The sequence below is a fragment of the Malaclemys terrapin genome, chromosome 23 (genome assembly GCF_027887155.1).
Source record: "Malaclemys terrapin pileata isolate rMalTer1 chromosome 23, rMalTer1.hap1, whole genome shotgun sequence".
NCBI classification, from domain to species: Eukaryota; Metazoa; Chordata; order Testudines; family Emydidae; genus Malaclemys; species Malaclemys terrapin.
Window position 1 is genome coordinate 14,292,222 of NC_071527.1, and position 60,948 is coordinate 14,353,169.

Below are 60,948 nucleotides of genomic sequence, written 5' to 3' on the forward strand. Positions count from 1 at the left end.
TCGGTCTAGAGTCCCGCTCCGTTCTGATGAGAACTCTTAACACGTACGAACAACAAATGCTAGGGAGAGTGGAGAACAGCCAGCTGCGCTCCACAGTTCCAATGATGGTCACGGGCGGTAAGAAGGAACTGAGGGGGCGCTGGGTCGGCAGGGGCATATATCCAGCACCATCAGCGCGCCACTCCAGGGGACGCCTCAGCCGACCCACCGAGTGTTGCTAGGGTAAAAATCTTCTGATGATCGTGCACGCTGCACGCACAAACCTAATTGGAATTGATCTGAGCAAACACTTGAAGAAGAACTAAAAGTAGTTTAGGGTCAATGCCCGCCCCACCCCAGAATCCTCTGCCAATTATTACATCCATGTTTCCCTTTTTAGACCCCCCACTCATTCAAGACCCACACCAGACAAACAGGGAGATCTGCCCATAGACAGACAGCAACAGAGACCAGAGAAAATGCTGCAAAGAGGAAACTGGGCAAACTAGGAAGGCTATTTGCCTTGCTGCTGTAGCTGCAGTGATGCCAACCCCAACTGGTAAAAAATAATGATGGGCCTCAAACCAAATCTTGAGATTGGCATCAAAATCATGAGATTTTATAACTACCTGGCAGGGTGTTTTTATTCACTTCCTGCTATGGGGACTTATAAAAGGTCACCTGGTTCAAGCTTTTCTCTGCAATGAAGAGGGCGAGACGGGGAGGGATTTTCCCCTTGTGGAAATTAACTGAAAGAGCTACAGTAGCACATAGCGACTCCAGTCAGATTTCCCCATGCAGACAAGCCCTGATTGCTTTTTAATCAAACTCGCATGATTTGGTGACTGGTACTTTAAGAATCCCCACACACAAATAGTGTCAGCCTTGTGCCCAAAGCACAAAGGTTGCTACCAGTAACAATATGATGGTTACATTAAAAAATTGCAGCCGTGCTTCTTTGTACAGACAGTGGCGGCCAGAGGCAGAGCTGGGCAGGAGTTTTATCGCCAGAAAATGCAGATTTATAGACAACAAAACTTTTCAAGGACAGATTGGTTTCAATGGAAGGTTTCTCAGGTCAAAACGAGACCCCCCCACACACCAGTAACCCAGTGTTTTGGACACTCACCTCTGCTGTGGAAGACCCAGGTTCAAGGTCCTGCTCTGACTCACTCTAATGTAGAATGGGAACAAATTTGAAACCCTCCAATTCCTTAACAAAACACAATTGGTTTCCAGCCTGATCGCACTTGGAACCCCCTTGTGCAAGGGGCTGTACAGAAGGGCTCATCACTTACACTTTATTCCTGATAAACTGCCTTTCATTCAGCGGAATTAGCTGGCATCTCATTACCTGATCCCTGCAATAAGGAAGGTGTGCACATAGCCACATTTAGATGGAAGTATTCTGCTTCTAGCAATCCCCTCGCTGCTAGTGCACTACATTCCTGCACACCGGGGTCGGCCTGGCTGTTCACCTCCCCAGCCCCGGCCTCAGAAATGGCTAGATTATCGATTCAGACAGGACCACTGTGAGCATGTCGTCTGAACCTGCGTAACACAGGCCACAGGACTTCCCTGAATCAACTCCTGTTGCAAAAGGAGCAGATCGTTTAGAAAAACCTCCCATCTCGATTTAAACAGCGTCAGTGATGAAGAATCCACCACAATGCTTGGTGAATTGTTCCAATGGCTAATTACACCCCGGTTAAAAATCTGCCCTTTTTTCCAGTCTGACTGTTCCTAGTTTCAGCTTCCAGCCACGGGCTCTCCTTAGACCTTTGTCTGCTTGTGGGACCAGCTCATTATCACAGTTATTCCCCTAGGTACATCGAGACAGGGATCACGGCACCCCTTAACCTTCGCTTTAAGAAGCTACTTGTGTCTCAGCATAAGGCAGGTTCCCCCCAATTTAATCGTTCTCATGGCAACTCTCTGCCCCTCTCCAATTTTTCATCTTCCTTCTCAAATTGTGGGCACCACCTGGCCATGGCATTCCAGCAGCTATCGCCCCCACCGCCAGACACAGCGATAAAATAACCTCTCCACTGCTGCCTGCGATGCCCGTTTATCCATCGACCAGACGCCACCTCCCCATTTAAGCGCAGACGCTCATCCCTTTGAGCTTCCAACTCCAGGCAAGTTCAGGTACCACTAATGGCAGCCACCGCCCCCCTCCCCCCCGCCACATCTCTGAACTCCTTGGGCTTCCGGGGAGAGGAACAGCTCCCGGCTCATCACAGCAACAACAACTGTCCCCTGGAGCCGAACAGCCCACACGCCAGTCTGATTTTATTTTTTAAACAAAACTTTATTGGTAATTATTTCAAATATGTTACAAAAAAGCACACTGTTAAAGAGGAAGTGGAGGCTGGCAGGGGAGGGTTGTTTTCTGTTTTCCAGTGAAACAGGTTTTGTCGGAGGACACAGACATCTTTCCCGGGAGGAGGAGGGGGCGGATCATATCCCCACTCTCTAGATGGGACTCTCAAGCGTCTTTGTGGGAAAGGGGGATTTTGGGGGGAGGGCTAGCCACAGGTCTCCCCCCTCCGCTCCTGACAGTGCTCATGTATTTATAAAATATATAATTTATCTATTAAACCAAAATCCAACCCCGCCCCCACCTGCGCCGCGCGCCCCCTCCCGGGGGGCGCTGGCCCTAGAACTCAGCAAACTCCTTGGCGCACTTCTCAGTGACCGAGACCCGGATCTCCTCTTCCTCGTAGTCGTCGAAGTTACTTGTGTCACTGGGGCCTTCGCACTTTGGTATAAAAGGAGCTTCCACCTGCAAAGGAAGGGGAGGGGGACGAGGTGAGGGATCAACATTTGTATACCCACCCCCACTCCTGGGTCTGCTAGGGGCGCACGATCAGGCCCCAACTTTGTAACAAGGCAGGCAAGGATCAGCTGCCACCCCCCCCAAATCCAGCCAGAAACCCTCACACTTTGCAATCATGGAAGGGGGAGCCCATGACCTCACAGAATCAGGGCCCTCAGCACTCTTAAGGGATACAGGATCGGGCCCCTTAGCAACCAGGTGAGGGATGCAGAATCAGCGTCTCCTCAAGTCCCCTTTTATCTAGCCAGAATCCCCTCCTCTCACTTTGCAATCAGGGAAGGGCAGGGGGCCATGAGCCCCTTGGATCCCTGTAAGAGCTTTAATCAGGACCTTCAGCACTGCCCTCTCCCACCTGAGCTAGAAGAATAACGCCATTAGCTGGCAGCAGCAGTAGTAGGCTGTTATCCTCAGGGGGTGGGGACAGGACCATGCTTTTGACACCATGTTACAAACAGGTGACTGAGGGCTCCCTACTTTAAACCAATGCTGGGTGAGCATAATATCTCCCCCTAGTGGTGGGACCCAGCCACAACACCCTGCTACAGAGTCCCAGTAAGCAATGTGCTTCTAGAGGCCTGGGCACTGATGAACCCAGGTTCAATTCCTGCTGATGAAGGCTGAATGCATGTGGAAGTTATCCAGGCTCTCCTCTGCCAGCCGCCCTCACCCTCCTACCTTCCTCTGGTAGATGGCGATCCAGTCGGTGGTAGCAAACCACTTGTGGTGCTTGATGTCATTGACCCCGTTCTTGAGGTTGCCAAAGCGTCTGGTGAGGTCCACCTGCAGCAGGTTCCGGAGCAGGTCCTTCAGGTCCGAGCTGAAGTGAGATGGGAACCGGACCTGGGGTGGGGAGGAGAGACAGAGGTCTGGCTTTTACCTGCCCTGCCCTCGTGGCTAGAGTCATAGATACACCTAATAATGTACAGCCCCTAGCACAGAGGGGTCCTGGGCTATGCCTGGGCGCTGAAGGTACTACCATAATACACCTAATATGTACATCACCTAGCACAATGGGGTCCTGACCCATGACTGGGGCTTGTAGGCACTATCGTAAAACACCTAATAATAAATAACAAGCCCTTTAAAAACACTCCAGGACAAAGAGTGGACAAGAAGGGGCGCTACTGAGGACAAGGGGGCGCTACTGAGGACTGACACAGGAGCTGAAATGGTTAATTAGCAGCCTCCCCCCAGCTCTTATTGAGCATTTTTCCTCCACAGATCTCAAAGCAGGGCTGCCACATCACTATCCTCATTTTACATAAGGGGAAACTGAGGCACAGGGGGACGTGACTTGCCCACGGTCATTCAGCAGGCTGGTAGGAGAACCGGGAACAGAACCCAGGTCTGTTGAGTTCCCCACTAGGTTTAAAGCTGACCGTGTCCAACATGAGTTTTTCAAGATATTTGACGAGAAGGCGCTGGAGTGGGCAGTTGAATATTATGGGCTCTTGGTTACTATGGCGATGAGTGCTCTACCAGTGTCTGGAGATGACTGATGTGTTTAAGGAATGTTTAGTCTTGCAACAAAAGAGGGCAACAAAAACGATTAGGGGTCTGGAGCACATGACTTATGAGGAGAGGCTGAGGGAACTGGGATTGTTTAGTCTGCAGAAGAGAAGAAAGAGGGGGGATTTGATAGCTGCTTTCAACTACCTGAAAGGGGGTTCCAAAGAGGATCTAGACTGTTCTCAGTGGTACCTGATGACAGAACAAGGAGTAATGGTCTCAAGTTGCAGTGGGGGAGGTTTAGGTTGGATTTCGGAAAAACTTTTTCACTAGGAGGGTGGCGAAGCACTGGAATGGGTTACCTATGGAGGTGGTGGAATGTCCTTCCTTAGAGGTTTTTAAGGTCAGGTTTGAGAAAGCCCTGGCTGGGATGATTTAGTTGGGAATCGGTCCTGCTTTGAGGAGGGGGTTGGACTAGATGACCTCCTGAGGTCCCTTCCAACCCTGATATTCTATGATTCTATGATTCTATGAACGTAGCAGGGTTGTGGAGGGTTTTGCAATTCAAAACAGTGTATAAGAAAACCAAAGACACCTGTTCCAGGAGTCCACATGAGAGTTACAGGGAGCACAATGATGGTGGGGTGGGGGATGGAGTCCATGTGTTGGAGAACAGGGGTACATGGCGAGGGAGGGTCTATCTGTTGGGGTGCAGGGGGAATGGGGTTCGTAACAGGAAGGATGCCCACATGTTGGGGATTGGGGGAGCACAGGAGGGCATGAGCATGTTGGGGGCGCAGCGTGTGAGCATCTATCTGATCATTCGCAGAGACTTGGCTCTCCGCTTTAGCTGGCAAAACCCCCCCCAAAAAAAATCACACAAGTGTCCCCTCCCCAGCCCAAATACCTTGCCAGAGACGATTTTCTCATAGATCTGAATGGGCTGGTCCGCAAAGAATGGGGGGTAACCAGCTGCCATCTCGTAGATGAGGATGCCGAGGGCCCACCAGTCCACAGCCTTGTTATAACCCTGCCCAGGGAAAGCAGGCCAGGGTCACGCACCGAACGTTTGGGGGGCGGGAGGAACCACCTGGTGACCAGGGATCAGCTAGAGATCAGGAAGCAGACAGGCCCTCCCCAGCTCACCTTGCTGAGGATGATCTCAGGGGCCAGGTATTCCGGGGTCCCACACAGAGTCCAGGTTCGGCCTTTCACCCGCTTGGCAAAACCAAAATCCGTCACCTGGAGCCAAAACACACAGAGAGGAGAAGCTGGATCAGCCTGGAGGCTGTGACAGCAGGAGGGGAAGGGGAGGGAGCAGATGATTGATGTATTCTGGCCATGTTATATTTCTGGGGGTGTCTTGGCTTTGGGAAGGGGATGGCAGCAGAGAGAGACTTGGGCAGGGAGGAGTTCACTGCAGGAGCTAGGAGCCAGCGCTGGGACGGGGAAGGGAATTGGGGGCAGGAGGGGGCAGCCTCACCTCGACGTAGCCCTGCTGGTCTATCAGGAGATTCTCTGGCTTCAGGTCTCGGTAGATGACATCCAGCGAGTGCAGATACTCAAAGGTCAGGACGATCTGAGCAGCGTAGAACCGGGCGTGAGGTTCACTGCAATGAGGTGGGAGAAGAACATGGGCATCCCGGGCCAGATACGCCCCCTCTCAGCCAGTCCAGCACCCTCGGCCCCCTGCTGCCCCCACCTTCACTTTCCTTATAGATCCCTGACTCCATCTACGCTGGCAACCCCAGGCAAGATGCCCCAACGCTTATAGGTTTCGTGGCCCCATCCAGTGGCGTAGACAGGTGGAGGGAACAGAGGGAGCAAAAAAAAAACCACTGCGGTGCTTTTACTCACCCGGCGGCTCTCCAGGTCTTTGGCGGCAGGCCCTTCACTCTCTCCGGCTGTTTTCGGCGGCACTGAAGGTCCGTCCCACAGCCGAAGACCCAGAGTGCCGCCGAGTGAGTAAAATAAAAGCGCCACAGCGGGTGGCACCTTTTTTTTTTTAATCACTCCCCTGGGTGAGTACAAAGACGCCAGGAAATTGACAAGGAACCACTTGTGCTCAGTGCAGGAGCAGCCGCTGCCCCCGCTCCACCCCTAGCTACGCTACTGGTCCCATCTGCCCTAGCCAGACCACTAGCCCTAGCACAAACATCCCACCCATCATTGCTAGATCCCTGACTCCATCCAGCCTGGCAACCCATAGCAAGCCCCTCTCAGACCAGCATCTCCCCCCTAGCCCCAACACACACACCCATGGACCCCCAGCTCCATCCAGCCTGGCACCATCTAGCCCTGGCATCCCTGGCCACTGTGGTTAGATGCTGGCAGAAGACCTCAGCAGCCCTCCCCATGGGGAAGCCCAGCTGGGGATCAGGTCACGCCCTCCAGCATGAGGATCAAAGCCAGCGTCGCTGCAGATGCTGCTAGTGGATAATAGGTCTAGTTCTCTACTGAACTAAATCCCAAATTTACAGCTGTGGAAACTGAGGCACAGAGTGATTCTCCCCCCTTCCCACAAGGAGTGAATGGCAGAGGCAGGAATAGGACCCAGGAGTCCCAACTCCCAGTCCCTCTCCTCTAAGTGCTAGATCCCACTGTCCTCCCTGAGACAAGGAGACAACCCAGGAGTCTAACCGCCACCCAGCTCTAACCAGCAGCGACACTGTCCCCAACATCGGCTCCCATGGCAATGCTCACCTGAACCTCCCGATCCGCCGTAGGTGGGAGAACATCTCCCCGCCCGGGATGTATTCCATCACCATATACAGATTGGAGTTATCCTAGAAGGAAATGCAGCAGCAACGGAGTGCAAGAGGGCCACCCAGCAGCGCCTGCGACACCAGGATGAAACTGCTCCCCACACCCCTGCTCCTTTATTAGCCCCATCCCTTTCCGGGCGCTAACCCACATGTCTCCAAGGAACCTGATGCAGTGGCCGGGCTTCCACATAGCACACAATGCAGTGCACCCGCTGTCTGATCCCAGGCACACACCTGCAGTGGGAGTTGCTGCACAGACGCGGCTGGGGAACAGACTCACTAATGAGAGGGCACGAGCTTTATTTCCTTGGAGTATTTAGTGCTAGAGCCGTAGAAAATTCAACCGCTCCCCACACCTCTGGTCTAGGGGCAGGGATGGGCAGGCCCAAGAGGGATTTCCAGCTGCGACGTCTACGATCAAAGGGGAAACCCAACCTGCCGCCAGGTCGGACACCCAAAAGGAGCAGAAGCAGGAAGTGAAACTTCTCAAAAGAGTGTGAAATTGACCAGGCTGGCTTCATCCTGCCCCGCGCCTGCAAAGTCAAAGAGCAGCCTCCGAAGTAACTCCGCTGAGCCCAACAAAGCCATTCCGCTAGTGAGACCCTACCCGGCTCGGTGGTGAGAACATGAGCACGAAGCACCCGCACACGTGACAGCAGAGACCACTGCCCCTGCCATCGAGCCCAGGGTGAATTTCCAGCTAGCCCTGGAGAGAGGGTCCAGGCGGGACATGGGCTGAGCGCCCCATGCTGTATGGTCAGAGGTCTTTTTCTGCAACCAGATTAGGAGAGCAGGAGCCAAGAAGCAGAAAGTCACATCCTCACATTCCATCTAAATTATATCAGAACAATGGAATACCGGGCTGGTAAGAAGGCTCCTGTCCTCACAGTGCCCAGCATCACCAGGCAAAGAAACAGATCTTAGGATGCTCAAAGGAATCACTTAGCAGCAGTGTGGCTGTGAAATCTCTACGTCTTGATTGTTTTCCCTTGCTGCTCCCCACTTCTCTATTGTTTATCTGTCGGCTTCTTTGATAGTTTCTGGTACATAACTAATTTTGCCAGGTGTACATCAGCGAAGGTGGTGGTGTACGACTGGGTAAAGAATTGTTTCACACTACGATAGGATTGGTCAGAGAATTATTTTGTAACACTTCAGTAAAATGATTGGTTAAGGGAGAGCTAAGCAGGACTCAAGTTTCACTATATAAACTGGGTTCAAAAGGAAGTTCTGGGGAACCAACTCCAGGACACAGCCCAGCATCAGCGCTGCCAGATCTCAACACCCTGCCAATGACACCATGCAGAACCTGGAGTCCCAGGGCGAGCTGATCCTGACTGGCCAGCAGGGAAAGTTCGTCTGCCTTATTGGGAGTGATGGGCATTGTATGAGTAGCGTGTGTATTCTGTTCTGGTAACTGTGACGAAGTGGGGAGTTTTCTTGGTTTTTTCATTGGTTTGCATGCAGAGGGGATGGAACAGTTTCCCTGGGTGTTACTGGTTTAACAAGGTGATGGGAGAGGGAGTTTGTTGTTACAGAGGATCGGGGATGGAACTTGGGATGCCCAGATGGGAAGCAGGGGGTCTCTGGGCTGGAGAGGGAGAGCAAGCAGAGCCCACCTGGATGCAGGCGAGACTTGGATGTGCTGTGCTGAGGGAGGGCATCCCGAGGGCCCTGAGAGTTTCCTGTGCTGTGTTCAGATGCTCAATAAAGCCTCCTGTTTAACGCTGGCTGAGAGTGGCTCCGGTCTAGAGAACAAGGTTGCATTATTCCCTCTGGGAGTGGAGGTCCTGGGGGTCCAGAGCGAGTGGACTCCCTGAGGGGGCCAACGGCAAGAGACAGGTGTGCTAAGGCTCAGAGAGGTGCGGTTCCAGGAGGTGGAGGGGTTTAACCCCCGAGACAAAGTGGACCCCTGAGAAGGGCTGTCACACTGAAGGAGGTTCCCCCAGGGACTGCATGGGACCAAGAGTGGGCACGATCTGTGAGTCCGTGACAGTAACTGTTAATAAACAGAGGTTAAGGATATTTCTGTGTGAGGCTCTTTCACCGGGAAAAGACCCTGCAAACCCGCAGAGTGTGAGGTGACGCCCTGAGCCCATGAAGGGTGAGACTAGGTGCCTAAATTAAGAGGGTTACACCTTGAGCCCCAGGAGCAGGGTAAAGGTGGGTGCCCTAGAGCGGAAGGGGAATGAAGCCTGAACCCTGCTGTCTCTAAAGGGACGAAGGGAGCTCAGCCTTGGCAGTTCAGCCCATCCTTGGTCTCCCTGTTCAGGCAGTTCTGGTCTGCGTGACATGGGCCTTCCTGACCCTCTACCAACTAAACAGGCCCCAACACCCTAGTGGGACCTTGATGGGTCCCAGCCAGCACGTACCAGCCAGATTCCTAGCTCAGTGCGGTAAATCCAGAGCAGTCGCATTGATTTCAACAAAGTTCTCCCACATTTACACCTGCGGATTCAGCTGCGAGGGATTTATTTTACGCTGTCGGAGGAGAATCGATTGGCTCAGCGAGACAGCCTGTGTAGCAGAAGCCGCTGGCCCCACTGCTACTGTGTCACCCGAGAGCTACGCAGCCCAGCCCCAGGCAGCCAGCACGGAGCAGGGGTGACATTTCCATTGTAGCAGCTTCTGCGGACAAGGGACCAGAAATCAAAACTATTTAACCCAAGAACGATGAGGGGCCTCAAGAAAACAACTCTGCCAGCACTGCCTGTCACTAACACGCCCATCACCCTGGCCTCCGGGCTCCCGCAGGGGCTGCGATTTATCCTGCAGCCTCCTCTGAGCTGACGACTCTTTGTCGCTACAACCCACTAACCTCAGGCTGACAGACAGGAGACAGGTCTCCCTTCAGAGCCAGCCCCTCTTTAATCAGGCCAGCCACAGGGGGGGCTGTGGAGCTCAAAGGCACAACTACCTTTGCTCTCCCCCCTACACACAGGGTGTAGCTCACAGGCCCCAAGAGCCAGGTTTAGAGAAGAGGGTCCAAGCCCCAACGCTGGGGCCTGAATTTTAGCTTTCATAGAAACTCCCATCAGGAGGAAACGATCCCACGAGATGGTTCCAAAGTCTCTACAAAGCCAAATGTGCATGAAGTTAGGACTTCCTCTGAGACTCCCCCGCAAGCCAGACCTCATGCCCTAGGGCAGCACAAGGGAGCTGGAAACTGAAACTGACTAGGAATGAAAGCAAAACTGACTGGTGGGGAGTATCACTGTTCAAAACCTGGAGTCAAAAGCAGAACAGAAAAGACTGAAAAAGGGGAATGATCCAAACTGATTTTTCTTAGCTCCAAACCTGATCCCAGATGTCACGCCAGGAACGTTTGTTCTCAAGATACAAGAGACGCAGACTGTGCCCTTCCACCCCTTCAGCACACTTTTGGTTTTAAATAGGAAACGAATCAAGGGGATTGTGGGAGTTGGGGGGGAGATACAGACCAGGGCCGGGCTGGCAAGTCAAGGACACCTACTTTGAAAGAATACTCCAGTTTGATGAGTAATGGGAAGTTGATGGCCTGGAGTATCCGTTTTTCATTGAGGGTATGCTCAATTTGTTTGAGCTTCACTACCTGGGAGAGAAAAGGAAATAGCAACATCAGATCTTCTTCAGTTGGTGCAGCACCCCCTGCGCCTCCCATGCACTCCCCTCTCCTGCATCCCCACGCAGGGTTCAACTCCAAATCCCTCCCCCGCACTGGGGATTCCACGGCCCCAGGCCAGATCTCCGCGGCAGCCCCCGGCGTCTCACCTTCTGTTTATCCAGGATCTTCATGGCATAGTGATTCCCGGTCTCTTTGTGTTTCACCAGCATCACCCTCCCAAATGAGCCTGTGCCCAGGGTCTTGATTCGATCAAACTGATCCAAACTGGCCGTGTTCTGGAAGGGGGAAAACAAACCTGATGGGGCGCCAGACTGGTCCTGTGGGAATCAGGAAGGAATCTGCCTGGGACAGTGGGATTTGCATTGCAAGACTGGAGTCTTGACCATGAGGGGGTCAAAGTCCCCCACTGCCTGCAGCACAGCACCCCCTAGCACCGCACTGGGGTTGTTCTTGAGAACACTGATATGAAGAATTGGCCCTGTCAACACTGGTTCTCCACTTGTGAGGTAATCCGTGCTCTTCATGTGTCATTATATAATGCCTGAATCTGTAACTTTCACTCCATGCATCTGAAGAAGTGAGGTTTTCTTAACCACCAAAGCTTATGCCCAAATAAACCTGTTAGTCTTTAAGGTGCCACTGGACTCCTTGTTGGTTTTGTGGATACCGACTAACATGGCTACCCCCGATAATTGATATGAAGAAGTAGATGTCACATTTCACCACCAGAGGGCGACAAAGGTAACCACTACATTTTGAATGAGACACAGACAAGGGAATCCCTGCTCCTTGGGCAGAACCAAAATCTAGTTCCAGACAGGCGACCCGCCCAGCTCCATTCAGTGGGGGTTGGTGGCTTAGAGGCGGGGGAGATGATGGGAGTCAGGACTCCTGGGTTCTAGCCCTCGGTCTGTGAGGAGAGGGAGTGAAGTGTAGTGGTTAGACGGCAGGAGACTAGGAGTCAAAAGATCGCTTCCTAGTTCTGCCACCAGCTTCCTATACCCTTGACCAAGTCCCTTTCCCCTCTGTGCCTCAGTTTCCCCCTCTGTGCCATAGCATTAATGACACAGGGTGTGCGGGAGGACTAGCAAAGTGACAGTGCTGCAGAGGGACCAGCAGCTCTGCCTCAGGAATTATCCAGAACCACCCCCAGCGGGATTTCCAGTGGGGAGAGACAGCAAATGGAGGCCTTTTGAACAGGGTCCCTGTTAGCACAGCCCCGCTGGGAGCCAATCTGGGGCTGTGCTAGACGACCACGCTGGAGCCTTGGGAGGAGAATGGGGGAGGGGGAGACAGGCTGGATCAGGAAGAGACCCACGTGGTTAGTGTTCCCCTCCCCCGGCAGACAGGAGTTGAACCTCCATTATTCTTGGCCCTCCACTTACCAGAGGGCAGATTGGGGATTGGGGCGGGGGGGAAGAAAGAGCACTGAGTCCCGCCCCCCAGGAGCAAAAATAACCCCAGACCTTCAGCGGAGGCTGTTTGGCAAGGTGGCTCAGTGATGGGGAAAGAGATCCAGGGGATGATTGCAGAGTAATCAGCCTGGGGCTGCAGGGGCCTTGATTGAGGGGGTGAGGGGTGCTCTGCCTTGGGGGCACAGTACCTGGGAGGGGTTCTCCCATTTCTTGAGGAAGTCTTCTTTGCCTTTGGCTAGGAACTCCTTCCCTGTAAGGGAAACAGAAAGGGAGCAGCGTGAGGAGTCAGGAGGGGTGGGGCACCCAGCCTGGTGGACAGAGCTCCCCTTTCAGCCCCTCCACCCCCCTGCTCAGCGAAGAGGCATGCAGTCACAAAAGGGGGTGGGGATTTTGAGTGTATCAGCGGGATGGCGGTGCCTCATTGGCCACAAAGGGCAGCTCAGCTGGGGATTGGCTAGAGAGAGGTCCACACAGCGGCGCTCCTGCAACACCCCCACCCCCGGGCCTGTCCCTGGACACACTGAACAGCCCCGTCAGGGAGGGCTAATGCAGCTCCCAGCACCTACCAAAGGGGCGCACTTGTGCCTCAAACCCCCTGCCCCCGCTGAACATGGCAGTTGGGGGTGCCTGTTCCATGCCCCGCAACACACAACCTGCACCTCACAAGGAGACACTCGTACAACCCCCCTGTCAAATGACGTTAAGAAGCATGGATCATCTTGCCCTAATGGGAGGATACAGGATCTACTACTGCTGCCAGCAAAGGGGGTGAAGGGGGAGGAGATTCGCCCTTAGCTCAAAGGGCAGAGGTGTAGCCTTCTCTCAACCATGCAGGCATCACGCACCAATGACACCAACAGCACACATGGGGGTACTCCCCACACACACACACACACACACACACACAGCTGCTTTCTGCAGCTGTGAAAGTCGCAAATTCCAGTTGGGCTTTGCCCACAAAGGTGTTAAAACGACCAGCCGCAGCCTCCACAGCAGCACCCGGGGATCCAGCCAGGTGATCCTTCCTTCGCCAGCCGAGCTCCCTGTCCTTGCTGCCAGATCCCGGAACCACGGGAGGAGGGATGGGGATGGGGATTGGAGGAATCTGCAGCATCTGGAGGGATATTTAGCACCGAGAGCCCCTTGTATCTTCGCTGCCTCCCGCTGCTCCCGACAGGGACAAGTCCCACAGCTCTTAATAGATTTAGCCCACGGGATTTGAATGGCTGCAGCAGGGAGGCCAAGCACAGAGCAGCAGCAGGGAGTGGCTTTGAACCCAGAGCTTACCCCGACCCCCATCATCACAGGCAAGTCTCCCCCACACCGGAGGTGTATAAAGTTAATTTCCTCCCCCAGGGATCACTGGTGCTCAGACGCCAGGGAGGGGACAAGCTAAAAGTCTAGATCCAGATCTGGGTGCTGCAGTTCTTGGGGTCATGGATACACAACCCAGGAGTCAACTCCCTGCTGCCCCACTCTCACCACTACAACCCACTCCCGTCCCAGAGCTGGGGAGAGAACCCCAGGGCCCTAACTCCCAGCCCCCCACTAAATAGCAACACTTCTGTGGAAACCCGGCACCACGGTGGTCCAGTCCGGTCCCTGCCTTAAAGAAAGGGCTGAGAAATAGGCCAGGCGAGGGCCTGAAATGCCCCAGCGAAGCAGGACAACATGCTACAGACGTGACTGATCCACTGCTGGAGGGAAGGAGACCAAGATTATGGTGATTCCCCTGATCCCATAGGATAGGGCAGGGCAGCCCTGAAAGGGTTCTAGGGTTCAGCTATTTGCTGGCTAACTACCCCCGCCCACACCCCCTTCACCCTCTTGTCCCCACACCCCATCACCTGTGGAGCCCCACAGGGGGAGCTGAATTCACATCTGCTTCCCTCAGCCGCACGCAGGAGCCGCGGCTCAGTCTGTCGGAACGACTTTCACTTTGTCTCCTACTCTCTCCGGATTATTTATAGAAACAGGCTTGGCTCACCAGCCACTGTCTCCCGCCATCAAGTCCAGCCCCGGGTGGGTGGGAGGGAGGGGGATCCTTGCATGGACACAGGACAGATAAGACGATTTCCTGCACTATCCTGGCCATACCTTACAGAACTAAGTTTAAGTAGCTTAGGAGTTCATTGCATTACAAAGGCAGGCGGTTATGTATTATTGTGGGACTGTATGTGACGTCTACAATGGAAACCTAGGGAAGCATTATGGGCTTTGAGGGACCATCTGAAACTATTGGGCCTTTTAAAGTTAAGTACATTTCCCAGGAAATTTCTAGGGGGAGGGATAGGCAAATGTAACGCCTCTGTTTATGCAAAACCTCAGCCGCTGGAAGCTGCTCCCCAAGGAGAAACCCACTGCCTGTGAGTTACCAGGCTGGAAGTGGGGTGATCTCTGGAAAGCTTATTAGCAGGTGTGTAGGTTCTCTGCTGGGTTTTAAGAGGATTTCCCTGCAATGCTTATACCTTAAGAATCCATGTGCTTGCTAACAGCTGTGTGGTACCTTATACCCATGGAGACTGGGCTGTTTGTAGCCTCTGAGGAAGGAGGGCAAAGCAGGCCGGCTGAGGGGGTCTGACTTGCTGGGGAACTCACAGTGTAGGCAGCGAGCTGTGCATCCTGGAAATCCTCCGGGCAGGGAGGAGAGAGACGCAGGTATCCGCCCAAGAGAGGTGATGACTGGGAGCCAGAAGCCTAAAGTGGTTTCCCTGGCTGGACCATGAGGGGCAAATACAGGGGCAGTTGCCCTGACCTGCGACACCCCTCCCCCACTGTACTTCCCTGGCAGCATCCACACCAGATCAATGCCTTGGGAGGGGCGATCAGCCATTCTGCCTTCCTCTGGAGGTCATGGAAGACTTGTGAGTCTCTGCTAATTAATTACATGAACTGGGGGCAGCCCCAGACAGCAATGGAGGAATCTTCTCTGCACCACCAGCCTCTAATTCACTTGGCCCAACACCAATAATTTGTTCCCTTTTTTGCCCTGTCTTATCTTAGAGTCTCGTTCTTTCTAGGGTTACCATACGTCCGGATTTTCCCGGACATGTCCGGCTTTTGGGGGCTCAAATCCCCGTCCGGGGGGAAATCCCCCAAAAGCCGGGCATGTCCGGGAAAATCGGGAGGGAGGGCTGGGCCGGGGTCGCGGTGCCGGGCGCGCGGTGCCGGGCCGGGAGCCGGGCCAGGGCCGCGGGGTCGGGCCGCCGAGGGGGTGCGCTGGGCCGCGGGGCTGGGAGCCGGGGGGTTGGGCCGGGAGCCGGGCCGCCGGGGGGGTGCGCGGGGCCGGGCCGGGAGCCGGGGGGTCGGGCCGGGCCGGGAGCCGGGGGGTCGGGCCGGGAGCCGGGCCGCCGGGGGGGTTCGCGGGGCCGGGCCGGGCCGCCGGGGGGGGTGCGCGGGGCCGGGGGGGTGCGCGGGGCCGGGAGCCGGGGGGTCGGGCCGGGAGCCGGGCCGCTGGGGGGTGCGCTGGGGGGGGGGGTGCGCTGGGCAGCGGGGTCGGGCCGCCGGGGGGGGGTGCGCTGGGCAGCGGGGTCGGGCCGCCGGGGGGGTGCGCGGGGCCGGGAGGTCGGGCCGGGAGCCGGGCCGCCGGGGGGGTGCGTTGGGCCGCGGGGCCGGGAGCCGGGGGGTCGGGCCGGGAGCCGGGCCGCCGGGGGGGTGCGCTGGGCCGCGGGGTCGGGCCGCCGGGGGGGTGCGCTGGGCCGCCGGGGCCGGGAGCCGGGGGGTGCGCTGGGCCGCCGGGGCCGGGAGGTGCGCTGGGCCGCCGGGGCCGGGAGCCGGGGGGTGCGCTGGGCCGCCGGGGGCCGGCAGTGCTGGGCGGGCCGGGGGTGGTCGGCCGGGGGCCAGGGCCGGCACCCGAGGGCCCGAGCCGACCCAGGCTGGAGCCGCCGGGGGGGCCAGCCTGGGCCGTACCTCCTCCCCCCACACCCCCCCTTACCTGCCCAGGCTTCCCGCGAATTAAATGTTCGCGGGAAGCAGGGGAGGGGGCGGAGACTTTGGGGAGGGGGCGGAGTTGGGGCGGGGGAGGGGGCGGGGCTGGGGGCGGGGCCAGGGCCCCGTGGAGTGTCCTCCTTTTGGAGGCACAAAATATGGTAACCCTAGTTCTTTCTCTTCAAGGCCCTGGGCCTGGGCCCCTAGAGCCGAAAGCTCTGGGATGGGGATTGTGGCTGACAGCCCCACTCCTCCAGTCCCATGGCACTTTCTACCACCCAGGTGAAGCTCGTCTGTGAGAGAGACAGAAATTCTTTGGGGACCCGTCCAAGACGGTGGAACTGCCTGGCAGAGGATCTAAGGATCATCTTGAACTTCCCCATCTCCTGCTCCTCGTGCTATGTGCCCTCCTCTGACCAGCCTTCTCCACTAGAACACAGCACAGCACAGGCATATAAAAACACACCCTGCCCTGCCCCCACGGGGTACGAGTGAGGGAAGTGACCCATATCCTATGGGGCAGAACAGGGCCCGGGGCGGGGGAATAACCAGCCCCCCCTGGAGGGGAAAGGCCCTGAGTCCTCATATGTGTCCCATTCCCCATCCCGCCAGGACCTTCGCCCCCAGCCCGGCTCACCTCCGGCCTCCATCTTGCTGGCCCAGCCTATGGCCTCCTCTGCGCTCGGCCTACGGCTCCTCGGCAGGGCCAATCCACCCGGGCCCTGTGCCTGGCACTGCAGGGGGCAAGAGAGGCACTCGCTCTCAGCCAGGGTGGGGGCCACCCAGGATCTGAGCCCTCTGGGATTCCATAGATGGGCGTGGGCAGGCCAGGGGAGCCAATGGGGGGTGGGGGTAAGGGCTTGACCCCATGGGGGCTGGAGGGCCGAGGCCAGGGGATCTGCCCCTGCACAGGGCTGGGAGGGCGACAGGTTTAAAGCACAGGAAAATCAGAGCGATACGAGGGGGCAAGCAGTCACCACTTCGAAGCCACACATACCTCACGGGCTGCAGTTCGGGGCAGGGGCAGCATGTGGCGTCAAAAAATCCTTTCCCCTCCCTCCAGATGGTGTGTTTGTGTTTGTCCTACCGATGGACGGGCCATTGCTGTCAGAGAGACGGCAGCAGCAATCTCACATGATGCGGGTTTGCCAGAGGGCGATCGCTGCTCTCTGCCTCAGGAAGATCCGTGCCAGGCTGGCATTCTTCCCCTGCCTTTCAATCAAACTCCCTCCAAGAACCGAGCGTTTCACCCAAGCCGGCCGATTTCTCTCGCTAGCATCCACCTACCCCTCATGTTTTATTTAACCAGATCTTTCGCGTCATAGAGGGAGGCTGGTGCAATGGTTAGAGCGCTAGGCTGGGACTTGGGAGATCCTGGCTTAATTCCCTGCTCTGTCCCAGACTAACCTTGAGCAAGTCACTTAGTCTGTGCCTCAATTTTCCTGTGCTATAGAGGGGATGATAGCACTTCCTTGCCTCACCAGGAGAGTTGGAGGATAAATATGTTACCAGTTGTGAGGCTCTCGGATACTATAATAACCGGAGCCAGATAAGGACCTCAGATAGAAATCTAACGCACTTCCTTATTGCCCAGACATTTGTATCCCCTCATTTCTTCTCCCTATCCATCAACGAGCCTTAATGCACCTCTGCTACGGACCTATTTTACTCCTGAGGTCTGCAAAAGCCCCGTTTTCCCTTAACCCTTTTGGGGATTTTCTGCTCCGGCTGCCTCTCCAGAGATCTCCTCCACCTTTCCTCGTCACTCAAGAGTCAGAGTTGAACCCTGGCGTGATTCCATTCTGCCTCCCTGAAATACCCACCACAATTCAACTGGGATTCCTTCATCTTCACTTCCTGTCCTAAATTCCTAGGCCCACTCCCTCCCATCCCCTGTTACAGGGGACCCAGGTCAGCAGCTCACAGCATGGAAGCGAGAGGGTGCAGGGGGAAGGTGCAGTGCAAGCAAAAGGGAGGTGTCGCCGGTTTGATCCCTCCTGGGACTCACTCAGGCATGTCCCGAGAGGTCAGAGGCCCTGATGGCTCAGTTTGCCCAATGCCAGCAACCGCCTCAAGGCTCACACGGACCCTGATTCATCCCAGCAGAGCCAGAGTAGGGTGGGTAGCTGTTTCCATACTAATCCCGCACCACACCCAGGGGGCAGATTGTCCAATTGCCACCCCAGGCAGAGCGACTCCCAGCTCAGCTGCACCCTCAGGCAGCCAAAGGGGAGGAGACAAGCACCCACTGCCCATGCCCTGTTGCTCAATGCAAGCATCTTTGTTCTATGCCCAATATGGCCCAGTTTGCCCAGCTGAAAGCAACTGCTCCAAGATGGGGAGAGCCCAGAGCCGGAGCTGGAGCTATGCTGGGAAGCAGGGTGACCCCAGAAAACCCGCCCAGCCCAGTCACACCCAGCGGTCGGGTGTCAGGGGAGGGGGGTAGAGCGGAGGGGGGGGCCTCAGGAAGGGGAGGGGGGCCACAATCCAGACACCAGGGCCCCGCCTGAGTGTGGGCCTGGCGCCATGGAGCGACTGGTTCCATGGTAAACCCGGTACTGCCTGTGTGGGGCAGAGATCCAAGCAGGGGAGGGGGGTCCATTGGGAGGGGCCCAGGGAGGGGTTGTGCTGGGTTGAGGGGAGATCTTCCGGGGGGAGGGGGTGGAAGGAGGGGACCACTGGGGACAGGTGGGGGTGAGGAATCATGGGAGGGGCGAGAGAGTAATTGGACTGTGCCTGGGGTGGGGGACAGTATTGGGGGTGGTTCTGGGTTGGGTGCAGGGTCCAGACTGGGTAACTCCCCCCATTGCCAACAGAGGGGCACTAGCAGCGCTGGGTGGGGACAGGACAGGGCTAGCAGGGGGCTGCAGGTTGGGATTGAGAGGCACCGGTAGAGCTGGGCAGTGGGGGGCAGGGCTGGGCTAGCAGGTCGGGATTGAGGGGCACTGACACAGCTGGGAGGAGGGGGCAGGGCTGGGCTAGCAGGGGGCTGCAGGTCGGGATTGAGGGGAACTGGTAGAACTGGGGGTGGGGGATTCCGGAAATTACCCCTGTAAAGGTGCCCTGAATGCTTGCCAGAGAAGCGTGCTGGGAGTGGGGCTGTGAAGCCAGAGCCCAGCTCAAGGGCTCTGGGTCCCACTGGGCTCTTGGAACTGGTGGGTGAGGGGGGTCGTGGGGGCTGGCTTGGCTCTGGCTCCATGGGTCATTGGCTGCCAATGGGGCTGGCACGTGCTGTCTCCAGCCTCCCAGAATCCACCACCTGCAATTAACGATCTCATCTTCATTAGACACCATTACACTGTAATTATAGCACAGCCACCCCCGCTGAACAGCGCCTAGCGCCCCCCGAAACCTGCCCGCTCCCTGCCACAGCACGGGACACTGCTAATGGGGAACAGCAGGTGGCTGCGCGTCAGGATTGAGGGGCACCGGCAGAGCTGTGGAGGGAGGAGAGCGGGGGGCTGCGCGTCGGGATTGAGGGGCACCGGCAGAGCTGTGGAGGGAGAGGAGCGGGGGCCTGCGCGTCGGGATTGAGGGGCACCGGCAGAGCTGTGGAGGGAGAGGAGCGGGGGGGCTGCGCGTCGGGATTGAGGGGCACCGGCAGAGCTGTGGAGGGAGGGGAGCGGGGGGGCTGCGCGTCGGGATTGAGGGGCACCGGCAGAGCTGTGGAGGGAGGGGAGCGGGGGGGCTGCGCGTCGGGATTGAGGGGCACCGGCAGAGCTGTGGAGGGAGGGGAGCGGGGGGGCTGCGCGTCGGGATTGAGGGGCACCGGCAGAGCTGTGGAGGGAGGGGAGCGGGGGGGCTGCGCGTCGGGATTGAGGGGCACCGGCAGAGCTGTGGAGGGAGGGGAGCGGGGGGGCTGCGCGTCGGGATTGAGGGGCACCGGCAGAGCTGTGGAGGGAGGGGAGCGGGGGGATGTGCGTCGGGATTGAGGGGCACCGGCAGAGCTGTGGAGGGAGAGGAGCGGGGGGCTGCGCGTCGGGATTGAGGGGCACCGGCAGAGCTGTGGAGGGAGGGGAGCGGGGGGCTGCGCGTCGGGATTGAGGGGCACCGGCAGAGCTGTGGAGGGAGAGGAGCGGGGGGCTGCGCGTCGGGATTGAGGGGCACCGGCAGAGCTGTGGAGGGAGAGGAGCGGGGGGCTGCGCGTCGGGATTGAGGGGCACCGGCAGAGCTGTGGAGGGAGAGGAGCGGGGGGCTGCGCGTCGGGATTGAGGGGCACCGGCAGAGCTGTGGAGGGAGAGGAGCGGGGGGGCTGTGCGTCGGGATTGGGGGGCACTGGCAGAGCTGTGGAGGGAGAGGAGCGGGGGGCTGTGCGTCGGGATTGAGGGGCACCGGCAGAGCTGTGGAGGGAGGGGAGCGGGGCGCTGAGCGTCGGGATTGAGGGGCACCGGCAGAGCTGTGGAGGGAGGGGAGCGGGGGGCTGAGCGTCGGGATTGAGGGGCACCGGCAGAGCTGTGGAGGGAGGGGAGCGGGGGGCTGAGCGTCGGGATTGAGGGGCACCGGCAGAGCTGTGGAGGGAGAGGATCGGGGGGCTGTGTGTCGGGATTCAGGGGTGGAAGGCCTTGGATCCAGTTTCCTGACTTCACACAGTGCCCTAGGGAGCAGGGCAGGAGCGCTGGCTGGGGGGGAGCTCCCAGCTATTCCAGCCTGGCCTCTCCCAACACGGGGCACTGTCGGGTCTCCAGGAGTGGCCCTGGTGGCAGAGTTGAGGTGGGCCTGGGCTGTGATGAATCCAAAGGGGCTTCTCCCTCGAGGCTGCCAGTCACAGACAGACTCCTGTGGTTCCCAGGGGCTCCCCAGCCTGCGCTGCCCCATCTCCCCACCAGGGGGCTCCCTATGTCCTAGCCTGCAGCAGTCATGTTGGGAGTCCCTGCCCCACACAGAATGGCCATTCAGCTGCACGCCCCGCAGTGACCCCCTGCCCCAGGGTCCTGGTCAGCCCGGCCGGCCTCGGCTCCTGACATGCCAGCAATCGCTGCCTGTTCATCTGACCCCAGGCCAGTAAGGAGTCCTCAGAACCACCTGCTCATGTGGCACTAACCAGAAAAACACACACACCAGGCCGAGGGGGGGAATTAGTAGATGGTCGGCATGGGGGAGAGGGATGGATGGATGAGGGGTTGTTAGTGTGGGGATGGGTACTTGGGGGATGGTGTGTGGGGAGGGAGGGATGGGCAGGTGTGGGTGTGGGCAGTGGGATTGTGAGATGGGTGTGTGGGGATTTGGTGAGGCAGCAATGGGGTGTGTGGAGGTGGATGGAGACATGGGTGGAGGGAGGGAGGGATGGGTGTGTGGGGAGGGATGGGCACGTGTGGGCATGGGCAGTGGGACTGTGGGATGGGTGTGTGTGTGGGGATTTGGTGAGGCAGGAATGGGGTGTGTGGAGGTGGATGGAGACATGGGTGGAGGGAGGGAGGGATGGGTGTGTGGGGAGGGATGGGCACATGTGGGCATGGGCAGTGGGACTGTGGGATGGGTGTGTGTGGGGATTTGGGGAGGCTGAGGTGGGGTGTGTGGAGGTGGATGGAGGCGTGGGTTGTGGGAGGGAGGCAGGGATGGGTGTGTGGGGGGATTTGGGGAGGCTGAGGTGGGCTGTGTGGAGGTGGATGGAGGCGTGGGTTGTGGGAGGGAGGCAGGGATGGGTGTGTGGGGAGGGATGGGCACGTGTGGGCATGGGCAGTGGGACTGTGGGATGGGTGTGTGTGGGGGGATTTGGGGAGGCTGAGGTGGGCTGTGTGGAGGTGGATGGAGGCGTGGGTTGTGGGAGGGAGGCAGGGATGGGTGTGTGCGGAGATGTCGATAATTTCCCTCCCCTTAGCGCTGAGGATGGAGGTGTCACCCCTCTGCCCCCGCCATGGCCCTCGGCTTCCACTTCGCCTCCCCCAGCCCCTCTCCCTGCCCCACAGACGGACCCGGCTGCTGGCCCCGGGGGGGGCGTGGCCCCGTGGCCATTTCACGGGCTCTGGGCTGTGTGTGCTGGGGGGGGGTGGCGGTTGCAGTGTGAGCGGGGCCCGGCCAAATACACGTCGGTTTGGGTCAATGTCACAGCCGGGGCTTTTCAAACAATGAATTTGATGATTTCTGCCGTCAGCCGAGTGACACTCACTGGCCGGGCTGACAAGCTCTCAGGGGCGGCTCGGGCCCGGCCCCCGCGACCCCAGCCAAAGCTCCGGCGGGAGCCTGGCTCCATTGCTGCGGGCGGGTTTGCCACAAGCCGCCCCCAGGCATTGGGCCCCGGCCCCGGCCCGGGCCGTCTGCCTGTTTCCACAGCCCTCAGTCCACCCTCCCCTGCCCCCCACCGCACACCGGCTTTGGGCCTGGCGCGAAGTGCGGGGATTGGTGGGGCGTTGTGGGGAGGAGGTGGGGATTGGCGGAGGCGGGCGGGTGACGCGCGCTGATTGGCCGGCTGGGCGCGCGGCAGCGGCAGGCGCACGCGGGCGGCTCGTGGAGCTCGAGGAACCGCCGCCGCGGGGGGAGGGGAGGTGAGGTGAGGCGATAACGGTCTCCGAGTTACCTCAGGGCAGCGCGCGCCAGAGGGAGCAGCGATGGGCAACGGGGCCATGTCCAAGGAGGGCGGCGAGCTGGACACCAGTGAGTGCTGGGGGGATCGGGGAGCAGGGAGTGGGGGGAAGGGGAGAGCGCGGGGCCTGAAGGGAGGATCGGGGCCCTGGGGGGGGGGAGAGCGCGGGGCCTGAAGGGAGGATCGGGGCCCTGGGGGGGGGGAGAGCGCGGGGCCTGAAGGGAGGATCGGGGCCCTGGGGGGGGGGGAGAGCGCGGGGCCTGAAGGGAGGATTGGGGCCCTGGGGGGGGGGAGAGCGCGGGGCCTGAAGGGAGGATCGGGGCCCTGGGGGGGGGGGAGAGCGTGGGGCCTGAAGGGAGGATCGGGGCCCTGGGGAGCAGGGAGAGAGCGGGGCCTGAAGGGAGGATCGGGGCCCGGGGCGGGGGAGAGCGCGGGGCCTGAAGGGAGGATCGGGGCCCTGGGGGGGGAGAGCGCGGGGCCTGAAGGGAGGATCGGGGCCCTGGGGGGGGGGGGAGAGAGCGGGGCCTGAAGGGAGGATCGGGGCCCCGGGGGAGGGGGGCAGTGAGTGGGGGGAGCGCGGCACCCTGGGGGGGTGGGAATGGGAGGCCTGGGATCGGGGTCCGAGGGTTGAAGAGAGTTTGGGGCTCAAGGGGGGAGACGGTGAATGTGGGGGATCGGGGATCGGGGGTGGGGGCTGCGTTAGGAGGTACTGGGCAATGTTCCCTCTAGTTTTTGACAGGCCATGTGCGCCAAAAATTTCTTCTGTGCAAATTTTTGAAGCAGAGTTCAAATTTGTGCGCCATGAGGCAAATGCGCCCAAGCGAGTAAAATGCTTATACATTTAAAAAGTTTTAATTTGCCATTTGTAATAATCATAGTTTTACACCATGTGATTTCATAAATGTCATTTTTAAATACTTAGAAAAAGGAAATTAACCATTCTTCATGAAGCAGAAGTTAGTTTTAAGCATTACACTTTATGATCCTTTTATAGACAATCACGAGCATAGATCAAGCACATATTAATCATGATCATTATCAGTCCATAGGCTTCTGCCCATTGGTGTCCGCTTTCACTTTTCATTCTATACACATGTCCGAAAAGATTTTGATAAGCATATAATAAAGACAATTGAATAAGTATGCCATTGTGTCAATTTATGTGGGTTTTCAGATAGAGACCTCATAAGTAAAAAAAGAAAAACAAGAGTTTGTGTTTTAAATTTAAAATTTTCCTAAAAAATATCAGTAGGTGATTATCAGCCAAGAATAAGATATGGAATTACAAATGCATTTTAATTTCCTTATTGGTCGACATATCAAAGACTGCTAAACTAACCTTACTGTTTTTCCCTGTGATCTTTTTCATTTGCCCATTCAATTAAACTCTGTCCAGATCTATCAGTCCTCCATCCAGCTGGTAACTCTTAATACACATCAGCATATCCAAATGATCTACTTGTAAACGATTCTGTAGTTTGTTTGTTAGAGTGTTCATTAAGCTAAAGCCACGCTCACAGTCTGCACTTGATGCTAGGAATCTTCCTCCAATATCCATCAACTTTGCAAGATCCTGAAACAGTTTGTTCTGGTGAGCAAATGTCACCATATCCGGGAAACTTAAAACCAATTGGCTTTTGATTCTTTCCGCTACTGCAAACTACCCTACGCCAGGAGCTTGCAGCCTGAATAGACCAAGACGGGCAAAAGGTTGAGTAAAAGGAAGTATCATTTGCCTTTTCCTGACGGGGAATTGAGGCACGGCTACAACCCAGAGGGCCTGACTCCAGCCTCTCCCCTCTAGACCTCATCCCCTTCTCAGAGCTGGGGAAAGGACCCAGGCGTCCTGGCTCCCAACCCTTCCTACTATGACCACCAGACCTCCCTCTCAGAACTGGAGAGAGACCCCAGAGTCCTGATTCCCGTTCCTCCACCTTAGCCACAAAATAACCCCGGATGGCGTGGCGGAGGGTCAGATCAGGGGAGCTTGATTGAGACCCACCCTCCCATCCCTTTAACTGGCGTTAGGAGCTCTGCTGCCTTTTCCTGCCCTGGCTGCACTGTAGCCGAGCGATGGTTCTGTGCGTTGTGGAGCTACCGGGATCACCTTTCCGTTCACAGCAGGAAGTGTGTGTGTGAGAGAGAGAGAGAGACCTACCCTTCATTCAGCAGTGTCTTGGCCTCTGGTTGAAGGAGCACCATCAAAATACCCGTGACTAATCCCACGGGTGACGTTCTATGAATGGGATAGAGAAAGTATCTGGGGTGCTTCTGCGTAGGGTGTTGATATGGTCCTAATTACTGTAGTATCTGCGCACCTCACATGTGAGTACAGTTACCTTCACCGCATCTGTGTGGAAGGGGCAGTGCTGTTCTCCCTGCTTTATTTGTGCCGTCCTGGGAGGATTTTGGAGATATTAAAAAAAAGTGCCGTCCCTAAATGAGGCTGAGAAGTCAAACTCTTTGCGCGCTGCTCATCCGAAAGCCGACCTGGTAGCAGGTCAGCTGGAATGGTTGGCCTTCATTTTGACCTTTTAGTTCAGGGGCAGGCCTGGGGGTGGGAGTGTTTCGGGAACGCCTCCGCATGGACATCTCTCTAGCCAATCCCCAGTTGAGCTGCTGTTTGTAGCCAATCAGGCACTGCCATTTGCTGATGCACTTAAAATCCCCGCCCCCTTTGTGACTGCATTCCTCTTCGCTGAGCAGGGAGTTGGGGGGGCTGAAAGGGGAGCTCTGTCCATCAGGCTGGGTGCCCGACCCCTCGTGACTCCTCACGCTGCTCCCTCTCTGTTTCCCTTACAGTGGAGGAGTTCCTAGCCAAAGCCAAAGAAGACTTCCTCAAGAAATGGGAGAACCCCTCCCAGGTACTGTGCCCCCAACCCAGATCACCCCTCAGCCCCCCAATCAAGGCCCCTGCAGCCCCAGGCTGATTACTCCGCAATCACCCCTGGATTTCTTTCCCCATCACTGAGTCACCTTGCCAAACAGCCTCAGCTGAGGGTCTGGGGTTATTTTTGCTCCTGGAGGGCAGAGCTGAGTGGACCATGTTCCTCTTCCCCCTCGTCCCCCCCACAGTCTGCCCTCTGGTAACTGGAGGGCCAAGAAATCTGTAGGTTCAACTCCTCTCTGCTGGGGGGTGGGGGTGGGGGATACTAGCCATGTGGGACTTTTTGTGATCCAGCCTGTCTCCCCCTCCCCCATCCTCCTCCCAAGGCCCCAGCGTGGTCGTCCGGCCCAGCTCCAGATTGGCTCTCGGGGGATTGTGTTAACAGGACCCTGTTCAAAGGACCTCCATTTCTGCCTGCACTTGAGCACAGTACCCCAGTTTCTACGTGCCGAAAAAGCTTTTGGGGTCAGCCCTGGGTCTGTCCCCACTGGAAATCCCGCCTGGGGTGGTTCTGCAGCACTGTCACTTTGCTAGTCCTCCCGCACACCCTGTGTCATTAACTCCATGGCACACATGGGGAAACTGAGGCCCAGAGGGGAAAGGGACTTGGTCAAAGGTATAGGAAGTTGGTGGCAGAGTAGGAAGAGATCTTTTGACTCCCAGTCTCCTACCCTCTGACCACTACACTTCATCCCCCTCCGCACAGACCGAGGGCATGAACCCAGGAGTCCTGACTCCCATCTCCTCCCCCACCTCTAAGCCACCAACCCACACAGAATGGAGCTGGGCAGGTCGCCTGTCTGGAACTGGATTTTGGTTCTGCCCAAGGAGCAGGGAATCCCTTGTCTGTGTCTCATTCAAAATGTAGCGGTTTCCTTTGGCGCCCTCTCGTGGTGAAATCTGACATGTACTTCATATCAGTGTTCTCAAGAACACTGTGCTGTGCTAGGGGGTGCTGTGCTGTGCTAGGGGGTGCGGTGCTAGGGGGTGCTGTGCTGCAGAGAGTGTGGGGTTCAGTTAGAGGCACTCTCCTGTCACAGTCAGTGCTGGCCCTGGAGGGGCTGCCTTTCTGGTGAGCTATAAAAACCGAAGCTCTGACCCCCTCATGGTCATTAAAGACCCGTCCAGTCTTGCAGTGCAAATCCTACTATCCCAGGCAGGTTCCTTCCTGATGCCCCCAGGACCAGTCTGGCCCCACATCAGGTTTGTTTTCCCCCCTTCCAGAACACGGCCAGTTTGGATCAGTTTGATCGAATCAAGACCCTGGGCACGGGCTTCTTTGAGAGGGTGATGCTGGTGAAACACAAAGAGACCGGGAATCACTATGCCATGAAGATCATGGATAAAAAGAAGGTGAGGTGCCGGGGGCTGCTGCGGAGATCTGCCCTGGGGCCGTGGAATCTCCAGTGCGGGGGAGGGATTTGGGGCTGAACCCTGCGTGGGGATGCAGGAGAGGGGAGTGTGTGGGAGGTGCAGAGGGTGCTGCGCCAGCAGAGGAAGATTTGATGTTGCGATTTCCTTTTCTCTCCCAGGTAGTGAAGCTCAAACAAATTGAGCACCCATTGAATAACAAACGGATCCTCCAGGCCATCACGTTTCCATTACTGGTCAAGCTGGAGTATTCCTTCAAGGTAGGTGTCCTTTGCTTGACAGCCAGCCCAGCCCTGCGCTCTGTGTCTCCCCCCTCCACCCCCCCGACTCCCACAATCCCCTCGATTAGTTTCCTATTTAAAACCAAAGCTGTGCTGAAGGGGTCGAAGGGTACAGTCTGCGTCTCTTGTATCCCGAGAACAAACATTCCTGGTGTGACGTCTGGGATCAGGTTTGGGACTAAGAAAAATCAGATTGGATCATTCCCCTTTTTCAGGCTCTTCTGTTCTGGTTTTGAACAGTGATACTCCTAAAAACCTGGTCAGTTTTGCTTTTGTTTCTAGTCAGTTTCAGTTTCCAGTTCCCTTGTGCTGGCCCTCCGGCATGAGCTCTGGCTTGCGGGGTAATCTCAGAGGAAGTCCTAACTTCACGCAAAATTGGCTTTGTGGAGACTTTGAAACCATCACAATGGAGTTTCTGTGAAAGCTAAAATTCAAGCCCCGCGATGGGGCTTGGACCCTCTTCTCTGAACCTGTGAGCTACACCCTGTGTTTAGGGGGGAGAGCAAAGATGGTTGTGCCTTCGAGCTCCACAGCCCCCCCTGTGGCTGGCCTGATTAAAGAGGGGCTGGCTCTGAAGGGAGACCTGTTTCCTGTCTGTCAGCCTGAGGTTAGTGGGTTGTAGCGACGAAGAGTTGTCAGCTCAGAGGAGGCTGCAGGATAAATCGCAGCCCCTGCGGGAGCCCAGAGGCCAGGGTGATGGGCGTGTTAGTGACAGGCAGTGCTGGCAGAGTCGTTTTCTTAGGGCCCCTCATCGTTCTCGGGTTAAATAGTTTTGATCTCTGGCCCCTTGTCTGCAGAACCTGCTACTATAGAAATATCACCACTGCTCCTTGCCGTGTAGCTCTCGGGTGACACAGTAGCAGTGGGGCCAGTGGCTTCTGCTACACAGGCTGTCTCGCTGAGCCAATCGATTCTCCTACGACAGCATAAAATAAATCCCCTGCAGCTGAATCCGCAGGTGTAAATGTGGGAGAACTTTGTTGAAATCAATGTGACTGCTCTGGATTTACCACACTGAGCTAGGAATCTGGCCTGGTACGTGCTGACTGGGCCCCATCAAGGTACCACTAGGGTTTTGGGGCCTGTTTAGTTGGTAGAGGGTCAGGAAGGCCCATGTCACGCAGACCAGAACTGCCTGAGCAGGGAGACCAAGGATGGGCTGCGCTGCCAAGCCTGAGCTCCCTTCGTCCCCTTAGAGACAGCAGGGTTCAGGCTTCATTCCCCTTCCGCTCTAGGGCACCCACCTTTACCCTGCTCCTGGCGCTCAAGGCGTAACCCTCTTAATTTAGGCACCTAGTCTCACCCTTCATGGGCTCAGGGCGTCACCTCACACTCTGCGGGTTTGCAGGGTCTTTTCCCAGTGAAAGAGCCTCATACAGAAATATCCTTAACCTCTGTTTATTAACAGTTACTGTCACGGACTCGCAGGTCGTGCTCACTCTTGGTCCCGTGCAGTCCCTGGGGGAATCCCCTTCAGTGTGACAGCCCTTCTCAGGGGTCCAGTCTCTTTTGGGGGTTAAGCCCCTCTGCCTCCTGGAACCGCACCTCTCTGAGCCTTAGCACACCTGCTTCTCACCGTGGGCCGCTTGAGGGAGTCCACTCGCTCTAGTCCCCCAGGGCCTCCTCTCCCAGAGGGAATAATGCAACCTTGTTCTCTAGACCGGAGCCACTCTCAGCCAGCGTAAAACAGGAGGCTTTATTGAGCATCTGAACACAGCACAGGAAACTCTCAGGGCCCTTGGGCCTGCCCTCCCTCAGCACAGCACATCCAAGTCTTGCCTGCATCCAGATGGGCTCTGTTTGCTCTCCCTCTCTAGCCCAGAGCCCCCCTGCTTCCCAGCTGGGCAGCTAATACCACGTCCCCCAAGTCCCGCCTCTGTCATTTGTCTTCTGTCCTGGTAAACAGGATCCCCTGGGCCTCCTCTCCTCTCAGCTGTCCTCTGGCTGGAACCACCTGTTTAGGTCACTGGGGTCCTCTCTTCACAGCCCATTGTCTTCCCACTGGCCAGAACCAGCTGTGACTCCCGAGCTGGGCCTCCTGGTCACCAGGTCACCAGTCACTGAGGTATCCATTCTCCAGGCCATAGGCTGGGGTTCCAAGTTCTGTCACTGGTCCTCTGTAACAACAAACTCCCTCTCCCACCACCTCGTTAAACCAGTAACACTCAGGGAAACTGTGTCCCACCCCCTCTACATGCAAACCATTGAAAAACCCAAGAAACGCCCCCACTTCATCCCTGTTACCAGAACAGAATACACACGCTACTCATACAATGCCCATCGCGCCCAATAAGGCAGACGAACTTTCCCTGCTGGCCAGTCAGGATCAGCTCGTTCTGGGACTCCAGGTTCTGCATGGTGTCATTGGCAGGGTGTTGAGGTCTGGCAGCGCTGATGCTGGGCTGTGTCCTGGAGTTGGTTCCCCAGAACTTGCTTTTGGACCCCAGTTTATATAGCGAAACTTGAGTCCTGGTTAGCTCTCCCTTAACCAATCATTTTACTGAAGTGTTACAAAATAATTCTCTGACCAATCCTATCGTAGTGTGAAACAATTCTTTACCCAGTCGTACACCACCACCTTCGCTGATGTACACCTGGCAAAATTAGTTATGTACCAGAAACTATCAAAGAAGCCGACAGATAAACAATAGAGAAGTGGGGACCAGCAAGGGAAAACAATCAAGATGTAGAGATTTCACAGCCACACTGCTGCTAAGTGATTCCTTTGAGCATCCTAAGATCTGTTTCTTTGCCTGGTGATGCTGGGCACTGTGAGGACAGGAGCCTTCTTACCAGCCCGGTATTCCATTGTTCTGATATAATTTAGATGGAATGTGAGGATGTGACTTTCTGCTTCTTGGTTCCTGTCTCCTAATCTGGCTGCAGAAAAAGGCCTCTGACCGTACAGCATGGGGCACTCAGCCCATGCCCCGCCTGGACCCTCTCTCCAGGGCTAGCTGGAAATTCACCTTGGGCTCGAGGGCAGGGGCAGTGGTCTCCGCTGGTGCATGCGCGGGTGCTTCGTGCTCATGTTCTCACCACCGAGCCGGGTAGGGTCTCACTAGCGGAATGGCTTTGTTGGGCTCAGCGGAGTTACTTCGGAGGCTGCTCTTTGACTTTGCAGGCGCGGGGGAGGATGAAGCCAGCCTGGTCAATTTCACACTCTGCTTTTGAGAAGTTTCACTTCCTGCTTCTGGTCCTTTGGGGTGTCCGACCGGGCGGCAGGTTGGGTTTCCCCTTTGATTGTAGACGTCGCAGCTGGAAATCCCTCTTGGGCCTGCCCGTCCCTGCCCCTAGACCAGATGTGTGGGGAGGGGTTGGATTTTCTAGGGCTCTAGCACTAAATAATCCAAGCAAATAAAGCTCGCGCCCTCTCATTAGTGAATCTATTCCCCAGCCGCGTCTGTGCAGCAACTCCCACTGCAGGTGTGTGCCTGGGATCTTCAGCACCACAGCGCAGTCCCTCTGGCCCTTGAGCTAAAGGAGTAACAGCAGCAGCTGGCGGCAGTAGTAGGCTGTTCTCTCCCAGACAGCGGGTGCACTGCATTTAGTGCTATGGCAAAGCCCGGCCACTGCATCAGGCTCCCTGGAAATGGGTGGGGTTAGTGCCCGGAAAGGGATGGGGCTAATAAAGGAGCAGGGGTGTGGGGAGCAGTTTCCTCCTGGTGTCGCAGGCGCTGCCGGGTGGCCCCCTTGCACTCCGTTGCTGCTGCATTTCCTTCTAGGATAACTCCAATCTGTATATGGTAATGGAATACATCCCGGGCGGGGAGATGTTCTCCCACCTACGGCAGATCGGGAGGTTCAGGTGAGCGTTGCCATGGGAGCCGATGTTGGGGACAGTGTCGCTAACGGTTAGAGCTGGGTGGCTGTTTGACTCCTGGGTTGTATCCCTGGCTCAGGGAGGACAGTGGAATCTAGCACTTAGAGGAGACGGACTGGGAGTCGGGACTCCTGGGTCCTATTGCTGCCTCTGCCATCCACTCCTTGTGGGAAGGGGGGAGAATCACTCTGTGCCTCAGTTTCCACAGCTGTGAATTTGGGATTTAGTTCAGTAGAGAACTAGACCTATTATCCACTAGCAGCATCTGCAGCGACGCTGGCTTTGATCCTCATGTTGCAGGGCGTGACCTGATCCCCAGCTGGGCTGGTCAGGAAGGGATTCCCCATGGGGAGGGCTGCTGAGGTCTTCCGCCAGCATTAGCCATGTGTGTGTGTGTTGGGGCTAGGAGGGGGATGCTGGTCTGGGAGGGGGCTTGCTCTGGGTTGCCAGGCTTGATGAAGTCAGGGGTCTAGCAGTGGGGGTGGGATGTGCGTGCTAGGGCTAGTGGTCTGGCTTGGGCAGATAGGGCCACCAGGCCTAGAAGGGTTGGGGCATCTTGCCTGGGGATCTATAAGGAAGGTGAAGGTGGGAGTGGCAGGGGGCCGAGGGTGCTGGGCTGGCTGAGAGGGGGCGGATCTGGCCCGGGATGCCCACGTTCTCCTCCCGCCTCATTGCAGTGAACCTCACGCCCGGTTCTACGCTGCTCAGATCATCCTGACTTTTGAGTATCTGCACTCGCTGGATGTCATCTACCGAAACCTGAAGCCAGAGCATCTCCTGATTGACCAGCAGAGCTACATCAAGGTGATGCTGCTGCCCCTCCCTCACTCCTTCCCTTCCCCATCCCAGCGCTGGCTCCTGGCTCCCTGCAGTGATCTCCTCCGTGCCCAGGTCTCTCTCTGCTGCCATCCCCTTCCCAAAGCCAAGACACCCCAACACGGCCAGAATACATCAATCATCTGCTCCCTCCCCTTCCCCTCCTGCTGTCACAGCTTCCGGGCTGATCCAGCTTCTCCCCTCTCTGTGTTTTGGCTCCAGGTGACGGATTTTGGTTTTGCCAAGCGGGTGAAAGACCGAACCTGGACGCTGTGTGGGACCCCGGAATACCTGGCCCCCGAGATCATCCTCAGCAAGGTGAGCTGGGGAGGGCCTGTCTGCTTCCTGATCTCTAGCTGATCCCTGGCCACCAGGTGGTTCCCCCCACCCCCAAACGTTCGGTGCGTGACCCTGGCCTGCTTTCTCCGGGTAGGGTTATAACAAGGCTGTGGACTGGTGGGCCCTCGGCATCCTCATCTATGAGATGGCAGCTGGTTACCCCCCATTCTTCGCAAACCAGCCCATTCAGATCTATGAGAAAATCGTCTCTGGCAAGGTATTTGGGCTGGGGGAGGGGACACTTGTGTGATTTTCGGGGGAGGGGGAAAGGGGGTTCGCCAGGTAAAGGGGGGTGCCAAGTCTCAGCATCCAATCAGGGAGATGCTCACACGCTGCGCCGCCAACATGCTCATTCCCTCCCATACTCCCCCAGTCCCCAACACGTGGGCATCCTCCCTGTCGTGTTCCCCATTCCCCCTGCACCCCAACACATAGGCCCTCCCTTGCCACGTACCCCTGTTCTCCAACACATGGACTCCATCCCCCATCCCACCACCATTGTGCTCCCTGTAACTCTCATGGGGACTCCTGGAACAGGTGTCTTTGGTTTTCTTATACACTGTTTTGAATTGCAAAACCCTCCACAACCCTGTTACGTTCCTTAAACCCGCTAGTCATCTCCAGGCACTGGTACAGCACTCATCGCCATAGTAACCAAGAGCCCATAATACTCCTCTGCCCACCCCAGCACCTTTTCGCCAAGGATCTCCAAGCACTCATGTTGGACACGGTCAGCTTTAAAGCTAGTGGGGAACTTAACAGACCTGGGTTCTGTTCCCGGTTCTCCTACCAGCCTGCTGAGTGACCGTGGGCAAGTCACGTCTCCCCGTGCCTCAGTTTCCCCTTATGTAAAATGAGTATACTGATGCGGCAGCCCTGCTTTGAGATCTGTGGAGGAAAAATGCTCAATAAGAGCTGGGGGGTGGGGGCTGCTGCTGCTAAATAAGCATTTCAGCTCCTGTGTCAGTTCTCAGTAGCCCCCCCACCCCTCTTGTCCACTCATTGTCCTGGAGTGGTTTTAAAGGGCTTGTTATTTATTATGAGGTGTTTTACGATAGTGCCTACAATCCCAAGTCATGGGTCAGGACCCCATTGTGCTAGGTGATGTACATATTAGGTGTATTATGGTAGTGCCTAGGTGCCCCAGGCATAGCCCAGGACACCCTGTGCTAGGGGCTGTACATTACTAGGTGTATTATGGTAGTGTCTCAGCGCCCAGGCATAGCCCAGGACCGCCCCCCCCTTGCTAGGGGCTGTACATTATTAGGTCTATCTGTGAATCTAGCCACCAGGGCAGGGCAGGGCAGGTAAAAGCCAGACCTCTGTCTCTCCTCCCCACCCCAGGTCCGGTTCCCGGGTCATTTCAGCTCGGAGCTGAGGGATCTGCTCCGGAACCTGCTGCAGGTGGACCTCACTAGACGCTTTGGGAACCTCAAGAACGGGGTCAATGACATCAAACACCACAAGTGGTTTGCTACTACTGATTGGATCGCCATCTACCAGAGGAAGGTAGGAGGGCGAGGGCGGCTGGCAGAGGAGAGCCTGGATAACTTCAACATGCATGTAGCCTCCATCAGCAGGAATTGAACCTGGCATCATCAGTGCCCAGGCCTCTAGGAGCACATTGGTTACTGAGACTCTGTAGCAGGGTGTTGTGGGTCCCACCACTAGGGGGAGATATTATGCTCACCCAGCATTGGTTTAAAGTAGGGAGCCCTCAGTCACCTGTTTGTAACATGGTGGCAAAAGCATGGTCCTGTCCCCACCCCCTGAGGATAACAGCTTACTACTGCTGCTGCCAGCTAATGGCGTTATTCCTCTAGCACAGATGGGAGAGGGCTGTGCTGAAGGTTCTGATTAAAACCTTACTGATGATGCAACTGGGGGCACTTACAGGGATCCAAGGGGCTCATGACCCCCTGCCCTTCCCTGATTGCAAAGTGAGAGGAGGGGGTGAGATAAAGGGGGCTTGAGGAGGCACTGATTCTGCGTCTCTCACCTGGTTGTTAAGGGGCCCGATCCTATATCCCTTAAGAGTGCTGGGGGCCCTGATCCTGGGCTCCCAAGCGGGGTCTCGGGCTCCCCCTTCCATGATTGCAAAGTGTGAGGGTTTCTGGCTGGATTTGGGGGGGGGGGTAGCTTCTCCTTGCCTGCCTTGTTACAAAGTTGGGGCCTGATCGTGCGCCCCTAGCAGACCCAGAAGTGGGGGTGGGTATACAAATATTGATTTGTTACCTTGTCCCCAACCTCCCCCTCCCCTCCCTTTGCAGGTGGAAGCTCCCTTTTTACCAAAGTGCAAAGGCCCCGGCGACACGACTAACTTCGACGACTACGAGGAAGAGGAGATCCGGGTCTCGGTCACTGAGGAGTGCGCCAAGGAGTTTGCTGAGTTCTAGGGCCAGTGGCCCTCCCCCCAAAATCCCCCTTTCCCACAAAGAAGCTTGAAACTCCCATCTAGAGGGTGGGGATATCATCTGCCCCGCCCCAGGAAACACGTCTGTGTCCTCCGACAAAACCCGTTTCACTAGAAATAGAAAACAACCCTCCCTCCTAGCCCCCACTTCCTCTTTAACAGTGTGCTTTCTTGTAAATATATTTGAAACAATTACCAATAAAGTTTTGTTTAAAAAATAAAATCAGACTGGCGTGTGGGTTGCTCGGCTCTAGGGGACAGTTGTTGTTGCTGTGATGAGCCAGGAGCTGTTCCTCTCCCCGGAGGCCCAAGGGGTTCAGGGATGTGGTGGGGGGTGGGCGGCTGCCATTAGTGGTACCTGAACTTGCCTGGAGTTGGAAGCCCAAAGGGATGAGTGTTCGCATTTAAATGGGGAGGTGGCGCCTGGTCGATGGATAAACGGGCATCGCAAGCAGCGGAGAGGTTATTTTATCGCTGTGTCTGGCGGGGGGGCGACAGCTGCTGGAATGCCATGGCCAGGTGGTGCCCACAATTCGAGAAGGAAGGTGAAAAAATGGAGAGGGGTAGAGAGTGGCCTTGAGAGCGATTAAATGCGGGGGAGGGGGGGAACCTGCCTTATGCTGAGACACAAGTTGCTTCTTAAAGCGAAAGTTAAGGGGTGCCGTGATCCCTGTCTCGATGTACCCAGGGGAATAACTGTGATAATGAGCTAGTCCCTCAAGCAGACAAAGGTCTAAGGAGAGCCTGTGGCTGGAAGCTGAAACTAGAAACATTCAGACTGGGGAAAAGGGCAGATTTTTAACCGGGGTGTAATTAGCCATTGGAACAATTCACCAAGCATTGTGGTGGATTCTTCATCACTGACGCTGTTTAAATCGAGATGGGAGGTTTTTCTAAACGATCTGCTCCAATTCCAACAGGAGTTGATTCAGGGAAGTCCTGTAGCCTGTGTTACGCAGGTCAGACAAGGTGCTCACAGTGGTCCTGTCTGAATCGATAATCTAGCCATTTCTGAGGCCGGGGCAGGAGAGGTGAACAGCCAGGCCGACCCCGGTGTGCAGGAATGCAGTGCGCTAGCAGCGGGGGGATTGCCAGAAGCTGAATACTTCCATCTAAATGTGGCTATGTGCACACCTTCCTTATTGCAGGGAAACTCCTTCTATGTGTGTGAATCTGCTTCCAAAGGGGATCAGGTAATGAGTGCGATTGGGCTGGAAACTGATTGTGTTTTGTGAAAGAATTGGAGGTTTTCAAATTTGTTCCTATTCTATTGGAGTGAGTCAGAGCAGGACCTGATTGTCTGGGGTTTGTCTCTGTCTGTCTGTCTGGTTTGGACAGCAGCCTCTTTGGGGGGCTGGGCAGGGGCCGTCTGGCTGGAGTGGGGGGTCACCGACGCTGGGGCTCCCCAGTCCAGACTTTGGCCTGGTCTGGGTTAGACGGTGCCTGGTAGCAGAGTGTGTGCAGCTGTCTGCCCCTTTCCACAGCCCTCAGTCCATCCCCCACTCCATGCACACCGGCATTGGGCCTGGCGCGAAGTGCGGTGATTAGTGGGGCGGTGGGGATTGGCGGAGGCAGGCGGGTGACGCGCGCTGATTGGCCGGCTGTTCACGCGGTAGTGGCAGGTGGCTCGCAGAGCTCGAGGAACCGCCGCCGTGGGGAGAGGGGAGGCGATAACTGTCTCCGAGTTTCCTGAGGGCAGCGCGTGCTGGAGGGAGCAGCGATGAGCAACGGGGCCATGTCCAAGGAGGGTGGCGAGCCGGAGAGCAGTGAGGGCTGGGGGGAGCAGGGAGTGGGGGGAAGGGGAGAGCACGGGCCCTGAAAGGAGGATCGGGGCCCTGGGGGGGCAGTGAGTGGGGGGACCGTGGCAACCGGGGGAGGATTGGGGAGTGGGAGGCCTAGGGGGACAATCGGGGAGCTGGGAGTGGGGGGATGGGGAGAGCGGGCGGCTTGGCAGGGGATCAGGGCCCCAGGGGAGGCAGTGAGTCGGGGGGGCTGCGTTAGGAGGTACTGGGACCCAGGTCTGCAGCTCACAGCGTGGAAGCGAGAGGGTGCAGGGGGAAGGTGCAGTGCAGGCAAAGGGGAGGTATCGCCGGTTTGATCCCTCCTGGGACTCACTCAGGCGTGTCCCGAGAGGTCAGAGGCCCTGGTGGCTCAGTTTGCCCAATGCCAGCAACCGCCTCAAGGCTCACACAGACCCTGATTCATCCCAGCAGAGCCAGAGTAGGGTGGGTAGCTGTTTACTTACTAATCCTGCACCACACCCAGGGGGCAGATTGTCCAATTGCCACCCCAGGCAGAGCGACTCCCAGCTCAGCCGCACCCTCAGGCAGCCAAAGGGGAGGAGACAAGCACCCACTGCCCTTGCACTGTTGCTCAATGCAAACATTTTTGATCTAGGCCCAATATGGCCCATTTTGCCCAGCTGAAAGCAACTGCTCCAAGATGGGGAGAGCTTAGATACATGCTCAGGGCTGGTCTTCACTGCACGGTTAACTCAGGTGCAGCCCTTAACTCGAGTCGCCTCAGTCCACCCACAAGTCGGCTGGCCCGAGAGAGGCTATGGGCTACAGAGCGAGTTAGCCCAACTCGTCAGCTGCTAAGACAACTGCTCTGTAGGGTAGACACAGGCCAACCTCCCTCGAGTGCCACTAGTCCTCCAACGGCGTCCCACGATTCCCCCCTCCCCTCCAGGTGGCCAGAGAGGACGGACGAGTTCTCCCACAAGTCACTGGGAAAATCCATCCAGCGGCTCAGTTTACTGCAGCTCTAAGAGCTACGGGAGGTGCTCCCAGGAGTCCTCACGATGCACACAAGCGGGGATGCAGAAACTCGCGTGTTCGATTGCAGTGGGGCTGCTCGCTCTCGAGCTTGGCCAAATGAACGCTGTCGCAGAGATAGCCCCTGACGGGTCTGAGCCCGAGCACCCTCTCCATCCCTCCAGCACACAGCCGAGCAGTGAGCCCAGCAGGTTTTCCATTACATACAGACGCCCCATCGAGAGCTGGGGAAGGTCCCCATTTAACCCCAGAACAGGGACGATGCAAGCTGCGCAGACCTCCCCACACCCCAGCCTCCTCCAACATGCGTCAAACCCTGCAAGGATTGCAGACCAGCTCCCCTTGAGGGCCCCAAGGCCTCCCTACATGTACCCAGAACACACTTCACTAGGAAAGAAGCTTCCCACACACACCCTGCTCAATCCTTAACGAAAGGCTCGGATGATCCTAGAAATTAGAGTCACTTCGTCCCAGATCTGCCCCCGCATCTGAGCTCCTTGCAAGAGGGGGTGGGGGGAAGAAGGTGATCTGGTGCAAACCAGTTTTGTTTAACTGCTGCAACCATTCCCCCTTTGCTTACGTGCGCTACTTCGTGGTACACCCGAGCAAGATAGGGTAAAAGCATCCTGGGTGCAACCAGGCAGCCATTCGGGAAGTGCCAAAGGCGATCAGGATGTAAAATGCACCCAGCAACACTCCAAGGATGTTTTTTAGCTTTGGTGTCATCTCCTGGATCTTGGCAAGATTTTTAAGGGAACCTAGTGGAGGTTGTTGCATTAAAACATAATTATATGCAGCCTGAGGGGTAGAAAGGGCCGCAGTTTTGTCTGTTGAATTAGCCAAAGTATTTCCATGTATAACTTTATTATGAGGCGTTTGGTGAGCTGTACATTTAACAACAGCGATAGCTTTGGGCAATAAAAGGGCATTCAAAAGAGCAGATACATACAAACTGTTCTTAATAGGGGAACCGATGGATGTAAGGAAACCCCTGTACTTTTAAAGTAAACGATAATTATGTACCACCCCAAAAGCATAGCGAGAATTTGTATAAATAGTAACAGCTTGATTTTGAGCTAAAATACAGGCTTGAGTTAAGACTATAAGTTCAGCAACCTGGGCTGAAAACACAGAAGGGAGCCTGGAGCTTCATACCCCAAGATGTCCCGCACGGAGCTGTGTCTGGCACCATCCCTCAGGCCACGGGCTGTTGGTTGAGGCTCGTAGCCAGATAAGAAACTAGATCCTCAGCTGGCATCAGTCTTTTGTCTCTGTTGACTCTAATGGAGTGGTGCCGATCGACACCAGCTGATGCCAATGGCATGATGTCAATTGGGAATCTGGGCCCGGGCTATCTGAGAGCCAGGTCTGACTGCCAGGTAGCTCCAGATCTGCAAATTCAACCCAACAGCCATGGGGCTGCACACTCAGGGTGAACGGCTCAGTGGCGTTTTCAGCTGGCGCCATCCAGAGAGGCAAAGCGGCTGATGCCGGTCTGCCAGCTGTGCTGCAAAATCCTGCCACCAGGGGAGCGGGGAAGCAGCAAGGGCCCTGCAAGGGCTTTCAGGCTTTTGCTGCCACAGTCCTGGGCCCTGGCAGCTGTCTGGGACTTGGGCCCTGTGTCTCACCAGAAGGGTGCTCTCCCCCACCCTCCGCTTAGGAGTTCAGGCTCCCTGGCTCATTTGCGCCTGTGTGTGACTAACCAGGCCGCAGCCAAGAGAGCTAATGTGAGTTGCTTGCATCAGACGCTAGGGTGGCCCATCTGCTGGGAGCCAGAATGAACTGCAGCAAGGGGGCCCCTGAGGCAGCAGAATGGGGGGCAGCGGGTAAGAGTTCGATTGCTGCCAGTAGGGCCTCCTAGTGGAGAAAAGCTCCTATGTCCCATTCCCGCCCCCCGCCAGACGGGCGCCCCCTAGAGGAGAAAGGCTCCGTGCTCTATTCCCCACCCCTCTGAGCCAGCCTTGCTTAGCTGCGCTCCCTCTGGATGGACCCAGGAATACTTTGCCCCGACTCTGAGCCCCAGGTTGTCGGGGGGGGGGACATGGAAGCACCCCATGACCTCCCCCATCCCCTAAAGAGGTGACCAAGCCTCCATCACTGCTGCTCTGCAGCGCCACCAAAGCCAGCAGCAAGTGGGGACATGGGCCCAGCTTCCCCGTGCGGGAAGTGGGGTGATGGGGATGTTGACGTCACCGGGCATCACCATCACCCTAGGTAACTCGGGAGGGTGGAAAAATCACAAGTGTCAATGAAGCCTTCCTGCACTAGGCCTAAAATGAACCAAACTCCTTCCATGTTTAAACTCTAATCGACCTCAAAAGCCAGGTGCAAGTGGAATGTGTAAGCAACCTGCTATCAGTGGTAACCCCCCTTACCAGTACCGAGCGGTAATAATGAGGCCTGCATACCTCTGGCTGAAAGAGAGATAATAAGTCAAAGGAAAGGGACAAGATAGTAATTCAAGAAGTGTTACTAACGAGCTGAATTTATAGCTGCCAACATAATCTAACTGCTTAAATGTAATTGCTATTTGCTTAGTAACTATTACCAGGGACGGAAGGGGTAGAGGGAGGAATGGGGGGGGAGGAAAGGAGGGGTAGTGGGGGAAGGGGAGGGTGAGGCTTAACTTCAAAATGTATAAAAGAAGAAAAACTGTTTCTGTTAGTGTGCTTGATTTGAGACGTGCCAGTCTCCTTGCACCGCTCTGAGATCTCAAATAAACTTTGTTTGCTTCTCCACCTGGTGTGTTTATTGACGCGAAGCACACCGGGCAACGAACCCACTGTTGCTGTCCTCGGGCACTCTGTGCCGGCAACAGGACCTAGCTCAGCCCCTCGGCAGGGCTGGCTGTTTGCTTGGGGGGGGCTGGAGGGGAGCTAGAACAGCAGGCTGCGCGTGAACACAAGGAGAAGTTCATTAGCGAGGAAGCATCATATCATTAAGCTCTTCCACTTGTTGGGATAATTAAAAATAAGAAATACAAAATGGAGTCTGTGACATGCGACTACAGGATTCAATCCTTGTTTACCTCAGGGACACTGACTCAGAACTAGCCCCAACTGGTTAGAACTGGATTTTCCCGCCTTTGGGCTCCGGACATTCCATCTGTTTTCCCGCCCAAATCCCTGAAGGTTCTATTACCTCAGATTTACCTCAGACGTGTTTGGCATGGCCATTCGGAACAGTGCACTTTTCCCCGCCTTGACATCAATGACTCCTGTGCGAATGAGGCTGCTTTCCATCTGAGCGGCAGCCTGTGCGCGAGGGCTTCTCTTCCATTTTGCATTTGTGGTTTTCTTCCCCTTCCCTATTAATTGTATTTTTATCCCTAATACATCTCCCTTTGTTTTTACCTCACTTACCTGTCTCTATTCATTTTACACCACACCATCCCTGGGGTATTGGTCCGCTGGGTGATCAGATACCAGAGTGGGCCGTATCTGCACTTCTGAGTAAAAGGGGTATCCATTTTCTTTCCCTCTACCACACCTGATTTATTGAAAGGGTTACCTTTTTCCCCCTTTGAGGCAACATTTGTGGCGACCGCAGCAGGACCCACGTGGGATTAGCTACCCCATTTGGGTCCTACGAGCTAGCTGTCTGGGTTTATTTTTGATTTCAGTGAACAGTGACTACGGTCTGTTTGACTTGGGGTGGGAGTATTGGGTGGGTCTGGTATATCTGTTGTTCTCTGTTCCCCTTCCCCCTGCCCCCCCAGCCCTTGGTCTGAGACGGTGGGATTTATCCTACCGATTAAAAGTCTGCTACCAGTGACAAGGGCTACGGGACGCCTGGGCCCCCACCAGAGAAGCAAGTAGTGAATGCTAGTGGGCCCTACGCTAGCAGCGTCACTAATGCCCATACGTTAAAGGCAGGCATGGGGTGGTATCGAGATACCACCTTTCTTTTCCGGAAAGCAGTAATTAGTAGGGGTGGTTGCGGCTGGGAGCATTTCCGCCCATTTTGTAGGTGGCCCTGTGTTTACGGAGCTACCGCCCGTCTGAAGGATTTGCGGCCTGTGATAAAGCCAAGAGTACCGTATCCCGTCCATTTTGAAACCACCTGTCATTCCCTGTGTCATACCCCAGAGTGGTAATCCGCTTCCTTTGGGGTCCCTACCTGTCTTCCCTTAATTTTTCATTACGGTTCAGTAAGCAACTGTTAGGTGCCATGGATTGTGTATTCAGTCTTCAGGGGTGGACAAAGCAGACTAATAAATATTCGTTGGAGTAGGCGATTGAGTTATTTGGAAAGAATAAGAACCCATGGGGAATGGGGTCGTTTGCAGGCACAGATTCCTTGGAAAAATTCTCTGCCTTGTGGGTGCGGTATTCCACCAGTAAACCAGCCCCGAACAAGAAGGCCCATAAGTGTGCCTTGATCTACGGCTTGGCCATGGTCAGCAAAATACAAGCTGCTGAGAAGTACGCAGCGGAAGCTGCAGTTACCAACTTAAAGCTGCAGGCCTCCCAGCTAGAACAGCAGCTAAGGAGCCTGCATGCAAAGGCTGCTGTTGCTGAAACAGCAGCCGAGGTGAAAGCCAAGGAGCTGCAAGAGTCACAAGCAGCCATTCGGCAGCTACTAAAGGAGGCACTTCTGATGGGTCAGATCTCAAACTGTAACCCATCACCAGAATATTCTGAAGGAGGAGGGAAGAAGCCTTCAGCCCCCTGTGAACAAGGAGAAAGTGACTCTCTACCTTATGCTCCTTTAGCCCCCATTGTAACTACAGTCACCAGGTATGATGGACAAGAGCCCCCAGTGATTAAACATGAGAGCAAAGCCTTAACCCCAACAGATAAGAGCCGTGGGCAAGCAGATGGGCCCATGTAATAAAGACACTGTTCTAAATTGGCTAGCTAAAATATCCATCACTCCTAATTTAACCCAGGAAGATATGGTATCCCTGCTAAGGGAATGCATGCCCATTGATGATTTTAGCTTGTTGCCATATCATGCTATTACTGATGTACAAGATAATCCAGCTAATTTGTATTTGTCTGTGTTAAAAGTGTATTATCCTTATGAGAATGTTATTGGTAAAGCATTTTCCAAAAGACAGGCCCCGGATGAATGGCCTGAAAGGTATTTCTTAAGAAAGAAATTATTGTATTGGTTATCTGGTTTAGGAAACAACCTAGATGGTGTGATAAACTATGATACGCCTGAACTACGGGATATGTATATTCAGGGCCTAGCGTCTTCCCAAAGATGAGGCAGGATTAGCTCTGCTTACACATGGAGAAACTGAGACAAAGGTGAAGTGACTTGCCTAGATTTGGAAGAGAACTCAGGAGTCGTGGCTCCTTGTCCCCGCTGCTCTGTCCCACTAGATCAAGAGCTGGGAATAGAACCCAGGAGTCCTGAATTTCCCCCCTGGCATTCAGCACTGCTCACCACAGCTGAGAAATGGCTACTGCCTTCCCTGACGCTGCCGTGCTCCCCGTGGAGCCCCCTGCATCACGCCAGGTTCTTCTCCTTGGTATCTCCACAAGGCTGGCAGGGTCCTTCCCGTGGCAAACAAGCTCTTGGCAGACACATCATAATGTGAACCCGGGAGGCATCTACCATTTGGCCATGTCTTTCTGCCCAGAGCAGTTTACCCCGCTGAGTGTCTTGTGCTGGTTGCAGGCCTTAGCCTGTAGGGGGCGCTTTGAGATCAGAAACTCGCAAATGGGGAAATCTGCTGGATCCTCAGTGTTGGCACAGTGGAACTTTCACCCCCTGATCACCCATAGAGCGATGCCCAGGGATCTGATCTCCCAGCATGTGTGTGCTCCTGCCATCGGCTGCTCTCACCGAGAGATTCCCCGGGGAGGCGGGCATTTCCTCTTGCAAGTTAATTATTAAATGTGCCTGGGACAGGGCCGGCGCCTCCCTTACATATTTTGATTTTAAAAAGACACCTGTCCAAGGTTCTAGGCCGTACTACGCCATCAACACTACAGCTTCAAACCCGGCAGCGTTACATGATCGGTCCAGCCGGAACTGAGCCCGGCAGCTGCCGCCTGGGGCTCCCTATTGCCCTTTCATCTAGGAAGCAAACCCTCAGCCCTCTTCCTGCTGGGGTTGCCACTGGTCCAGGTTTCCTCCTTTTTTGAAGTAGCTGTCCTGGGAAATCGGTCCAGTATGCAGGGCCAGCTGGCCAGTTTTATGGGCTCAGGGTCATACCGGATGTCCCATTTCTTGTACCTCGGAGGTGGCCACCCCACTCCTCAGACCCTCTCATCTGGGGGGGGGGGGGGATCTCTCACTTTCCCAGATGTTCACTGGGGCGGGGGTGGGGAGCACGTTCCACAGTCTTGGAGACATAGAAGAGAACTCCCTGCCAGCCATCCCATTCCTGATAGTTTGGGTACACTACTGCCAGCAGCTGGGGCAGTATGGAGTGGGGGAGCACTGCACAGGAAGGCTGGTTCCAGGCCATGGAGGGCTTTATAGGCCATAAGCAACACTGTAAACATCAGCTGGAGATCTTAGGAGCTTAGATGCTGGGGCAGAACTGGCACGAAGTAACTCTAATTTTGAGGCTCATCTGAGCCTTTTGTTAAGGATTGAGAAGGATGTGTCGGGCCCCGCGGGTCATAAAGCCGGCCCTGTGTGCGCGTCGCTGGACTTCTGGGAGCACCTCCCCTGGCTCTTAGAGCTGCAGTAAACTGAGCCACCGCATGGATTTTCCCAGTGACTTGTGGGAGAGCTCATCCGTCCTCTCTGGCCACCTAGAGGGGAGAGGGAAATCATGGGAAGCCGTTGGAGGACTAGTGGCACTCGAGGGAGGTTGGCCTGTGTCTACCCTACAGAGCAGTTGTTTTAGCAGCTGATGAGTTGGGCTAACTCACTCTGTAGCCCATAGCGTCTCTCGGGCCAGCTGACTTGTGGGTGGATTGGAGGCTACTCGAGTTACAGGCTGCACCTGAGTTAACCGTGCAGTGAAGACCAGCCCTGAGCATGTATCTAAGCTCTCCCCATCTTGGAGCAGTTGCTTTCAGCTAGGCAAACTGGACCATATTGGGCATAGATCAAAAATGTTTGCATTGAGCAACAGAGCAAGGGCAGTGGGTGCTTGTCTCCTCCCCTTTGGCTGCCTGAGGGTGTGACTGAGCTGGGAGTCGCTCTGCCTGGGGTGGCAATTGGACAATCTGCCCCCTGGGTGTGGTGCGGGATTAGTATGTAAACAGCTACCCACCCTACTCTGGCTCTGCTGGGATGTATCAGGGTCCGTGTGAGCCTTGAGGCGGTTGCTGGCATTGGGCAAACTGAGCCACCAGGGCCTCTGACCTCTCGGGACATGCCTGAGTGAGTCCCAGGAGGGATCAAACCGGCGACCCCTCCCCTTTGCCTGCACTGCACCTTCCCCCTGCACCCTCTTGCTTCCATGGTGTGAGCTGCTGACCTGGGTCCCCTGTAGCAGCTCCAGTGTAACAGGGGATGGGAGGGAGTGGGCCTAGGAATTTAGGACAGGAAGTGAAGATGAAGGAATCCCAGTTGAATTGTGGTGGGTATTTCAGGGAGGCAGAATGGAATCACGCCAGGGTTCAACTCTGACTCTTGAGTGATGAGGAATGGTGGAGGAGATCTCTGGAGAGGCAGCCGGAACAGAAAATCCCCAAAAGGGTTAAGGGAAAACGGGGCTTTTGCAGACCTGAGGAGTAAAATAGGTCCGTAGCAGAGGTGCATTAAGGCTCGTTGATGGATCGGGAGATAAAATTAATGATCGTAAAATGACTAAGAGCTGCTGAGCTAATTTTTCTTTAATGCTGTGGAAGAAGAAATGAGGGGATACAAATGTATGGACAATAAGGAAGTGCGTTAGATTTCTGTCTAAGGTCCTTATCTGGCTCCGGTTATTATAGTATCCGAGAGCCTCACAACTGCTAATATATTTATCCTCCAACTCTCCTGGTGAGGCAAGGAAGTGCTATCATCCCCTTCTGTAGCACAGGAAAATTGAGGCACAGACTAAGTGACTTGCTCAAGGTTAGTCTGGGGCAGAGCAGGGAATTAAGCCAGGATCTCCCAAGTCCCAGGCTAGTGCTCTAACCATTGCACCAGCCTCCCTCTATGATGCAAAATATCTGGTTAAATAAAACATGAGGGGTAGGTGGATTCTAGCGAGAGAAATCGGCCGGCTTGGGTGAAACGCTCGGTTCTTGGAGGGAGTTTGGTTGAAAGGCAGGGGAAGAATGCCAGCCTGGCACGGATCTTCCTGAGGCAGAGAGCAGCGATCGCCCTCTGGCAAACCCGCATCACGTGAGATTGCTGCTGCCGTCTCTCTGACAGCAATGGCCCGTCCATCGGTAGGACAAACACAAACACACCATCTGGAGGGAGGGGAAAGGATTTTTTGACGCCACATGCTGCCCCTGCCCCGAACTGCAGCCCGTGAGGTATGTGTGGCTTCGAAGTGGTGACTGCTTGCCCCCTCGTATCGCTCTGATTTTCCTGTGCTTTAAACCTGTCGCCCTCCCAGCCCTGTGCAGGGGCAGATCCCCTGGCCTCGGCCCTCCAGCCCTCATGGGGTCAAGCCCTTACCCCCACCCCCCATTGGCTCCCCTGGCCTGCCCACGCCCGTCTATGGAATCCCAGAGGGCTCAGATCCTGGGTGGCCCCCACCCTGGCTGAGAGCGAGTGCCTCTCTTGCCCCCTGCAGTGCCAGGCACAGGGCCCGGGTGGATTGGCCCTGCCGAGGAGCCGTAGGCCGAGCGCAGAGGAGGCCATAGGCTGGGCCAGCAAGATGGAGGCCGGAGGTGAGCCGGGCTGGGGGCGAAGGTCCTGGCGGGATGGGGAATGGGACACATATGAGGACTCAGGGCCTTTCCCCTCCAGGGGGGGCTGGTTATTCCCCCGCCCCGGGCCCTGTTCTGCCCCATAGGATATGGGTCACTTCCCTCACTCGTACCCCGTGGGGGCAGGGCAGGGTGTGTTTTTATATGCCTGTGCTGTGCTGTGTTCTAGTGGAGAAGGCTGGTCAGAGGAGGGCACATAGCACGAGGAGCAGGAGATGGGGAAGTTCAAGATGATCCTTAGATCCTCTGCCAGGCAGTTCCACCGTCTTGGACGGGTCCCCAAAGAATTTCTGTCTCTCTCACAGACGAGCTTCACCTGGGTGGTAGAAAGTGCCATGGGACTGGAGGAGTGGGGCTGTCAGCCACAATCCCCATCCCAGAGCTTTCGGCTCTAGGGGTCCTGGGCCCAGGCCTTGAAGAGAAAGAACGAGACTCTAAGATAAGACACGCCAAAAATGGGAACAAATTATTGGTGTTGGGCCAAGTGAATTAGAGGCTGGTGGTGCAGAGAAGATTCCTCCATCGCTGTCTGGGGCTGCCCCCAGTTCATGTAATTGATTAGCAGAGACTCACAAGTCTTCCTTGACCTCCAGAAGAAGGCAGAATGGCTGATCTCCCCTCCCAAGGCATTGATCTGGTGTGGATGCTGCCAGGGAAGTACAGTGGGGGAGGGGTGTCGCAGGTCAGGGCAACTGCCCCTGTATTTGCCACTCATGGTCCAGCCAGGGAAACCACTTTAGGCTTCTGGCTCCCAGTCATCACCTCTCTTGGGCGGATACCTGTCTCTCTCCTCCCTGCCCGGAGGATTTCCAGGATGCACAGCTCCCTGCCTACACTGTGAGTTCCCCAGCAATTCAGACCCCCTCAGCCGGCCTGCTTTGCCCTCCTTCCTCAGAGGCTACAAACAGCCTAGTCTCCCACGGGTATGAGGTACCACACAGCTGTTAGCAAGCACATGGATTCTTAAGGTATAAGCATTGCACGGAAACCCTCTTAAAACCCAGCACAGAACCTACACACCTGCTAATAAGCTTTCCAGAGATCACCCCACTTCCAGCCAGGTAACTCACAGGCAGTGGGTTTCTCCTTGGGGAGCAGCTTCCAGCGGCTGAGGTTTTGCATAAACAGAGGCGTTACATTTGCCTATCCCTCCCCCTAGAAATTTCCTGGGAAATGTACTTAACTTTAAAAGGCCCAATAGTTTCAGATGGTCCCTCAAAGCCCATAACGCTTCCCTAGGTTTCCGTTGTAGACGTCACATACAGTCCCACAATAATACATAACCGCCTGCCGTTGTAATGCAATGAACTCCTAAGCTACTGAAACTTAGTTCTGTAAGGTATGGCCAGGATAGTGCAAGAAATCGTCTTATCTGTCCTGTGTCCATGCAAGGATCCCCCTCCCTCCCACCCACCCACCCGGGGCTGGACTTGATGGCAGGAGACAGTGGCTGGTGAGCCAAGCCTGTTTCTATAAATAATCCGGAGAGAGTAGGAGACAAAGTGAAAGTCGGTCAGACAGACTGAGCCGCGTCTCCTGCGTGCAGCTGGGGGAAGCAGATGTGAATTCAGCTCCCCTCTGTGGGGCTCCACGGGTGATGGGGTGTGGGGACGAGAGGGTAAAGGGGGTATGGTGTTGTACTTAAAGTACTGCACAGGATCTTTTCAGGGGGAATAAGACAAAACGCCACATTTATTAGTAATACATGTATTCATTAACACTGTATCATATGCATATAATATATTACACTTACACTCACTCACACACACACACACTCCGTCTTGTTGTTACCAATTAGTTGCTCCCCTTAACTTCACTGGCCAGGTGAGTTAGATGGGGGAGGGGGTGGAGCCGGGCTTCTGCCGATCCGGATCGATGCTCCCATGTTGACAAGACGAGACCCGGGGTCCTCTGCAAGACACCTCACTTTTATAGCAGCTTTTCTCTTATGCAAATCTATACCAGATTCAAACTCTGTGTCTGTGTCCATTGGTCCTTTGTGCTGCTTTCTTTTGAGTGTTGTCCCAATGCTGCAAAGAAGGTGTTTCCAAAAGAAGGTGCTTGCTTCTAACCCCCGAGGCCGTCGGTATGTCTGCTTGTCTTTAATGAGCCCACTTGACACGTTTTATTGTCCTTGGGTCTGGCTCCCAGCCCCTCTCCAACAGTTGAGGCTGTCTGGAGGTGCTGCCTTCCATGCCTTGCTCATCCACACCTCATTCATTCAACAGGGCAATTGATTAAGAGTGGGTGGGGAGAGAGCTCTTGTTCTACTGCTAGCAAAAAGAATTTTTTCTTCTATCTTATTCTATCCTGAGGGGCTATAATATTATACCAAGGGCAATGCAAAGTTTCTAAATGAGGTTTTGATACAAAGTCCCATGAAAACAGAGGTCACACATGGGTAGACCCACCACAAGGTTATATGAAGAGGCACAATGTAAAGTCATATGAAAATTATCAGAGATTGATCTACAGTGGGCAGGGGTAGTTAGCCAGCAAATAGCTGAACCCTAGAACCCTTTCAGGGCTGCCCAGCCCCATCCTATGGAATCAGGGAAATCACCATAATCTTGGTCTCCTTCCCTCCAGCAAGTGAATCAGTCACGTCTGTAGCATGTTGTCCGGCTTCGCTGGTGCATTTCAGGCCCTCGCCTGGCCTATTTCTCAGCCCTTTCTTTAAGGCAGGGACCGGACGGGAGCACCATGGTGCCGGGGTTTCCACAGAAGTGTTGCTATTTAGTGGGGGGCTGGGAGCTAGGGCCCTGGGGTTCTCTCCCCAGCTCTGGGACGGGAGTGGGTTGTAGTGGCGAGAGTGGGGCGGCAGGGAGTTGACTCCTGGGTTGTGCATCCGTGACCCCAAGAATCGCAGCACCCAGATCTGGATTTAGGCTTTTAGCTTGTCCCCTCCCTGGCGTCTGAGCACCAGTGATCCCTGGGGGAGGACATTAACTTTATACACCTCCGGTGTGGGGGAGACTTGCCTGTGATGGTGGGGGCCAGGGTGAGTTCTGGATTCAAAGCCACTCCCTGCTGCTGCTCTGTGCTTGGCCTCCCTGCTGCAGCCATTCAAATCCCGTGGGCATCTCTTGCACTATTAAGAGCTGCGGGACTTGTCCCTGTTACGAGCAGCAGGAGGCAGCAAAGATACAAGGGGCAAATATCCCTCCAGATGCTGCAGATTGCGCCAATCCCCATCCCCCCTCCCGTGGTTCTGGGATCTGGCAGCAAGGACAGGGAGCCCGGCTGGCGAAGGAAGGATCACCTGGTTGGATGCCAGAGAGCCGGGCACTTGCTGTTCCCTGGGTGATGCTGTGGAGGCTGCGGCTGGTCGTTTTAACACCTTTGTGGGCAAAGCCCAACTGGGGTTTGCGACTTTCATGGCTGCTTTCTGCAGCTGTGTGTGTGTGTGTTTGGAGTACCCCCTTGTGGGCTGTTGGTGTCATTGGTGCATGCTGCCTGCATGGTTGAGAGAAGGCTACACCTCTGCCCTTTGAGCCAAGGGGGAATCTCCTCCCCCTTCACCCCTTTTGCTGGCCGTAGTAGTAGATCCCGTATCCTCCCATTAGGGCAAGATGATCCACTCTTCTTAACGTCATTTGACAGGAGGGTTGTATGAGTGTCTCCTTGTGGGGTGCAGGTTGTGTGTTGCGGGGCATGGAACAGGCACCCCCTACTGCCATGTTCAGCGGGGGCGGGAGGATGGAGGCACAAGTGCGCCCTTTTGGTAGGCACTGGGAGCTGCATTAGCCCTCCCTGACTGGGCTGTTCAGTGTGTCCAGGGGCAGACCTGGGGGTGGGGGTGTTGCAGGAGCGCCGCTGTGTGCACCTCTCTCTAGCCAATCCCCAGCTGAGCCGCCCTTTGTGGCCAATGAGGCACCGCCATCCCGCAGATACACTCAAAATCCCCACCCCCTTTTGTGACTGCATGCCTCTTCGCTGAGCAGGGGGGTGGAGGGGCTGAAAGGGGAGCTCTGTCCACCAGGCTGGGTGCCCCACCCCTCCTGACTCCTCACGCTGCTCCCTTTCTGTTTCCCTTACAGGGAAGGAGTTCCTAGCCAAAGCCAAAGAAGACTTCCTCAAGAAATGGGAGAATCCCTCCCAGGTACTGAATCCCCAAGCCAGATCACCCCTCACCCCCTCAATCAAGGCCTCTGCAACCCGAGGCTGATTACTCTGCAATCACCCCCGGACCTCTTTCCCCATCACTGAGCCACCTTGCCACACTGCCTCCGCTGAGGGTCTGGGGTTATTTTTGCTCCTGGGGGGCGGGACTCAGTGCTCTTCTTCCCCCCCGCCCCAATCCCCAATCTGCCCTCTGGTAACTAGAGGGCCAGGAATAATGGAGGTTCAACTCCTATCTGCTGGGGGAGGGGAACACTAACCATGTGGGTCTCCTCCTGATCCAGCCTGTCTCTGCCTCCCCCATTCTCCTCCCAAGGCTCCAGCGTGGTCGTCCAGCGTAGCACCAGATTGGCTGCCAGGGGGGTTGTGCTAACAGGGACCCTGTTCAAAGGGCCTCCATTTGCTGTCTCTCCCCACTGGAAATCCCGCTGGGGGTGGTTCTGGATAATTCCTGAGGGAGAGCTGCTGGTCCCTCTGCAGCACTGTCACTTTGCTAGTCCTCCCGCACACCCTGTGTCATTAATGCTATGGCACAGATGGGGAAACAGGCCCAGAGGGGAAAGGGACTTGGTCAAGCGTATAGGAAGTTGGTGGCAGAACTAGGAAGCAATCTTTTGACTCCTAGTCTCCTGCCGTCAAACCACTACACTTCACTCCCTCTCCTCACAGACCGAGGGCTAGAACCCAGGACTCCTGACTCCCAGCCCCTCCCCTGCCTCTAAGCCACCTACCCCCACTGAATGGAGCTGGGCGGGTCGCCTGTCGAACTAGATTTTGGTTCTGCCCAAGGAGCAGGGATTCCCTTGTCTGTGTCTCATTCAAAATGTAGCGGTTACCTTTGTCGCCCTCTGGTGGTGAAATGTGACATCTACTTCTTCATATCAATTATCAGGGGGTAGCCATGTTAGTCTGTATCCACAAAACCAACAAGGAGTCCGGTGGCACCTTAAAGAGTAACAGATTTATTTGGGCATAAGCTTTCGTGGATAAAAAAACCTCACTTCTTCAGATGCATGGAGTGAAAGTTACAGATGCAGGCATTATATAATGACACATGAAGAGAAGGGAGTACCTCACAAGTGGAGAACCAGTGTTGACAGGGCCAATTCTTCATATCAATGTTCTCAAGAACAACCCCGGTGCGGTGCTAGTGTAACCCTTCTGCCCATCTAAGTTGGCAGCAACAAGGGCCGGGTTCTGTATCTAGGGGTTCCGCTTCAATAACGCAATGCAAAACCAGCTCGACCCCCACCCAGTGACCTGGGACAATCACATACCACCCCCTGGGTGCCTCTAAGAGGCAATACTTCCCCTCTCGCAAGCACGGAGTCTGAGTGTAACAGAAAATGTTTAATAACATGAGGTAAACAACATCAGCATTAAATTGGAAAAACACCACAAACAGGATTCATAACACAACCCATGAGCAAAAAAAAACCACCCCAGCAAGTTGGGCTGTGTCCTTTCCCTTGGGTTCTTGAAACCAGCAACCCAAGGATCACCAAAGTCCCAAAAGTCCAACAACCCCCCAAAGTCAGTGGAGCCCCAGAGTTCGGGGGGGGGGGGAAGCACACAGGGCGTTAAGGGGCACCTTACGTGATCCGAGGCCGACAGGGTTCCGCCGCAGCCTTCACCACGAGCCGCTCCACTCCACCAGCTGTCCCGTGAGCTGCTCCTGCCGTCCCACGAACTGCTCCGGCAGCTGCTCCACTCTGCTCACCGACCTGTGAGCTGCTCAGCTCTGCTCCACTTCAGCCGTCCCTTGGGCCACTCCCACAAGGCTCCACTCTGCTAGCTGCTCCTCCAGCCACTCCACCCCGCTCTACTCCACTCACCGACCTGTGAGTCGCTCAGCTCTACTCCAACCGTCCCACAAGGCTCCACTCTGCTGGCTGCTCCGCTAGCCGCTTAGCATTATAGCTTCAGGCTCCCCCACTACTTAACACAGCCTCAGTGATCTCAGCTCTTTTGTGATTTCAGCTCTTAGCAATTTCAGCTCATAGTAGGGGAGCGCCAGTGCTAGTGCACCATTGGCCCAAAGTGAACTCAGTTCAGCAGCCTGTAACTAGATTCCTAATGGAATCAAAGTTAGCTCTGATATTCAAGAGTAGAGAGAAGAGGTAGTGCAATTGGTGTTTCAACACCTCAGAGAGGGCCCATACCATCAGGCACAAATACCTATCCCCATCCTCTCTACAGTCACTGGGTTTTGTAACCCATGCCCCTTGTCAAGCAAGTGCTATTTAGCTAATGGTGAAGGACTCACTCAGTCCTTCTGTCATACAACAGGTTCACTGCCCTTGATTCACAGAATCAGGGTAACAAAACTTTATTCTTCTGCCCCAATAACAGAGAAAACTGGGGATCCCACACCAGCCAAAGTAACCACTTTGAGTTGCTGTTGTTTCATGCCAGGCGAGTGGGTGTGCCTATGCAAACAAGATCAGCCCCTGGAGTTCTTTTCCACACTTGCCATAATTCACCACCAGATGTCAGGGTAGAGCTCATCCTGACTCTGCTTACACTAGGAAGTGCTGTGCTGCAGGCAGTGGGGGGCTTTGACCCCCTCATGGTCAAGACTCCAGTCTTGCAATGCAAATCCCACTGTCCCGGGCAGGTTCCTTCCTGATGCCCGCAGGACCAGTCTGGCGCCCCATCAGGTTTGTTTTCCCCCTTCCAGAACACGGCCAGTTTGGATCAGTTTGATCGAATCAAGACCCTGGGCACAGGCTCATTTGGGAGGGTGATGCTGGTGAAACACAAAGAGACTGGGAATCACTATGCCATGAAGATCCTGGATAAACAGAAGGTGAGACGCCGGGGGCTGCCGCGGAGATCTGGCCTGGGACCGTGGAATCCCCAGTGCGGGGGAGGGATTTGGAATTGAACCCTGCGTGGGGATGCAGGAGAGGGGAGTGCATGGGAGGCGCAGGGGGTGCTGCGCCAACGGAGGAAGATCTGATGTTGCTATTTCCTTTTCTCTCCCAGGTAGTGAAGCTCAAACAAATTGAGCATACCCTCAATGAAAAACGGATACTCCAGGCCATCAACTTTCCATTACTCGTCAAACTGGAGTATTCTTTCAAAGTAGGTGTCCTTGGCTTGCCAGCCCGGCCCTGGTCTGTATCTCCCCCCCGACTCCCACAATCCCCTAGATTCGTTTCCTATTTAAAACCAAAACTGTGCTGAAGGGGTGGAAGGGCACAGTCTGCGTCTCTTGTATCTTGAGAACAAACGTTCCTGGTGTGACGTCTGGGATCAGGTTTGGAGCTAAGAAAAATCAGTTTGGATCATTTCCCTTTTTCAGTCTTTTCTGCTCTGCTTTTGACTCCAGGTTTTGAACAGTGATACTCCCCCCAGTCAGTTTTGCTTTGGTTCCTAGTCAGTTTCAGTTTCCAGCTCCCCTGTGCTGCCCTAGGCATGAGGTCTGGCTTGCGGGGGAGTCTCAGAGGAAGTCCTAACTTCATGCACATTTGGCTTTGTAGAGACTTTGGAACCATCTCGTGGGATCGTTTCCTCCTGATGGGAGTTTCTATGAAAGCTAAAATTCAGGCCACAGCGTTGGGGCTTGGACCCTCTTCTCTAAACCTGGATTTTGAGGCCTGTGAGCTACACCCTGTGTGTAGGGGGAGAGCAAAGATAGTTGTGCCTTTGAGCTCCACAGCCCCCCCTGTGGCCGGCCTGATTAAAGAGGGGCTGGCTCTGAAGGGAGACCTGTCTCCTGTCTGTCAGCCTGAGGTTAATGGGTTGTAGCGACGAAGAGTCATCAGCTCAGAGGAGGCTGCAGGATAAATCACAGCCCCTGCGGGAGCCTGGAGGCTAGGGTGATGGGCGTGTTAGCAGCAGGCAGTGCTGGCAGAGTCACCCCTGCTCCATGCTGGCTGCCTGGGGCTGGGCTGCGTAGCTCTCGGGTGACACAGTAGCAGTGGGGCCAGCGGCTTCTGCTACACAGGCTGTCTCGCTGAGCCAATCGATTCTCCTACGACAGCATAAAATAAATCCCTCGCAGCTGAATCCGCAGGTGTAAATGTGGGAGAACTTTGTTGAAATCAATGTGACTGCTCTGGATTTACCGCACTGAGCTAGGAATCTGGCTGGTATGTGCTGACTGGGCCCCATCAAGGTACCACTAGGGTGTTGGGGCCTGTTTAGTTGGTAGAGGGTCAGGAAGGCCCATGTCACACAGACCAGAACTGCCTGAGCAGGGAGACCAAGGATGGGCTGAACTGCCAAGGCTGAGCTCCCTTCGTCCCCTTAGAGACAGCAGGGTTCAGGCTTCGTTCCCCTTACGCGCTAGGGCACCCACCTTTACCCTGCTCCTGGGGCTCAAGGCGTAACCCTCTTATTTAGGCACCTAGCCTCACCCTTCTGTGGGCTCAGGGCGTCACCTCACACTCTGCGGGTTTGCAGGGTCTTTTCCCAGTGAAAGAGCCTCATACAGAAATATCCTTAACCTCTGTTTATTAACAGTTACTGTCACAGACTCACAGGTCGTGCCCACTCTTGGTCCCGTGCAGTCCGTGGGGGGAACCTCCTTCAGTGTGACAGCCCTTCTCAGGGGTCCACTTTGTCTCGGGGGTTAAGCCCCTCCACCTCCTGGAACTGCACCTCTCTGAGCCTTAGCACACCTGTCTCTCGCCATGGGCCCCCTCAGGGAGTCCACTCGCTCTGGACCCCCAGGACCTCCACTCCCAGAGGGAATAATGCAACCTTGTTCTCTAGACCGGAGCCACTCTCAGCCAGCGTAAAACAGGAGGCTTTATTGAGCATCTGATCACAGCACAGGAAACTCTCAGGGCCCTCGGGCCTGCCCTCCCTCAGCACAGCACATCCAAGTCTCGCCTGCATCCAGGTGGGCTCTGCTTGCTCTCCCTCTCCAGCCCAGAGCCCCCTGCTTCCCATCTGGGCATCCCAAGTTCCATCCCCGATCCTCTGTAACAACAAACTCCCTCTCCCATCACCTTGTTAAACCAGTAACACCCAGGGAAACTGTGTCCCACCCCCTCTGCATGCAAACCATTGAAAAAATTAAGAAAACCCCCCACTTCGTCACAGTTACCAGAACAGAATACACACGCTACTCATACAATGCCCATCACTCCCAGTAAGCAGATGAACTTTCCCTGCTGGCCAGTCAGGATCAGCTCATCCTGGGACTCCAGGTTCTGCATGGTGTCATTGGCAGGGTGTTGAGGTCTGGCAGCGCTGATGCTGGGCTGTGTCCTGGAGTTGGTTCCCCAGAACTTCCTTTTGGACCCCAGTTTATATAGTGAAACTTGAGTCCTGGTTAGCTCTACCTTAACCAATCATTTTACTGAAGTGTTACAAAATAATTCTCTGAGCAATCCTATCGTAGTGTGAAACAATTCTTTACCCAGTCATACACCACCACCTTCGCTGATGTACACCTGGCAAAATTAGTTATGTACCAGAAACAATCAAAGAAGCCGACAGATAAACAATAGAGAAGTGGGGACCAGCAAGGGAAAACAATCAAGATGTAGAGATTTCACAGCCACACTGCTGCTAAGTGATTCCTTTGAGCATCCTAAGATCTGTTTCTTTGCCTGGTAATGCTGGGCACTGTGAGGACAGGAGCCTTCTTACCAGCCCGGTATTCCATTGTTCTGATATAATTTAGATGGAATGTGAGGATGTGACTTTCTGCTTCTTGGCTCCTGTCTCCTAATCTGGCTGCAGAAAAAGGCCTCTGACCGTACAGCATGGGGCGCTCAGCCCATGTCCCGCCTGGACCCTCTCTCCAGGGCTAGCTGGAAATTCACCCTGGGCTCGAGGGCAGGGGCAGTGGTCTCCGCTGGCGCGTGCGCGGGTGCTTCGTGCTCATGTTCTCATCACCGAGCCGGGTAGGGTCTGACTAGCGGAATGGCTTTGTTGGGCTCAGCGGAGTTACTTCGGAGGCTGCTCTTTGACTTTGCAGGCGCGGGGGAGGATGAAGCCAGCCTGGTCAATTTCACACTCTGCTTTTGAGAAGTTTCACTTCCTGCTTCTGGTCCTTTGTGGTGTCCGACCTGGTGGCAGGTTGGGTTTCCCCTTTGATCGTAGGCTGGGAAATCCCTCTTGGGCCTGTCCATCCCTGCCCCTAGAGCAGATGTGTGGGGAGTGGTTGAATTTTCTAGGGCTCTAGCACTAAATACTCCAAGCAAATAAAGCTCGCGCCCTCTCATTAGTGAGTCTATTCCCCAGCCGTGTCTGTGCAGCAACTCCCACTGCAGGTGTGTGCCTGGGATCAGACAGCGGGTGCACTGCATTGTGTGCTATGTGGAAGCCTGGCCAGTGCATCAGGTTCCTTGGGGACGTGTGGGTTAGCGCCCTGAAAGGGATGGGGCTAATAAAGGAGCAGGGGTGTGGGGAACAGATTCATCCTGGTGTCGCAGGCGCTGCTGGGTGGCCCTCTTGCACTCTGTTGCTGCTGCATTTCCTTCTAGGATAACTCCAATTTGTATATGGTGATGGAATACATCCCGGGCGGGGAGATGTTCTCCCACCTACGGCGGATCGGGAGGTTCAGGTGAGCGTTGCCATGGGAGCCGATGTTGTGGACAGTGTCTCTACTGGTTAGAGCTGGGTGGCGGTTAGACTCCTGGGTTGTATCCCTGGCTCAGGGAGGACAGTGGAATCTACCACTTAGAGCAGAGGGACTGGGAGTCCGGACTCCTGGGTCCTATTCCTGCCTCTGCCATTCACTCCTTGTGGGAAGGGGGGAGAATCACTCTGTGCCTCAGTTTCCACATCTGTGAATTTGGGATTTAGTTCAGTAGAGAACTAGACCTTTTATCCACTAGCAACGTCTGCAGCGATGCTGGCTTTGATCCTCATCCTGGAGGGTGTGACCTTATCCCCAGCTGGGCTGGTCAGGAAGGGATTCCCCATGGGGAGGGCTGCTGAGGTCTTCTGCCAGCACTAGCCACAGTCAGTGGCCAGGGATGCCAGGGCTAGATGGTGCCAGGCTGGATGGAGCTGGGGGTCCATGTGTGTGTGTGTTGGGGCTAGGGGGGAGATGCTGGTCTGGGAGGGGCTTGCCCTGGGTTGCCAGGCTGGATGGAGTCAGGGATCTAGCAATGATGGGTGGGATGTGTGTGCTAGTGGTCTGGCTAGGGCAGATGGGACCAATAGCGTAGCTAGGGGTGGAGCGGGGGCAGCGGCTGCTCCCGCACTGAGCACAAGTGGCACCTTGTCAATTTCCTGGCGCCTTTGTACTCACCCGGGGGAGCGATAAAAAAAAAAGGCGCCACCCGCTGTGGCGCTTTTATTTTACTCACTTGGCGAAACTCCGGGTCTTCGGCAGTGGGACCATCAGTGCCGCCGAAACCAGCCAGGGTGAGTGAAGGGCCTGCCGCCAAAGACCTGGAGCACCGCTGGGTGAGTAAAAGCACCGCAGACTTTTTTTTTTTATTGCTCCCCCATTCCCTCCACCTGTCTACGCCACCGGATGGGGCCACGAGGCCTAGAAGAGATGGAGCATCTTGCCTGGGGTTGCCAGGGTAGATGGAGTCAGGGATCTATAAGGAAGGTGAAGGTGGGGGCAGCAGGGGGCTGAGGGTACTGGGCTGGCTGAGAGGGGGCGGATCTGGCCCGGGATGCCCACGTTCTCCTCCCACCTCATTGCAGTGAATCTCACACCCGGTTCTACGCTGCTCAGATTGTCCTGACCTTTGAGTATCTGCACTCGCTGGATCTCATCTACCGAGACCTGAAGCCAGAGAATCTCCTGATAGACCAGCAGGGCTACGTCGAGGTGAGGCTGCCCCCTCCTGCCCCCAATTCCCTTCCCCATCCCAACGCTGGCTCCTAGCTCCTGCAGTGATCTCCTCCCTGCCCAAGTCTCTCTCTGCTGCCATCCCCTTCCCAAAGCCAAGACACCCCCAGAAATATAACACGGCGAGAATACATCAATCATCTGCTCCCTCCCCTTCCCCTCCTGCTGTCACAGCCTCCAGGCTGATCCAGCTTCTCCCCTCTGTGTGTTTTGGCTCCAGGTGACGGATTTTGGTTTTGCCAAGCGGGTGAAAGGCCGAACCTGGACTCTGTGTGGGACCCCGGAATACCTGGCCCCCGAGATCATCCTCAGCACGGTGAGCTGGGGAGGGCCTGTCTGCTTCCTAATCTCTAGCTGATCCCTGGCCACCATTTGGTTCCCCCACACGCAAATGTTCGGTGCGTGACCTTGGCCTGCTTTCCCTGGGCAGGGTTATAACAAGTCTGTGGACTGGTGGGCCCTGGGCGTCCTCATCTACGAGATGGCAGCTGGTTACCCCCCATTCTTCGCGGACCAGCCCATTCAGATCTATGAGAAGATCGTCTCTGGCAAGGTATTTGGGCTGGGGGAGGGGACACTTGTGTGATTTTTTTTGGGGGGGGTGGGTTTCGCCAGCTAAAGTGAGGCGCCAAGTCTCCGCGACTAATCAGAGTGATGCTCACAGGCTGCGCCCCCGACATGCTCATGCCCTCCCATGCTCCCCCAATCCCCAACACGTGGGCATCCTCCCTGTTATGAACCCCATTCCCCCTGAACCCCAACAGATAGACCCTCCCTTGCCATGTACCCCTGTTCTCCAACACATAGACATCCTCCGCATTGTGTCCCCCACACATGGACCCTCCCTCGGCACGTACCCCTATTTCCCCAACACATGGACTCCATCCCCCACCCCACCATCATTGTGCCCCCTGTAACTCTCATGGGGACTCCTGGAACAGGTGTCTTTGGTTTTCTTATACACTGTTGTGAGTTGCAAAACCCTCCACAACCCTGCTACGTTCATAGGATCATAGAATATCAGGGTTGGAAGGGACTTCAGGAGGTCATCTAGTCCAACTCCCTGCTCAAAGCAGGACCAATTCCCAACTAAATCATCCCGGCCAGGGCTTTGTCAAGCCTCACCTTAAAAACCTCTAAGGATGGAGATTCCACCACCTCCCTGGGTAACCGTTCCAGTGCTTCACCACCCTCCTAGTGAAAAAGTTTTTCCTAATATCCAACCTAAACCTCCCCCACTGCAACTTGATACCATTACTCCTTGATCTGTCATCAGGTATCACGGAGAACAGTCTAGATCCCTCCTCTTTGAAACCCCCCTTCAGGTAGTTGAAAGCAGCTATCAAATCCCCCCTCACTCTTCTCTTCTGCAGACTAAACAATCCCAGTTCCCTCAGCCTCTCCTCATAAGTGATGTGCTCCAGCCCCCTAATCATTTTTGTTGCCCTCTTTTGTTGCAAGCCTAAACATTCCTTAAACACATCAGTCATCTCCAGACACTGGTAGAGCACTCATCGCCATAGTAACCAAGAGCCCATAATATTCAACTGCCCACTCCAGCGCCTTCTCGTCAAATATCTTGAAAAACTCATGTTGGACACGGTCAGCTTTAAAGCTAGTGGGGAACTCAACAGGCCTGGGTTCTGTTCCCGGTTCTCCTACCAGCCTGCTGATTGACCGTGGACAAGTCACGTCCCCCTGTGCCTCAGTTTCCCCTTATGTAAAATGAGGATAGTGATGCGGCAGCCCTGCTTTGAGATCTATGGAGGAAAAATGCTCAATGAAAGCTGGGGGGCGGCTGCTAATTAACCATTTCAGCTCCTGTGTCAGTCCTCAGTAGCGCCCCCACTTCTTGTCCACTCTTTGTCCTGGAGTGGTTTTAAAGGGCTTGTTATTTATTATTAGGTGTTTTACGATAGTGCCTACAAGCCCCAGTCATGGGTCAGGACCCCATTGTGCTAGGTGATGTACATATTAGGTGTATTATGGTAGTACCTTCAGCGCCCAGGCATAGCCCAGGACCCCTCTGTGCTAGGGGCTGTACATTATTAGGTGTATCTATGACTCTAGCCACGAGGGCAGGGCAGGTAAAAGCCAGACCTCTGTCTCTCCTCCCCCCGCAGGTCCGGTTCCCATCTCACTTCAGCTCAGACCTGAAGGACCTGCTCCGGAACCTGCTGCAGGTGGACCTCACCAAACGCTTTGGCAACCTCAAGAACGGGGTCAATGACATCAAAAACCACAAATGGTTTGCTACCACCGACTGGATCGCCATCTACCAGAGGAAGGTAGGAGGGCGAGGGCGAGGGCGGCAGGCAAAGGAGAGCCTGGATAACTTCCACATGCATGCAGCCTCCATCAGCAGGAATTGAACCTGGGATCATCAGGTTTCTGGCTGGATCGTGAGGGGGGCAGAGCTGATCCTTGCCTGCCTTGTTACAAAGTTGGGGCCTGATCGTGCGCCCCTAGCAGACCCAGAAGTCGGGGTGGGTATACAAATGTTGATCCCTCACCTCGTCCCCAACCTCCCCCTCCCCTTCCTTTGCAGGTGGAAGCTCCCTTTATACCAAAGTGCGAAGGCCCCAGTGACACAAGTAACTACGACGACTACGAGGAAGAGGAGATCCAGGTCTCGGTCACTGAGAAGTGTGCCAAGGAGTTTGCTGAGTTCTAGGGCCAGCGCCCCCTGGGAGGGGGCGCGCGGCACAGGTGGGGGCGGGGTTGGATTTTGGTTTAATAGATAAATTATATATTTTATAAATACATGAGCGCTGTCAGGAGCGGAGGGGGAGAGCCCTGTGCCTAGCCCTCCCCCCAAAATCCCCCTTTCCCACAAAGACGCTTGAGAGTCCCATCTAGAGGGTGAGGATATCATCCGCCCCCTCCTCCTCCCGGGAAAGATGTCTGTGTCCTCCGATAAAACTTGTTTCACTGGAAAAAACAAAACAACCCCCTCCAGCCCCCACTTCCTCTTTATCGGTGTACTTTCTTGTAAACATATTTGAAATAATTACCAATAAAGTTTTGTTTAAAAAAAAAATCAGACTGGCGTGTGGGA

General features: G+C 55.5%; 3 protein-coding genes across 3 annotated transcripts; 2 read left to right on the forward strand and 1 right to left on the reverse strand.

Moving 5' to 3' along the window:
* Positions 1-2,619: 2,619 nt before the first annotated feature.
* LOC128828394 (cAMP-dependent protein kinase catalytic subunit alpha-like) lies at positions 2,620-13,969 on the reverse strand. Its single transcript, XM_054013058.1, has 10 exons — positions 13,899-13,969; positions 12,240-12,301; positions 10,783-10,911; positions 10,505-10,603; positions 6,971-7,053; positions 5,751-5,877; positions 5,414-5,509; positions 5,175-5,297; positions 3,494-3,658; positions 2,620-2,764 (listed from the first exon to the last, which is right to left on the reverse strand). The coding sequence occupies exons 3-10, from the start codon at positions 10,843-10,845 to the stop codon at positions 2,639-2,641; spliced, it is 882 nt and encodes a 293-aa protein (XP_053869033.1). The 5' UTR covers positions 10,846-10,911; positions 12,240-12,301; positions 13,899-13,969; the 3' UTR covers positions 2,620-2,638.
* Positions 13,970-25,280: 11,311 nt separating this feature from the next.
* On the forward strand, positions 25,281-34,518 carry LOC128828398 (cAMP-dependent protein kinase catalytic subunit alpha-like). Its single transcript, XM_054013060.1, has 9 exons — positions 25,281-25,362; positions 26,610-26,738; positions 26,918-27,016; positions 30,763-30,845; positions 31,538-31,664; positions 31,899-31,994; positions 32,110-32,232; positions 33,360-33,524; positions 34,286-34,518. The coding sequence occupies exons 2-9, from the start codon at positions 26,676-26,678 to the stop codon at positions 34,409-34,411; spliced, it is 882 nt and encodes a 293-aa protein (XP_053869035.1). The 5' UTR covers positions 25,281-25,362; positions 26,610-26,675; the 3' UTR covers positions 34,412-34,518.
* An 18,271-nt stretch (positions 34,519-52,789) lies between these two features.
* On the forward strand, positions 52,790-60,564 carry LOC128828395 (cAMP-dependent protein kinase catalytic subunit alpha-like). The gene is made up of 8 exons (XM_054013059.1): positions 52,790-52,922; positions 53,102-53,200; positions 56,560-56,642; positions 57,743-57,869; positions 58,111-58,206; positions 58,321-58,443; positions 60,014-60,178; positions 60,439-60,564. The coding sequence occupies exons 1-8, from the start codon at positions 52,860-52,862 to the stop codon at positions 60,562-60,564; spliced, it is 882 nt and encodes a 293-aa protein (XP_053869034.1). The 5' UTR covers positions 52,790-52,859.
* Positions 60,565-60,948: the final 384 nt, after the last annotated feature.

What these genes read in the sequence shown, in the direction of transcription:
- LOC128828394 (XM_054013058.1), bottom strand. Translation starts at nt 10,845, where the DNA reads ATGCTGGTGAAACACAAAGAGACCGGGAATCACTATGCCATGAAGATC. An exon ending in CGGCGGATCGGGAGGTTCAG is followed by an intron (nt 5,878 to 6,970) that starts GTGAGCATTGCC and finishes ACCTCATTGCAG; the next exon opens with TGAACCTCACGCCCGGTTCT. An exon ending in ACCAGCAGGGCTACGTCGAG is followed by an intron (nt 5,510 to 5,750) that starts GTGAGGCTGCCC and finishes TTTTGGCTCCAG; the next exon opens with GTGACGGATTTTGGTTTTGC.
- LOC128828398 (XM_054013060.1), top strand. Translation starts at nt 26,676, where the DNA reads ATGCTGGTGAAACACAAAGAGACCGGGAATCACTATGCCATGAAGATC. An exon ending in CCGAGATCATCCTCAGCAAG is followed by an intron (nt 31,995 to 32,109) that starts GTGAGCTGGGGA and finishes TTCTCCGGGTAG; the next exon opens with GGTTATAACAAGGCTGTGGA. An exon ending in TCGCCATCTACCAGAGGAAG is followed by an intron (nt 33,525 to 34,285) that starts GTAGGAGGGCGA and finishes CTCCCTTTGCAG; the next exon opens with GTGGAAGCTCCCTTTTTACC.
- LOC128828395 (XM_054013059.1), top strand. Translation starts at nt 52,860, where the DNA reads ATGCTGGTGAAACACAAAGAGACTGGGAATCACTATGCCATGAAGATC. An exon ending in AACTGGAGTATTCTTTCAAA is followed by an intron (nt 53,201 to 56,559) that starts GTAGGTGTCCTT and finishes ATTTCCTTCTAG; the next exon opens with GATAACTCCAATTTGTATAT. An exon ending in ACCAGCAGGGCTACGTCGAG is followed by an intron (nt 57,870 to 58,110) that starts GTGAGGCTGCCC and finishes TTTTGGCTCCAG; the next exon opens with GTGACGGATTTTGGTTTTGC.